The sequence below is a fragment of the Clupea harengus genome, chromosome 11 (assembly GCF_900700415.2).
Source record: "Clupea harengus chromosome 11, Ch_v2.0.2, whole genome shotgun sequence".
NCBI classification, from domain to species: Eukaryota; Metazoa; Chordata; class Actinopteri; order Clupeiformes; family Clupeidae; genus Clupea; species Clupea harengus.
Genome location: NC_045162.1, coordinates 13210462 through 13281833, shown reverse-complemented (window position 1 = coordinate 13281833; position 71372 = coordinate 13210462). Strand labels below are relative to the sequence as shown.

General features: G+C 43.5%; 4 protein-coding genes across 7 annotated transcripts in view; 2 read left to right on the top strand and 2 right to left on the bottom strand.

Annotated features, from left to right (window-relative positions):
- Positions 1-27044: 27044 nt before the first annotated feature.
- gnl2 (guanine nucleotide binding protein-like 2 (nucleolar)) lies at positions 27045-39251 on the top strand. The gene is made up of 16 exons (XM_012825133.3): positions 27045-27249; positions 27726-27810; positions 28776-28870; positions 29411-29550; positions 31430-31614; positions 32113-32179; positions 32371-32529; positions 33314-33427; positions 34343-34471; positions 35217-35321; positions 35416-35574; positions 36182-36289; positions 36531-37054; positions 37460-37542; positions 38482-38561; positions 38734-39251. Exons 1-16 carry the CDS (start codon positions 27186-27188, stop codon positions 38866-38868), a joined length of 2232 nt encoding a protein of 743 aa, XP_012680587.1. The 5' UTR covers positions 27045-27185; the 3' UTR covers positions 38869-39251.
- Positions 39225-41971, bottom strand: dnali1 (dynein, axonemal, light intermediate chain 1). Its single transcript, XM_012825234.3, has 6 exons — positions 41778-41971; positions 41197-41330; positions 40621-40790; positions 40156-40334; positions 39806-39970; positions 39225-39389 (listed from the first exon to the last, which is right to left on the bottom strand). The coding sequence occupies exons 1-6, from the start codon at positions 41856-41858 to the stop codon at positions 39354-39356; spliced, it is 765 nt and encodes a 254-aa protein (XP_012680688.1). The 5' UTR covers positions 41859-41971; the 3' UTR covers positions 39225-39353.
- A 2563-nt stretch (positions 41972-44534) lies between these two features.
- LOC105897962 (chromatin modification-related protein MEAF6) lies at positions 44535-49980 on the top strand. 4 transcript variants are annotated; one of them, XM_031576814.1, is made up of 8 exons: positions 44535-44725; positions 45315-45430; positions 45530-45617; positions 45770-45815; positions 46994-47183; positions 47716-47745; positions 48967-49000; positions 49189-49980. In XM_031576814.1, exons 1-8 carry the CDS (start codon positions 44636-44638, stop codon positions 49195-49197), a joined length of 603 nt encoding a protein of 200 aa, XP_031432674.1. In that variant the 5' UTR covers positions 44535-44635; the 3' UTR covers positions 49198-49980. The 4 variants fall into 4 exon arrangements, with proteins under 4 accessions (XP_031432674.1, XP_031432673.1, XP_031432675.1 ...); XM_031576813.1 differs by having other exon boundaries at positions 49186-49980; XM_031576815.1 differs by lacking the exon at positions 47716-47745.
- An 11809-nt stretch (positions 49981-61789) lies between these two features.
- The window catches only part of fhl3a (four and a half LIM domains 3a), a 40797-nt gene continuing 31214 nt past the window's right edge, over positions 61790-71372 (bottom strand). Inside the window, exons 2-6 of the mRNA XM_012824898.3 lie at positions 68440-68619; positions 66671-66845; positions 64495-64664; positions 62676-62862; positions 61790-62219 (exon numbers count right to left, since the gene is read on the bottom strand). Of these exons, the coding sequence (XP_012680352.2) occupies positions 62068-62219; positions 62676-62862; positions 64495-64664; positions 66671-66845; positions 68440-68595 (840 nt within the window). The 5' untranslated portion in view covers positions 68596-68619 and the 3' untranslated portion in view covers positions 61790-62067. The remainder of the gene's footprint in view (positions 62220-62675; positions 62863-64494; positions 64665-66670; positions 66846-68439; positions 68620-71372) is intronic.

Below are 71372 nucleotides of genomic sequence, written 5' to 3'. Positions count from 1 at the left end.
AGTGCATTCAAAAGCAAGAAAAGATGCCAAAAACAAGCACTCTCAGAAATCTGGATCCGTTCATTGACACACATGGCCTTCTCAGAGTCGGAGGTCGCCTTCACCTTTCAAACCTTGAACAGAGTGAAAAGACTCCTCTGATTATTCCCGGTCAGCATTGCATCGGCACTTTGCTCATCAGACACCACCACGAACAAATCCATCATCAAGGCCGTCACTTTACAGAAGGGGCGGTCCGCTCAGCTGGCCTTTGGATAGTTGGTGGGAAGAAAAGAGTGAGCAGCATCATCCACCAGTGCATAACCTGCAGAAAACTCAGAGCTCCACTCAGCATCCAAAAAATGGCTGATCTGCCAGCTGATCGTCTGTCAACAGACCCTCCATTCACAAACGTGGGTCTGGATGTCTTCGGCCCTTGGAACGTTTCATCACGCAAGACCAGAGGTGGCTTCGCACACAGTAAGAGGTGGGCGGTGATCTTTACGTGCATGAGCATAAGAGCTGTGCACATTGAAGTCATAGAATCCCTCGACACGTCTAGCTTCATCAACGCGCTACGGCGCTTCCTTTCGGTACGCGGGCCAGTCAAACACATTCGTTCAGACCGCGGCACGAACTTCATCTGCGCCTGCAAAGAGTTGAAGATACCATCCAACATTGACAGCTCTGCGGTAAAGACTTACCTGTCAGACAAGGGCTGCACTTGGACCTTTAATCCTCCACATGCATCCCATTACGGCGGAACATGGGAAAGAATGATAGGACTGACAAGGAGAATTCTGGACTCAATGTTCCTCCAGCTGAAAGACAAGCTCAGCCACGAAGTGCTGGTGACTTTCATGGCAGAAGCAGCGGCGATCATCAACGCCAGGCCACTTGTTCCAGTGACAACGGACCCTGATGACCCACTCATACTCACGCCAGCAGCTCTTCTCACGCAAAAGATGAACATTCTTCCTGCTCCTGTCGGTGAGTTCGGAGTTGCTGACCTCTACAAGTCCCAGTGGCGACAGGTTCAGCACCTGTCAAACACCTTCTGGGACCGCTGGAAGAAGCAATTCCTCCCAACACTACAGGCGCGCAAGAAGTGGTAGTCCACCCAGCCAAACATTCAGCCAGGAAGTGTTGTTCTCCTTAAGAACAGACAAGCACCCAGGAATGAATGGCCTCTTGGACTGATAACACAGGCCTTCCCTGGCAAGGACAGTAAAGTGCGCCAGGTCGAGGTGAAGACCATCAAACCAGGAGGGACTAGTCTCTTTCTTAGGCCAGTCACTGAAATAGTGCTCCTTCTACCTCCAGAGGCTCAGTAAATTAATTGTGTATGGACTTTTGTTGTGACGTGTATCCACGTCAGGTGGGGAGTGTTTTGTTACGATGTGTCTGGTTGGGAGGTGCGAGAATAGATGTTTTGTCACAATGTTTAACATTCTATTGTGTTTCCGTTATGGTTTGTGCATTTCAATAAGTGTTTTTATTTCAAGTTGTCATTATACAAACTAAGCCTTAACTGTCAATTCGCGTGACCCGTATATAACTATAAATAAGACAAACAAACTAAACTCACGACACCGTTAATCAGCCAATTCAAGCGTATTATTTAATGTTCGTGTTATCTACAGCTAACCTGCATACATCTGGACCTTAACAAGGCATCGTTGGTATGTTTTATCCTTTGTTGTGAATTTTGTGAGATACAATATATGTTTATTTAGCCTATCGTAACTGTATGCAATGAGTATATGTTTATGCTAGAATTGGTTTGTCTATGTCTTTTGTAAATTTCAGTTTTACACTTCCTATCTACTATCATTAAACCTGTGGACTACGTATATCTTCAGAGTCGTGATTTGTAGGAAGAGTTTAGCTGGCTGTCAGCGTAGAGCTTACCGAAGACGGCACACTGACATTCCCAAGTATTTCATGACTGTTTGGAATGCAGCACAGACACTGCTGGACCTCCAGTGAAACAGAAGCTTCCCATTCCGAGACTACCGCTGAATCACTGCAGAGCCTCTCTGGGTAGGGGGAATCAGGGGACTATGGTTGAAGACCACACCACCAGCAGTGTGGAAAGCAGTGTCCTGCTGCATACGTATGCCCTAAGAATGACCATAATGTGCATCCTGGAAGCAGTGTCCTACTGATGTGAACTTTATGGAATCGTAAAGGCTTTTAAAAGCCCCTTGTCACTAGACTTTGTAGATAGATTTCTCGTATATAATTCTTTCACAGTCTTAAATGGTCAGAATGGTCAGAACAATACTTAACTGTTAACAAGTATAACAAGTCTTCAGTGTCCATGTACTGTAGCTACACCATACAAAAAACTGCATCCCACTCAAATATATATGTAAGTATCTACATCGGGTTCAACGAGGACATGTGGTACATGGCTGCACTCTTACCACAGCCTCATACCAGAACACAAAAATGCCTCTTTGCATTAAATAAAACCACAAATATGTTCTTTTGGAAAGAGCGCCTAGCCCTCACTTTTGGTATAGACTCCAGGATTCAGATACATCACGGTCAAGTCCCATGCATTCACTGCTGTAGGGCATGCGGGATGCTTCGCTCGGTCTCATACTCCACTGGAAGAGGTCAGAGGTCAAATCGCACCCATGCCGGCGCACACAGAGAAAAACCCAAAGAGGGAGGGGGGACCAAGCGTGTCACTGAAAATACAGAGTTTGCACACAACTGGCTAAACAGAGCTGTGATCCTGTCTTTCTCCTTAAATCCATCCCAGCTGTCTGACTGTCGTGGCCTTCCCTCTTCTGTTCCTAAAAAGGGCCATGCTGAATTCTCTATTATTTATGTGGATGTAATAGACTGCAAAGACATTATTGCATGCGAGGCCTCGCCGGGCCGTGGTGTGATGCCGGGTGCGGCCACAAAAAAGTGCGGTCTGTTGGTGGGCTGCCGAGGTCACTTCAAAGAACCTGCCTCTAAACTAATTGACAGCCATAAACTTTGATTTATTGACCATTATTACTGGTGGAGATGGCCATTACTACAGAGCCTGCAGTGGACACATAAATACTCAGAGCTGGAAAGAAGTAATATGATCACCTAATGTGTGTGTGCATGCGTGCGTGTGCATATGTGCATGTGGTGACTATCAACTTAAAACAAAAAGACATAATAACAGTAATAAGAAGACAAATTAAGAATATATGGCTGAGGGAATTTGTAGCCACACTCAAACACACATACACATCCAGACATACACACAGACAGACAAACACACACACACGCACACATACATAAATACACACAGCAACAACAGTAAAACCAAAATCCTTTAAGCACATTAAGTACTGAAAACATAAACATGACAACAGCTTACTGCCATTTGGGATAGACAGTCTCATAAACATAATCTCTAACCTCTTCAAATGAGGGCTTTTTAGAACACAAACAATACGACCAGAATATGAATTACACACTCTCTAACAGAGGTAAACAAACATTACAACCAGAATATAAACTACACACTCTCTAATACAGGAAAAACAAACAAAAGGACCAGAATATAAACTACACACTCTCTAATACAGGGAAAACAAACAATACGACCAGAATATAAACTACACACTCTCTAATACAGGGAAAACAAACAATACGACCAGAATATAAACTACACACTCTCTAATACAGGGAAAACAAACAAAAGGACCAGAATATAAACTACACACTCTCTAATACAGGGAAAACAAACAATACGACCAGAATATAAACTACACAATCTCTAACAGAGGAAAACAAACAATACGACTCGAATATAAACTACACACTCTCTAATAGAGGAAAATATGTAGGGAATGGAAATGGGAGAAGCTGGGTCTGGGTCGTGGTGTGATGTGATTTTTGTGTTTGTGTGCATGTGTGTGTGGGCGGTGTTTGTGAGGGGATATGGGTGTTATTGCATTCAAGAGAGTCAATTTGTTGGGTTGATTATTGATAAAAAAATATATATATATTTACTGTTTATTATCATACAGGGGAGAGAATGTGGATGCTATGTCTAAATTAGTAAGGTATACTGTGTCAAGGACAAATTCTTGAAGACTCAAGAAAGAATCAAGAATTTGAGTGAAGATGTTCTTTAGCTGTGGGCGGAACATTTTGTTGAAGTGGAACCTCATAAATCCTCATAAATTATGTGAGAATGATAGATAAACTTCTTACAGAAGCAAAATGAGAAAAATGTTTGTTGCAGCATGCGATTGACCACTGCCCTCAGAAAATCCTTGTCAGGGACAAACGCAGACATGCAATCGACACAAGGACCACTCACAGCGTAGCTCCAGGCACTTTAATGCAGACCAGAGTTAGAAAACTATTCCCTTCCAACTGGCCTTCCTAGTGATTTTTTTCAAATAGTAAAAAAAAAACTCCTCACACACATATATACACATTCTTTTGGCAACTGAAAGATTCATGTGGAAGTGGTGTAATCTGCCATCAGGGTCAGAGTCAGAGCTAGGACCTGGGGAAACCGAATGAACATGCTGGTAAGGCTTTACTGCATCATAAGACTTACATAACCGTGTCATACACTGTCATAAGAGTCATGACAATCAGTGTCCAGTGAGTGAAGTAATAATGTCATGTCCACATAATCAGTACTTGTAACAGTGAGATGCTCTTTAGGCTTCATAGCACATGACAAATAGCTGTTATGACATCTAAAGTTCTGAAACCAGTGATGACACCCATGATGGTCACATGACACTGTTAAATCATTGAACATCAACTGTTATGATAACTGATGACAGGACAGGAAATCTCTTATGCGCTTCAAATAAAGTGTTTCAGAACAGTTTACCCTCCGTCATAAGAATGTAGTAACTCCACACAACCTGTCAAGTAACCCTCAAAATAATCTGTCCCTGATCCTGATCCACAACCCCGAGACACACTCCATTTTGTTGATTCTTTTTCTTCATCGTGGTACACTGAAATAAAGTCAGACCATCCTCTTGATAGAAGATAAGATTCACAAATAAACCGGGCTGAATCAGTAGCAATCAACTCTCCTCCTCTACAGTCGCTAAATGCTCTACACCAGGGGTTTTCAACCGGGGGTCCGTGGCCCCCTGGTGGTCCGCGACAGCATTGCAGGGGGTCCGCGACATGAGCCTATGTTGATCAGTTCACCATTGAATTTTTTTATTTTTCTGAATTCGCTTTGATATTTCAACACATTTCCAGATTACTCTTGAATATCGTGGAAAATATCAAAGAAATTACACTGACAAGTGCTACAGGCGGAATATGTGCGCGGGGGGAGGGGGAGTGGCGACGGCAGTTAGTGATCTACCCTGATAACTGCACATATTTAAGTGTTATAGACAGAATATCTGTGCGGGGGGAGGGGCGTGGCGGCGGCAGTTACAAACACGCAGGCACATCAGTGGGCCACAAATGACTTTCTAGTCAGAATGGTGGTCCCTGGGACAAAACCAGTTGAAAACCCACCCCTGCTCTACACAGATGTGGGTGTGTGAGTGTGTGAGTGTGAGTGTGGGTGTGTGGGAGTCCAGGCCCAGGTGGCAGGTAGCTCAGGGAGGGAACTGGTTCAGCTCCATCTTGCGTGCGGTCCAGACTTGGGGAAGGTTTGTGTTGGCTGGTGTGAGGTCATGAGTGTAGCTACATAAGTGCTAATATCCAGGAGATGTAAAACGCCGGTGTGTCTCTCCCCTCTCCAGTTCATACAGAGCCTGGGCACGCAGCAGGGTGACACAAGATGACCTCAGAGACACACACACACACACACACACACACACACAAACACACACACACAGGCGTACACAGACAAGGAGAGAGAGAGAGAGAGAGAGAAAAGCTGGGGCCTAAATTTATGGGGGGAAGTGCAGCAAGACTTGGCGGTACCAAACGCAGCACAGATGCTGGCCCGGTTAGAAAACACCATCAGCCGGCACCGTCCATCTATCATAGGGAGGGATGGGGGAAGCGCACTCTTAATTTACTGGTGCTTGGGCCCACAGAACAGGGGTTGTTGCGCTTGGCCAGGAATGACATTACTGAACAGGGCTGGGGCAGCCCATAACTAAGAGGCCACTTTCAGTTAACACACTCATAGACAAGGCTGTGCTGACTCCATGCAGGGCGAACGGCAGTAAAGGCAAGAGGATGAATGTTGGTGACAGTGACACTATTTTTGGAATACTTACAGGCAGGGGCGGCTCGTCCATAAGGGCGATTGGGGCGACGCACTGCCTAGGGGAAAAGAAAAAAAAAAAAAAAAAAAACTCCTTATGTATAAACGCAATATCCTTGTAAGTCGCGTATATGACACGTAAATTTAAATGTAATATTTTTTTTTTCTGTCGGATTCTACCACTAGACCGTCTGATCTGTCTCTGTATGTCATTGTCGAATCAGGTAACAGTCGTTCAGTCAGCCTAAAGTCGTGCTTCAAATGGCCCCACCCCTTCTGGGGCGATTTGGGGCGAAATGAAAATCGCCCCAGACCTCTCCCATTGACTCCCATGTTAAATCAATTTTTTTCACAAAACAGAGCTCTCAATGCATTCTCTATGGCTTCCGGGAGGGCTCGCCCCTCCTGGTCTTGTCATAAGTAGTGGACGTAAAAGCCTATACGAACGTCATACAGCTTCGACGGAGGCATATTCTGTCAAGATGGCTGCCCTGTCCAGTGCAATAACTCGAGTCGCTCTTTGACAGAAACTCCTTTTTAGTCGGCGTACTAATGAAGATAAATTGACAACAAAACAATTAGGACTTCCTAGACCAAATGTATCCATTCAACAGGTTTCTACAAAGGGAGGGAAATCCTACATCCAAGAATTGGAACGAAAGAAAATCGCGTGGCTAATGCGGTCTGTATTTCATATACCACTGTCACTTTTCATAGGTTTTACAGTGTGTTTCACAGTTCGCTTCTTGCACTAACACTGAATAATTTTTTATGTGATGACTTATTTTGCTTTTGTAAGCCAATACTTTCAAGATCAGTCAATAAATATTGTTGTTTTTGACTTATGTTACCCCTTCTTTATGATGTTACTGGACATATCATGTGTCCTGTTAAGCTATGTTACATCATACAACATTTGAGACACGTGGATAATGAAAAAGTGGGATAATTTAATGTGGAGCCACATGTTTGCTTATGAAGGCTCCTGGATGCAACTTTCTTCTATAGCTTTCCACCTGTAACTTGCTACTCTAGCTATGTAGCAAGAGGGGACATATTACTGTTGTGTGCTGCCAATAGTGTACAAAAAGGTATTGCTGTATGAGTTAATCAGCTAACTTAATGTACTTACTGAATGGGTCGCCTTAATCATTATAAAAAAAATTGCCCCCCCTGAGAATTTTTTCAGGAGCCGCCACTGCTTACAGGTGTTAAATTCTGTTAGCGATCACAAAAATAGATTATCGGAAAGGAGAAAACACAGACTCAGTCCCCCAGAGGAACAATAGTAGCATCATCGACTCCATGACCTGTGAGCTGTGACGCAACCCTTCCTCCCTCTCATGGTATAAAGCATATTCCACACAGACTGCACTCTGCACACACCTATCTCTCCTGGGGACATGGAGACACAATCCTAACGCAGTGATCCATCATGCTACACAATATCACCATCATGACCGATACCAGGCTCAGAAGGCAGTAACAGAACTGAATCAACCTCGTCATGTTTTTTTTTAGCCTACTCTGTACCTCCTCCCTGGTTTGGCTGTTTTTTTGCTGATTTGTCAAATAGCGTTATATAATCTGGGTTTGGGGGTGAGGTGGCGGTGGTGTGTGCATTTCTGTGTGTCTGTCTGTGTGTGGGGGGAATGGCGGGGGGCTGAACTCTGTGACCCCCCCCACCCTGAAAGCTGCCGTGTCATGATGAAATTGTTGTGAGGCTCCTTATAGCTTATCCTGTCACACTCAGGGAGGCTTGGATCACTGCTCCAGTTCTGAGGCATGAAGAATTTCCAGCCATGTTTTTTTTTTTCTCTCTTTTTCACGTTTTTTTTTTTTGGATGTACGAGGAGTTCATGCGAGCCGTGCCAAGAGAGGTTGTTTATGATGTTTTACATTACGTTCCCTGCCGTCTCAGGGAGCTCTCTACTGCAAGCTCTACAGTTGGGCTGTGGGTGGGGGTTAGCTCAGGACCTCGCTTTGAAGTGGATAAACGCACACCTTTTTCTCTCTCTCTCTCACAGCTCTCCCAGGTCGTCCCCTTTTCTGCCAGCAGTTATGTGAATCCCACTGTGGGAAAATGCAAACATAATTTACAACAGGATCTCTGACCACTGGGTACACTAAAGGGAGGTATGCAATAGGAAAGAATCTCATGTCTTGTACATTCCCTCTCTTTTTCTTTCTTCCTCTCAGTCTGTCTGTTTCTATCTCACTCACTCTCCTTCCCCATGAAATGTATACTAGACATAGAGGAGACATATTAGAAAGGGGGGAAATACTGCTGCTGTCTCATGCAAGAGTCATTTTAGACCAAAAGAAACCTTAGTCCTCAAGTAATGGCCATCGTAAAAACTGAGAATCTTCACAGAAGATGTGACAGAACGTTTCTGTCAAAATGGAGAAATCACACTTTGAAAGTGGATCTACCCTCCGTTGAAAACCTGTCTTTACCTTGGGAAACACGACAGGTGAATTAAGAGCAGCAGCAGCAGGGTTCGAAGGGTTGTGCGTGCTGTATCTCCTATCTCCGACCACCTTCTGGTCCAACTGAATTGGCGCAGAGCTACTAAGGAAATAAGAGAGGACACTAAAGGAGGGCAGTTGTAGTCTTGATTCTCTTTTTTCCCCTATTCAATCATGATGTGTGTGCATACCAAGGAACACACATCTGGTCTAGAGAGCAAATGCGAGAAAAAGCAGACATCAGGAAGTGGTGCTTAAATGTCCCGTTCATTTTTCGCTGCACGACAGACCAGGAATAACAAGCCCCGTTATAAATCTTGCTATTTGATCAGCTGGTAGCAGAAGAGACTAACCGAGTAAAGAGGGATGTTAAAATAAATCCCTCCGAAAAAATACTCAGAAGAAATGAGGGGAGAAGAGGAGAGGCAGACGGTAAACGGGTGCAAGTTGGTGTGGTATGAGAGGAAGATGTCCCTTTTTCCCTCAGCGCGTCGGCCACTGCTGCCAAGGTCATTAAAGTTAGCCAGAGCGGCGGTGGCGGCGGCAGCACCTCGGTCACCTAGACGGCAACAGTGCAAGGTAAACACTACTCCAGGCGACATTTCTGCTCGAGGTCACATAAGGTGACACATAAAGACCGGTGTCTGGAGAGGTTGTATGGAAACAGAACACACTTATGCGCGCACACACACACACGGGGCTGAACGCACATACACACTCACGCACATCTACACACACACACACACACACACACACAAAGTCACACACACACACTCAAAGCAGTCTCACACACACACACACAGGCACACACACACAAATACACAACTCTAACTGGGGAATGGCTGAGTCTCCCTGTCCTTTAATGGTAAGAACGGGCTCCGTGGTGATGGACTGTTGCTCTCCAGGCACAAGCGGTTGCGAAGGTCGCCGTTTTTTGAGTTAGCATCAGTTGGGAGCAAATGACAGCGGGAGGTCTGAAGTGGCAGGACCCAGCCAGTGCAATCCAGGAAAAGGAGGCTGTGAGCCGGCAAGTTCACTGGGTAGCCCACGCTAGATGGATCACAGTGACACGCCACAGAGCTCTCTCTAGGAGTCAAAAGACAAACAAACTCAAGTTCACAGATTAATAAACAAATTGGATTCACCTCTGCCTCTGTTTTTCACTTCTCTCCAAGGTGTGCGAATATGAATGTTTGTCTCCATGGCAGACTCTCATGGAGGTGCTTAGACACAAACAGAACTTGTTGCCGTGTCACTGTTTATGATTGTAGTTTTCCTTGCAGGTGGTTAAGTAAAGACTTCATATGCCCTGTCATTTCAAACATTTGTGACATATCGTACCTTTGACAAAATTATCTGACTCAGACTGGCTCAGACACTTCAATTAAGGGTGACTAAGGTCAATTAAGAGCACAATAATATATTAGTGAATTAAGAGCAGAAAATGAACTTGATTTGCGTAGTTGATATGCATTCTTGGTATGCAAAACTTTTGCCATTTGCCTGTTCAGGTTAAATTGAACTGCCTCACCCTGGGAATTTGTTGTCTGAGTACTGGCTGCCTAAACTAAGAGAAATTGCATCATGATCTCATTTTGAATGAGAATTCTATGAGGAAAACCCAAACCAACCCAAACATAAAAGATCTCACTCCATATGTGGTTTGTCTGAGATCTCAAGGGCTTTCTTAACACCCCCCCTCCAAGATATCACATCTGCCCTTGTTTTGCATGGCCGTGAGAGTGTGTGTCTGGATGAAGGAATTCATTGAAGCAGCTCTCCAGCAGTTTGCTCTCCACGACACCTCTGGAAGACACTCTCTTCCAGCACTCACACTAGTTCTTACTAGTTTAATACAACAGACTTACTCTGTATGGTGTTATTAAGACCGTGGGCCTGGCTCCTATTGAAAGCCATGTGAAAAGTCCTAGAATAGCATGTGTCGTAGAATAGTGCGGTCTCCACAGTTTTGTAGCTACGGTCATTTTTGAAGAGACTGTGGGAACCACAGCAGGCTAGTTCTTCATTTAATAAAGAATTGCAGAGCACAGACTCTCCCAACAGAGGTCCATCTAGTGGCTTTCAGAGAAAAAGAAAGAGAGAAAGAAAGAAGGCAGGGTAGAGACGGAGAGAGAGGCAGACACAGATAGATGGGCCGGCAGAGAGAGAGAGAGAGAGAGAGAGAGAGAGAGAGGGAGAGGAGGGTGAATCCTTTCTGACTGAGGTTTGACCGTCTGCTGCCCTTGCCATGATTGCCTCCCTAAGACAGATGAGATTACCACTCCCTCCAGGCTCTACAGGGCAACCGCCACAGACAGAAGAGCAGACACACACAAAAACAGAGAAGTGAAAAGGCACACACACACACACACACAGAGAGAGAGAGAGCGAGAGAGAGAGAGCGAGAGAGAGAGAGCGAGAGAGAGAGGTGTGTATGAGAGAGAAATAGAAGCTTAAAAACAGCCTTCTCATATCTCCCCATCCCCAAACTCTCTCCCTGGCTGTTACAGATCAAATCAAAGGCTTGGCCACACCAGTGGAACTACAAAAATATCCAGTCTCTTTCTCCGTCTACGGAAAGGCCCTTTGCTGCCGGCATCACCAGAGTACTGGTGGATATTCACCCCACTCTGGTTCCTGCTGAAGCTGTAAATCGAGGGGAAAGCTGGTGAAATGTTTTATGGAGGATCTTAAAATGATACGGCGTTATATCATCGTTATTTTATAAATAAATCAGTGTGGCCCCCCGACTGTGATTTACTTGATGTGAACGTGAGACTGGTGAAATAATATTGAACCAACGTTTAGAAAACACACGATGAATGATTTAAGAGAAGTGAATTGTCATGATTTTAAAGGGCTCATTCCAAAGAGATTGCTTCACACTGACTGTTGCAGGTGTGCTGCGACACATTTTGCCGGGGCACTTCAGCAAACTACAGGAAATGAGGAAAGAAATGGCCCTGCCATTTCCAGCGAGCCTCGGGCCCTGCCAGTGTCCATCAAAGATGGTGGTCTAGCGCTTCTCCTTGCCTTCATCCCACCTCCACGGTGGCTTTGTGGCTCAGAGGAAAAAAATGTTAATTATGAGGTAGATTTTTTCTAAACGCTGTCTAATTTTCCAAAACACCCATTTCGGACATCTGCATAGACTCGACAGGATAGTTCAATTAATGCGCCTTGAACCATTTTCGACCGCAAACGCTCGCCTCGAATGGCCTCTTTGTGAGTATTTCATGCCAGACCAAGCGGGAGCAAAATAAAGCGGGTATCTTCAGTCTCCTGGGCTGGGCCTCGGAGACAGGGCTGGACCCAATTCTCTCCCTTGGCTCTTGTGTTTGGCCTGAGAAGTGAGAGACGCTGGGTGGCTTCCCTTTGATTCCGACTGCAGCGGCGGAGGTAGCCCCTGTCGACGTCATCAGCACGGAGACAACAGGAGCCTGTGTGTGTGTCTGTGTCTCGAAAGCATGACCTCAGAGGAAAATAGGGCCTGTTCTATCTGTCCCTATCTCATGTAAAAGGGCAACTGATAGTGGACAGGAGACGGAGTGTCCAGCTCACTCAGCCAAACCACTGTAAAAAACCCAGGGAAACTACAGAGGCAAACACAGGTGACCTTAATATTATGCCTCCATGCCCCTCCTCTCATCCATAGTGTGGTAGAAATGAGTTATGTTGTCTTAAAGACATGGAGATTAAGTATGCAGTTTGAGCAGAGCAACAAGTGAAATTATTAAGTTAGTCTGATATAGTCATGAAAATATAAGGGATGTTCTGGAAGTTCCAGGTTATACGTCCACCATGCTAATGTGACAGTGGCGAGGTAATTTGCTAGGATAGTTTTAATTGTCGACTACGCCACCTAGGTAGTCACCCTAGGACAGATATAGACTCAGTGTTACTTTAGTTCTAACAAGGCAAACACAAGTTCGTACCACTCTTAGGCCAGAGACATGGGTTCCATAAATACAGTTTATTAACAAGTATACAAACAGTAGTAAAAGGAGTACAGGGCAATTCTAGTACAGGCTGTTGCCTCTCACACGACAACCAAACAGAGTTATTTCCAGTATACACACATACACTAAACACACACAGTAGACACGTACAATGTTAGGCCAGTGGGCTATGACCCGAATATGAGCAGGTGAGATGGCCAAAGCCTTACGGAGATGGGCCAGTGGTCAGGACTCAAAGGTGGAGCAGGGCAGTGGCTTACCGCAGCGAGCAGGACTTTCCAAGAGGGGGACAGGAGAGGCCCAGAAGACACACACCACACGTGCATAAAACCAGTAAGCACTGCACTCCAAAATAGGGCAACCGTTATGCACACAGCAAGGAAAAGTGAGGGGGGGGCTCCACCACCTGGGGGTCAGCCTGTCGCTCAAGTGAAACCCACTGCACCTGTCCAGGGAGAGAGATAAAGGCACTGGGGTTAGCAAAACACTTGACAGTAAAGATGCAAGGAGAGGATTTAATAGTCTGGCTATCCTACTGAGGCTACTTAGCTTTGGCGGAGGGACTTAGGACGGGGTGGACCTCCGACGGTCAGCGGGGAGTAGCAGGCTTTGTCACAGTACCCTGGGTTACCTTAGCTACATGCACACACCCACACACAGAGGCACACGCACACACTTCAGCAAAGACACGGTTAGGCTAGTTAACAATCACTCAGAATTACCACCACCATAGTTAACATAGCAGCAGCACAAAACAACAAAACATGCAGGCCAAGCCGAGAGGGAAAAGCAGCAGCCCACTGCACAGCCCCATGCATCAAATCAAAAGAAACCAACAAAACGATATCAGGCAGAGCAAGCGGAGATGGAAGGTAGCATACCCAGCCTAGCCCCATGCATGCAGGAAATCACTGAGAGCTACACACCAAACATGAGCATGCCGGTCAATTATAAACATGCATTTGACAGTAAAACAGAACAGCAGCCCTTCCCGGGTGGAGGCAGTGGATGGCCCTCCGCTCAACGTGCCGAGCTGCAATGACTGCACACTCAGGGACAGCGAGTCATGGACGGAGCTCCAGCTGATTCCCACCGAGCACCCGGCGTCAGAGCAACCGCTACACCGGCTTTGTCGCGACAATGAACCACTCGTGCTTCGGTAACAGCATTAGTCCAAGTAGTGCAATTTGCAATCCCACGCCACCATACAAACTGATGGGCACCCGGAAGCAAAACAAGGTTAGGAGGACGTCTCTCCCCGTGACCTGAGCTGGGCTATATATCAAAATACAAGCCCGCCCAGTAATCAGTGTTTCTTATTACACCTGGGGGGAAGGACTGTGGAGGCGTAGCCCACTCTGCCACACTAATACAGGCAAGAGGAAGGCGTGCTTCCCTGACCCACCTGTGTCTGATACAGCTGCTCTGCTGTGAAGAATGGCCTGATGGTCAAAGGGAACAGAGGAGACTGAATCACGTGAACAGCCTTGATAGCTACCCTATCTTTCAAACGGGTAATCTATAAGTCATGCATCTCTTCTCATCTTTTCCTTCCATCTCTCTCTCTGTTTCTCTCTGTTTCTCTCTCTCTCACTCTCTCTGTCTGCTCGCTCCAGCCACAGGTAGCCCTGTTTTATTTTTAGCCAAACATCCATCCGGAGTGCTTAAACATGTTCCAGTTTTTCATGCTCGATGTTTCAGCCGCGGCTGTCTTCTCACGAACACCCAGTACACCCCGTGTCCATTAGCGGGCGGGTGCTGCAGACCAGATGCGTAGACGCGGTGCAGAACGCGGTCCCAACTCCATGACAGTTCACCGTCTGCCTTTGGAGAGGGGAAAGTGTGTTTGTTTTGGACAGACTATAGACAGACCTGCATCTGCCAGCTTCTCTGAGCAAGTGCTCTGGCAGCAAAAGAATAGCTCGGGAAATCGAGATTGTGGGCAGAGAAGCGTTTTAACGTTTCACTTTAGATTAGCGCTGGGTTTCCGAGAAACCTTTTCCACGCATGTTTTTCTTATCAGAATTTAATTATTTTATTGTTACTTTAAACACCCCAGGATACCTTGCGTTCTTGCTGTCCACAGTGCATTTTATTTGAAAAAACAGGTTCCATGGAACAGATGAGTTTATTTTTGAGTCACGTTAAAAATTCCTGCCGCTCAAGAGAATTATAAAAAGAAGAATTGCTCAACCTTTTTTATTTAACACACCACATGAAAGCTTTTCTGTTGATACCTTGTCACTATAGGAACAGTGATATAGCTCTGGTTGTCTGTGTTCATCTCATGATTTGAACCGATTTTTACTGTCAGAAAAAGGCCACTGAAAGTGAGGTTATTTGGATTTCCCGTGCTTACCCTGGAGTAATGGTAGCCACATGTTTCATTAAAGATATCTATCTGATCAGATGAAATCCACAACAGTGGAAACCTGGGCCAGAGTAAGATAAAAGCAGTAAATAAACGACATGGGATGACAATTATTTACAATAAACCCCATTACCCCAGTTTAATCTGTTATCCCGTAAAAGTCATTGAAACAAGATGAGGCAAGATTGGGAAGTGAGCGTTAACAACAGGTCTACCTTACTTTTCCTCACAGGTAATTCAGTCAACAATTCAAATGTGTAGCTAGTCATTTATAGTTTTCATCTGGAGAGGAACAAAGACAATGATAATAACTGTCCATCCACTCTTGTTGACAGGGAGCTGACCGACAGTCTAGGGGACTAACCCTAACCACAAATAAGCATTTATAGAACACAGGCAGAATAATTGATGATCACAAAGGTAAGGTGACAAAAGCCATTATGTCCCCCTTTCCTCAGGCTTCCTCAGTAGCCCAATAAGTAGTGAAAGTTAGCAAACCCTAAGTAAAGGTATAATACTCTGGGGTTTGTGGGCGTGGATTTCCATTCCTCGGGAAGGTGTTAGCTCACCTCTTCTACAGGTTACCATGGCACATTCAGTGCTCACCTCCAGTTCCCCCAGTCTGGCAGGCGAGTATGTTAGGGATGTTAGGGATGACTAGTGATACAGTCATACTCTCTACCCCACCACAAGAATGCTGAACAGTAGTGACTAAGCAGAGTTGTTTACAGGAACGCCTTCATTTAGCCAAATATTGATTGCATATAATAGTTCACAGAATGTTTCACAAAGTCATACTTCTGAAGATATTAATATTCGGTTTATTGTGGCTTATCTCAGTTGAAATGGTAGATTACATCGAACAGATTGGCCCCCATAAACACCATTCTTTATAAGAGGACTCCCAATGTGTACCCTTCCCAGTTTCTGCCAAAAAGATAATGCTGTGATTTATGTGGTGTGAAAACTGTAGCTGCAGCAAGCTGCGAACTAAACAACATGGAGATTTTTGTGAGGGTGGGTTTGAGAGGGCAAAATAAACAGGGGATAAAGCACATTAGAAGAGCGCATCCCCTTGACAAAACAAGATCTATAATTTCGACACAGCCTGGGCTCCCCCTGCTTGTTTTCATTAGTTTTAGAGATTTACTGTTTGTTCTCATTTATATGCTTTTCTGCTCTCACACACACACACACACACACACACGCACAGATGACACACTATTACACAGTTATTTGTCCTCATTCCATCCAGTGACTTTTACAGTCTTCCAAATCCCTTTGCCAGTAAATTGACACTATTCTCTCCCCATCTAAATGAAGTGTCAGATTTTTTTTTTTGTTATACACAGGAAAAGATGTTATGTTCCTTGTGCTGTTGGTTGGGGACATCCCACAGCAGCCAAACCACTCACAGTCACATGCAAGTACTCATACCCAACAACCAGTCCTAAGTATTATTACACAACAGGGTGCACTACAACCATCATACAGGTAGTTAACAATACTTGACAACAACAACAAAGATGCCTTCGTGAGTATTTCACTTGGGTTTGTCAAGTGGGCACCTTCCTTCGTCAGTGTTTCATTGAAGTAGGCCTCCTGAAGGCTCAACAGTGGTGTCTGGTGTCCGATACCTACCACCTTCTATACTCACGATGGGTTAGGACACTTGTCAATATCTAAGACAGCAATAGATATACCTGAAGATACATCTCAAGCATTACTGAGAGACTTCCCACAACAACCATGTCTGAATACCAGCCCAACTATTCAGCTATATTTAAGCCAATTTGCTGTTGGCCCTAAGTATGCCATCTTCAGCCATACTTATGCCCCGTTAGTGCCGGGTCTAGCTATGCCTTGCTTGCAAAGTATGTCAAAGTATGCCAGCTTGCCAACTTCCCTAACAACCTGCGACAACAGACTTCTTCATGTAATACAGGTTAATTCACATGTCCCCAAGTAGTCTGTGAGCGTCTCAGCCATAGCCACTGACTAGCTTTTTCAGTAGCCTGGGACAACTCCTTTAAAGCTCCTTTAAGTGATCCTTTAAGTGCTTGCCAACCTCGTTCCCTCATTTCCACCACCAGGCAGGTAACTGCATCTGGTGCGTAGAAATCAAAGGGGAAAATCACACTGTTATTGTTATTGTCTTGTTTTAAAAACACATAAAACTTTAGTTTACTTTAAATGTATGATCTATATTTTACTTTTCGAGAGTTAACAAATGCATTGCAAAGAAAATAGAAGAGTAGAGTTTAATTTTTTCTTCATACATGTACAGTATATGCCTTTGTAGTACAATACAAAACCAAACATTTTTAAACAGAAGAAGAAACTGGGTGATGGAAGGCATCATCATTTTGACAGTCCTCCTGATCAACCAACAGAAAGGTGCAGATTTAAAATTAGGGGCTTGAATCAGATGATCTCATAGTCTGTCATAAGGCCAGCCAAGATGTGTGTGTGTGTGTGAGAGAGAGAGTTTCTGTATGAGAGAGAAAGAGAGACCACAGATCCCTCCCAAGCATCAGAGACTTAGACCCTGTCATCACCTCAGTAGCACTGAAGCAAAGCTCCTTGAAAAGCCCTCTTCATTATGGTAGTTGCTGGGCCCAGGGCTTCTCCTTTGCAGAACTACCAGCAGGAGAGTTCAGGTCGTCCAGACAATAATCCGTTTCCACTTGTTTAGTCAGGCCGGTTGAAGTCTGTACTCCCTTACCGTGCCAGAGTTCTGCTCTTGGCCCAATTCAGATCCTTGGCTAATGAGCTGCTCTGAAATATTATCCACAAACACGCTCGCACAATTATTGGACAAGACACGTTCGATCAGGTGCGCCACTGCATGGTGCATACTTTTTAAACCTTTTTTGATTATCATTCTGCGTGCGCTTTTAGCTCTTAGCATCCTCTGCATCTGGTGTTTCTCTTGTAATCGAAAGTTGCCCGGATGTTTTTGGACGAAATTAAAATGTTTATAATTCCTGCAACACTGCATTAGTGAATTAGTGCCTTAGTGGGGGTGTCTGAAGCAGTAATTCATTAATCCAATTGTTTATGATAAATCATTATACTTTTTTTACAACAAGTTTTCATTTTGAGCTTCTGTGGCCCACTTCTTTGGTTTTCTTGACTTTGTCGTGCAGTATGAGATTGGCCCATGTGTCCTTCCTTACAAGGTGGGTGTCACTGCTGTGTATTCTGCTTTCACAAAGTTTGTCTGCAGATTATATCCAAGTTACTCAATGTAACTTACTGGTAGCCTTGGGGTAGCTAAGGATGCTTACAGGCATGACGGAGGGTTGGCCATCTGGAGTAGACCGAACTCTCACCCTTTTTCACCCCAGCTGGGGCCTCATGTCCACTGAAGTTAGTCCGATCATTTAAAATCAGTTTGTTGTCAATATGGGTCCTCTGTGATCCTTGTTTGCTCTGTGGAGAACTACGTTTTTTGAAGATTTCACTGGATATTATTCATTCTGTTTGACAGGAACTCTTTATCTGTTAGTTCACAGCGCAACCCCACTTCATTTGTCTGCATGTTCCTGCCTCTGCCGATATGCCAGTGGGCTGTCATCTCTGTTAGGAGAACCTCATCAATCCGTTTTGACGGAAAAATAGTTTCACATTAGTAAATAAGGGGTCATTCTGTGTCATCGTTACAAACAACCATATTTTCTGTGCCGTGCCAAACTCACTCCCCTGTTCATGTAAAGGCAGACACAAACACGTTGCTGAGGCACCAGTCATCATCCATTTCGGCACCTCGCAGCTGGGGAGCATTATGTAGCGCCGGGAATGGATGAAGAGAATACCGATAGAGTGACCTTTGTACTACGCAAACAAACAACCCACACATCCCACCCTCACAGGAGTGAAAACGTCGAACAGGGTTGGGTCGGGGGGTTGAAACGGGATGGAGCACGAAAAAAAGTCATTATTGAAGTATTTCTTGCTCTGACAATACTGGATGGCTTTCAGGAGCACGTGGGGCTTCCATCCAAATCTTTAGTGGGAATTCTGAACAGTTGAATAGGAAATCACAAATGTAAATGCTTGAAAACCACATAGAAACTTGTTAGTCGAATAAGAATTGAATTAGCTAGATGGGGGTGGATTAACTACCGCTTCGCATAGGGTTAATGGAAATGGAATGGTAATAGAAACGGGTTCACATTTGCCATTAAAGACAACCTTAAGTTTTGGAGTCACAGCTCTTCAGGAGTATGTCAAGTTTTAATACGCATAATACAGCGAATGGAAATGCACGCAGACCTTTCCTTTAGCTGAATTTTCATGAATACACTTAAAATATGCTAATGAGTTAGGTGGAAACCCAGCTTATGGCTGTTGTGAAATGGTTCTATAAAAATTTAATAAACGCAGAATCCTTTGGTTTGGAGTAAGATTGCTTTCTAAATCTGCTATTTATTGCAACAGTTTCATTTGTCTGGGCTAGTTGCTGCCTTCCCTGTCTGCACGAGAGCAAGGTGACCTCACTCCCCTCACAGACGAGGCTCAGGGGTTGAAGAGGGGTGGGATATCCACAGTCCGCAGATGATTTGTAAATAGATTTTAGATGAGATAATGAGAAGATGTGTTTGCTAGAGTTGGAGGCTTTTTTTGCCCATAGCGTTACAAAAATGTTTTCATGTCATTCTCCATCAGTATTACTTTGCATGACTAGTGAAAAAAAAGCTGGATGCATTTTGCATTGTATTGCGTGTGATGGAGTAGCTCTGTCCACTCTTCAGTCAAGTACATAGGGAGAAATATACAGTTATGAACACAGGGAAGAACAGGGTTTATAAAAAACACAGTATATTAGAGTGCTTTTACACAATAATGAATGTGTTAAATTGCAGGTAATGGCATGATTACAACAAGGACTATATCGTGTTTCTGGAATTGAATCAACAGCCTTCTTGATTTGGATGCAGTAGTGTGGTGTCACTCTTCAAAGTCAGGCAATTCCTTTATTTTGTTGTTAGAATTTGAATGAGGTTATTGCGCATACAAGAAACAGAGTGACAAAGCGTTTGCTTATATTTCTCACGTCTGAAAGTGCAGTGTGGGCCCACTGGATGAACAAGCAGTGTGTATTTGTCATATCCAGTATATGCCAAGCAATAACTACCAATTGTGAATGAGGAGCAGCGCTTGATGGAGAAGTTTAAAATATCTGCTCATGTTCATATGAATATACTGCCCTTGACCTCTGACCCCCATCCCCACTCTGGTTCCAATGTTCAGTATAACCTGTTAAACTCAACACCTAGGTGTTTCAGAAAAGCAATGGCATGATGTTACACAGGAATAGGCCTCTGACCAATAACTTAACAAGCATTCCACGCCTGCTCTTGCTGTAATGACAAGCTGTCATTGATACTTACGAGTCCATATTATCAACCACCATAGACTTTTCTGATGCTTGAACAGGTGGATGCTGGTTAGCGGTCACCTAGGCTAAGCAGTGACCAGGCCTCAAAGTGGCAAAGCCAAAACTCTGAAAGCACGTCAGTCACCCTCTTGATGTAGATAACACTGGTTGGTGCCGAAGAGGCCGGCACTACAAGAAAATGGAGGTCCAAAAGGTTTTGCCAGGGCAGGAGTTTCTCAATCACGCTCGTGCTTTACATTGCATCACCAACCGAAGCCTTGTGCCTGTCCCGTCGATGAGAAGCCCAACAGGAAATAACACCCAATCCGGCTTCACCACTCTCCATTCAAGCCCTATGGAGTAGCTCTGTCCACTCTTTTGGCTGTCTTTGACTAAAACCAATAAGCTAGCATTTGTCTCTTAAGGTATCAGGGAGTGTTTACTCACTGCACAACACTGTACCCGCTGTCTACCATTATACTCGCCCCCCTTAACCTCACTCCCAATCCAGGTCACGGCGCCAATGAAACCTGCGTTGTGTAGACAAGCACAGCCCTGCACTGGACTCAAACTCACAAGCGGGTGTGCTTGCAAGGAGGCTAAAACCCATGGGTGCTTGCGTCTGTCGCTAGCACATCTCGCCCACCCCACCCAATCTCATCCTTCAAGATGTTTCACTGTAGACATCGTAATATGCCAATTTGGTAGACCTCGCTCAACCCTACAGGCAGTACTACCACAGGTAACACCATATTCCAGTGATTACATACACCATAACATTGCATTTTAGTGTAAAGAAAAGCTGCACGTTTTTAAGAGAGTGTTACATCGGCAGATGTTTTTACTGTTTGCATTGCTTTGTTTCCCTGTGTTTTTCATGACATAATTCAACAAGAAGGAGCCACGCTCACAGGCTTGAGAACAGCAATCAGTAGGATTACAGGAAGAGTGGTGTAGGTCATGACATACAAACGAGTCAAGTTATGAGATGGAATGACTTCCACCTAAATGTATATTCGTTGAGAGCACTCGATTACTACGTTAGAATGAATGAGAGTTTCAATTAAATGAGAAAAAAAATATTATCTCAACAATTGAAAAACTGAACACAACCGAGCTGTCCTAATGAAAGAACATTTTGCTTGGCATATCCATATATTTCATGAGTAAAAAACCAAACAAAGCAAAGGGTTCTGTAAAAGTGCGGCGGCTGAGATCGTTGAGATCTAAGGACTTATTCATTTATTTATGTATTTATTTGTGGTGTTTTTGCTACTGTCAGCTCCAATCCCGTCCACATGAAAATGAACAGAGGACATTCCTCGGTCTGGAATCTTTTGTTGCTGCCGCAGACTGAAGTTGAGCACAAGCAGACTCCCTCTTAGTAACTGGGTGATTACGCCACACCTTGTAGTTTGCAGCACTAGCGTTTACTGTGATGCTACACGCTAGCAGCTAAAGCCTATATGTTAGCTAGTCCTTCAATCAGGTAATAAAGCTTCATGGGAGAGCCTGCTCTATCTTTAATATTTTATCAAACATTTCAAAATTCATGTAATGATCTATGATCTGTTGTGCACGAGTGACAGTGAGCTGATTGATGTTAGTGTGGTACTGATGGACTTGGCTTCTGAGACAGCCTACCATAAGAAAACATTGTTGAAAGTAATTTTCAAAAAAAGAAAAAAAAAACATACATAAAAAACTTTATTTGACTTTCAATTCTGTTTGCGTGCTGTGGGGAATTGCTTTCTTGATATCTGGCACTGGCAACAGAATGGAGAGGGCGAATATAAATGTCAGTGAAAGAGTAAATGTGTTGTCAGTGAAAAAGAAATATGGACCCTGGACCATTGTAGGCTTACTCCGTTTCTCATATAGTAAACTGTTGTTTCTGTCAGCGTCTGTCAACAGATCCCAACTGACAGAGAACTGGTTTAAATTGTGCTCGATTCAAGCTATAGCCTGTACAATCATCAGATCATTTTGATTTCAAAGCTGAACAATTCTTGGTTTCCCAGGGGGGCCTAAGAACTGCCTTTTGACACAGATTGAGAAATGCAATGCCTCCGAGCATATCTGAGCATATCACAGCGCAATGTTTTATTCCTGCACAGCGAGAGTCTATCAAATCTTATCATATCAGCACACCAACATTCTAACCCAGTGAGATCATCCTGTCTTATGCGGTCTGGATATAAAGAGCAGTTGTAGCAATGAACACAGATAATGACCTCAGAGACCAGACTAATGTTGGCTCCCAGCCACCACCAGACCTATAGATTCTGCACTGGAACAGCAGAAAAGGGCAGTTGGGAATGATTTGGCTAACATCAATGTTAGTACGCCCTCTTCTGGAGCCGGCAGTGTAAATCACTCAATACAGCTTCAAATGACCTCTCCTGTCTCTCCATACCTACAGGTGAGTCTTTTAGGTGTGAAGACAGAAGTAACTGTTAATTGTGTATTGATCAGTAGACCTTCTATCTTTCTTTTTTGCTTGAAAAGAGTACTAGCTTAATAGATACTGGGCTGTGTTTTTTTTTTCTTCAAACTTACAATGCATTCTATATACTTAATAAGGGGTATGTAACACATATTTGTGAAAATAAGGGAGCTGAATCAATTCATACGATTAAATAAATTATGTTACCTAAAAGAGTTCACTTGAAATTGAATGAAATGGAAATTAATTAGTGTTATGCACTGATAAAAAATGAATTTGGCCTGCAGAAAATGTAACATAATTATATTCTACTTTTAAAATCAATTATGGTGTGTTTTTTTTGTTCTACAGTACTATAATAAGCTATTCTGAAATATATGTCTTATGCTTTCACTACAAACATCTTTTACTTCAGTGATCAACTACAAAAAATAGGTTTGTGCTCCAGAAGGGATCCTGCATTTGCTTAGACAACATTTGCTGCTGTTCGTCCCACCATCTCATCTGCAGGCATTCTACTCTTGCAATCTGCAGGGACACAACACTTCTGTCTTTCTGTGGTAAGTGGTATATTGTTAAATATCATGAGGTTATTTAAACAGTATATTCACTAGTCTTAATGGAATTTGGTGCTAATTGTCTTATTTGGCACAGAGGAGCTGTTTTACTGAAAGTTTAGAATTAATCTAGCAAACGTTTTTTAACCTGCTAGCGTCAGCAGTGTGTAGGCTATGTTACCGTTAAAGGTACAGTGTGTAGGATTTAGTGGCATCTAGTGGTGAGACTGAATAAATAAATGTATGTTTTGGCACGCAACTGTAAAATAACAATACTAGGAAAAAAGGTTACTTGTGTTTGGAGCTATGTCCATGGCCATGTTCTAGCTACAGCTATTAAACATCAAATTGTATTTCAATTGGTATGCTAAATTACCTGTCCAGAGTAAAACATAAAAAAAATAGTTTTCTGCCATTGCCTGTCCTGATTTCGTTTTCCGTCATGTTTTTTGCTTCTTTGACAACAAGGATTTATGCTCCTTTGCTTGTAAGATCCTCCATTTGTCAACATTTGGGTTCTCAAACTTCTCACAACACAAAATGGTTGGCCAGCACCAACATCCACTGATTCCTCTTCTTTCTTCTTCTTCTTCTTCTTCTTCTTCTTCATCTTCCAACCGGCGCCACCAAGTTAAAGCTGCCACTTCAACGTAGAAACGTGAAAAAGGCCCTCTCTTGAGCCAGTGCTGTCCATTCTTGGCTACTGTACAAAACATATACCGTTCATATATATGGTAGATATGAAGGGCTCATTCTAAGCGAAAACACCCCGATTCGTAGTTAAAGGCTATTATACTCTAAAAAATATAGATCCCCCCAAATCCTACACATGCCTTTAAGGTAATTGAGAAAAAAGAGAAGTAAGTACATTTAGGTTGTCCTAAATGTCCTACGTTAGCTGGATAATTACAATATTAACGTTACACCAACAGGTAAACTCATCAAGCTAAATAAAATGTTCAGTTGGATATCTAGTTTCTGGTTGGGCTCTGATTGGAATGGCTGAGGGATGCAACAAGGCAAGCCTCTGCTTTTCTTTTTTTGTTTATAGGGCAATTTCTGTGTGCCTCCACCTGCAAACGGAATTCAGCTAATCGGCTTTGTGATGAACACTCTGACACAGATCAAACGCAAGGCATTGTGAAGAAAGCTGGATTATCAAGGCAGAGAGTATTGGAGACACACAGATGATGAAGTGATCCCATGTAGAGCTGGCTAACGCTGTCATGCTAACATGTAAGTATGCTAATGTATGCTATCAGTTATAGCAGAGGAGAAACGGGCCACGGCTATTTACTACCCCGGCAACAACCAGTGTGACAGAAATATACAACAGAAATGGCAAGTTTGACTCAAAACTGACTCAATTTCAGAACGTGATTACTGAATACTGAAAACCAATACCGACGTCCAAATAGAGTAATGTTATGCCCATCCCTAACTACTAGATATCTATCTTTTCGAATAGAAACCATATACTTGTTTTAGAAGAGTTTTTCAATTTTGTGACAATCAATTGATGTGGTAAAATTTTGCTAAAGTTAGACACTCTCTCCTCTCTCTGTCGTTCTTCCTCTGAATCTTCCTCTCTGTACTCTTTGTGTCTTGGACCAGGACCATGCCTGTCAAGTCTCATTTTATCCGTGAGACCTACGTGACACTGACTCTCACGGATCTCACTAAACCTCATGGATTTTCACTCCCAATAGCGTAAATTAATAATTACAAGTCCATTGGACTGCTGTGCAGTATGAGCGAGAGACTGCTGTGCGACTCACTATGTCTGTGGAGCAGTTTTAGGCTACTAGTCAACAATGTTTCGATATTCAGCATCACTGAACAACTTCATATCTCGAGGAAAACCAGAACAGAAATGCCTAGCAAATGTAATAATATGCTTGCACGTGTTGTCTTTTGTGCGTTTGTGTGGGGATGGCTCACGGATTTCAGACATGTGAACTTGGACTTGTATTCTCTCTTTTCTCTGTGGCTTCAACAAGGAAGAACAGTAGACTACTACTCCAAAATAGATGTGAAATGAATTATATGTTATCTGTCAAATTGAGCAATAGGTTATCCGGACCTGGAAAAAAATAACTCCAACTCCAGTGTGTAGCCTATTTTCGGAGCAGTCGGCTTGTTTTCGGGATAACAAGCTTAGCTTTGGCTAACGTACATAGTCAGCCATGCATCTAGCTAACACATATTTATAATTTGCAAATAATACAAACACTGATACTATTGTAAGATTATTATAGAATCATTAGTTCAAACTTGTATCCTGAGTTAGTTATGTCCATTACTACAAACACAAGAGGCTACATCTGAATTTCTTTCCTTTACCATTAACACTGAAGTGAACGAAGCAGAAGACAGTTCTTTGGCGTCTTGCTGTTATACACCACCACAACATTCCTTCAGATTGATACAAAAGGATAGAATCGCTAGGGGGGTCTCATTTTTACATAACACACTTTGGTAAAGGTGGCCAAATACGCTAAACAGACAAGGAATTGCAGACAATTCAATCAGTCAAATATACATATCACACAGACTCAGAAAGATAATAGAAATACACACTCACAATAACACAAACAGGGGAACACGAATACACCCTGAAATGGAACATTGAACACAGAATTGAACATTAGTCATTCTAACAGCACAAATACGTACAGTATTATGGGGCGAACTATTACACACACACATTAACCCCCCTCAACTTTTACTCTCTGCTGTGCTCTTCCTCTATTCTGAGGAGCAGGGATAACATGTTTCACAACCAGATACTGCTCTGTTAGAGACAATTGCTCCACCTCAAAGACGATGGCAAGAAACTCCAAATCCCACTAGAATTATAAATTGAGGAAGTAGTACCTCAAGATGCACTTCAGGATGAGGAATTCAACATTTCAAACGCTTTGTAATGAGGTCGTATCAGACATTACTGGTCAGGTAACATCTTTCCCGCCCCTTTAAACAGCTTTTAGTCATACTGTGGCTGCTAATCAAGAATCATTCAGGTGCAAAGTCGCCTTATCTTATTCATTCACCATAATACTACTAGTCTATTACTACTGTACTACTACTATTACTACGGTCTACTACTAGGCTATTACTTATAATAATAATAATAATACTAATGATAATAATACTAATAATAATAATAATAATAATAATAATAATGCGCTTAGATGAACTTCCACAACAGGCTCTGGGCTCTGTAAAGCACCTAGAGACAATTGTATTGTTATGGCGCTATATAAATAAAATTGAATTGAATTGAATTGAACACGAAAATCCTGTAGAAGTGCCTGTTTTCCTACTTAGTGTAATTACTTGGCACAGCTTCTGGCCCACGAGATTTAAATTCCTATGTAAATAGCCTTATTATGCACACTACAATAAATCCAATAAATGACACTATACTGTATACATAATAATACTAATACTACTACTCAAATAATAATAATAATAATAATAATAATAATAATATAGTGGGCCCCCAGTAAATACTAATAAAGTATGATCTTTAATATTTAAATACTTACCCATGAATAGTGATTAAATAATTTCTGTATTACTATTTAACACAGTAATATAATAATTATAATACAAATGTTTTGAACATTACCGCTCGGAGTGGCAGTTTACGAGCGCACCCTTTGCTCTGCTTTGTGAAGTGACGTATTTCCGGGTGGTGCGCTGGGTACTACACGTGGATCGTAAGGAACTGGGACCCCCTGAGTAAACGTTTAATTTATACCCACATTTCATTTCTTTGAAAAGCTCCCGAAATACCCTGTCATCATGGTGAAACCACAGTTTAAAGGGAAGATGTCGATCAATCCCTCATCGTCAAGTAGTAATCCAGGTAAGAATACCGAATTTAGCTAGCTAGCATGTCACATGTAAACAGCTAATGCTAGTTTTTAGGTAATGTTAACAAGCTAATTGAAACGAACTTCTCCAACAAATATCCTGTTCAGCAAACGCAAGCAATTTGTTTATAGACCTTACCAAGACTTGGAGTGTAAATTGTCGGTCCTTCGCCGCTTATTGTACAGAAGACAGATTGTAACTTTGACTTGGAAAGCAGTGGTGTTGGCCAACAGCTGTGCAGTACTTCGCTGTCTGGATCATTCAGATCACGTCAAGATAATACCCCTGTCCTAAGTGTCAGTTTCAAGTTAGTTATAGAAGTATGCCAAATTACATTAGTGACATGATTTATTATAAGGTATATTATTTAATATTGTAAACATTGTTGATAATATCCTAAATGTGACCGTAGATTTGTCTGTAGGCAGCTCTCCAAAGTAACTTTCCCTGTATTTTTTCCAATATAAGACCGCGCCAAGGGGGCCGGAGGAAGCAACATGAGGGACCGTTCTACTATCAAACGCCTGAATATGTACAGGCAAAAGCAACGATGGTATGTAGCACTCTTAATGAAGGGGTAGGGTGTGATACAGCAGCAAACTTTGGGATGCCCTCAACGGAAAAAGGAAATTGGCGTCAGACTCATTGCCATTGAAATAGGGAACAAAATAAATATTAAAAACACCATAAAGTATACTTTTTAGGTACCCCAGGAAATATAGGATTTCTTTCATCTTTCTTTTGTGTGTTTCATGTGTTATTTACATCAACTTGTAATATGTAGCTGTAATATGCAGACCCACACACATTGTATTATGTTGGTCTACTTCTTTTCAACATCAATGATTTACTGCATTTGCTTTATCTGGTCCATGCTTTTAAAATATCCACCGTATCCACATCTTCTGATGTACAGTTCCAGTCAAAAGTTTGGACACACCTTCTCATTTTTTTAAGAGGATTTTTCTTTGATTTTATTATTTTCTACATGGTAGATACAACTTTTTTTGTTTAGTACATCATTCCATATGTGTTCTTTCGTAGTTTAAATGTCTTCAGTATAAATCTACAATGTAGAAAATAATAAAAGTAAAGAAAACACAAATGTAAGGTGTGTCCAAACTTTTGACTGGTACTGTAATACCAGAGAACGTCTTTCTCTGCAGAACTAGTGCGATTGTCAGTAGATCGTTCTCACAATAGCAGAACGAACCGATAGCAGGGGTAAAACAGGGGGAGATTGCCCACTAGTTAATTAAACACGTATGGCGTTGTTCTCTCAAATGAAATGCTAAAATGGGTTGCCAAAATATAATTTGGCGCCTGTTAGTATTCCTGTCAGGCCTGCCACATTAAAGTCTATGTGTGGGAAACACTGCTCAGTTACGGGCAGACAATAGCCAGGCTGAATACAGAACACACTAAACTGTGAAGGTGCCACGGTCCCTTGGTTGAACGATTTGAAGTGAGAACGATGAAATAGTTCCTGTTAGTCATGTTTTTTGTCTTTGTCTACAGTAACAACAGAGGGAAGGTTATTAGGCCATTATCGTATCAGTCCACTGTGACTGATGGCACAGTCGCCCGAGTGGAGCCGAACATCAAATGGTTTGGTGAGTAAAGAGGTCTTCTGCTTTTTCCTCACTATACATCCATACCAGCACACAAGTTCCTCCCCCCTGGTCTAACTTTTGTACCAGCCAAAAGCACACCCAAACACTGCCTTTGTCGGGATCGTGTGAAGTACAGACATATGATATGATACATAGGAATGGTTTTTAATTTTTTTTAATTTTGAGGTCACTCCCAAACTCCAGATTTCCTTCTCTGTAAGTAAGAACTGTCAGAGCGTTTTTCCTCAGGTCAGGTCCCACACCAGTGTAGACTAGTTTGTTAGAAATGACAATATTCAGGTAGTCAGATCGCACACTTTCATTTGATTTGGAGGAGATTATGTGACCTGGTGATGAGGCACATTTTCTTCTAGATCGCATTGGTCTCGTCAATAATTAAACGTCTCCTAGATACTTGATACACCTGTATTGGACACTTGCAGGTCATGGTGAAATGGCTGCTTTTGCACAAGGTGTTCCCTCTGTGGTGATCTTAAACACTAAACTGCATCTGTCTCTCTCTCTCTCCCATCCCTTCAGCCAACACGCGGGTCATCAAGCAGTCGTCCCTGCAGAAGTTTCAGGATGAGATGGGTGCAGTGGTGAAAAACCCCTACAGGGTGGTGATGAAGCAGAGCAAAGTGCCCATGTCCCTTCTGCACGACCGCGTCAAAGCCCACGTCAGTACACACACAAACACACACACACACACACACACTGCCATTTCACAGTGCATCATCACCTCAAATTTGATGCATTCACAGATGATTGCTATGTCATATATGGTGTGTTTCTGGTTCACAGCTGTAGAATACAGTGTGGGTTTGAGGACAGACATGCGTGTGGCTTTCTTTCCTAACGGGAAGGGCTGATCAGTGGGGTTTTTTTCCGGGGAGATGAACTGGCTGTGAAGGCCACATTTGTTGCCTCGTATCAGACAGAGCAGGAAAGATCTAAAAGCCGTCGTCTCTGCAATGCACACAACAGCAAAACAGCATAAACCTCAGTGCAGCTGAGGTCCTGTGCTCGCCGAACATGCTGTTGATGTCAGCCTCAGAGATGAGCGCCTGTTTCCTCTTGACACCAATACTTGCCCCCGCCCCCCCTACCCCTTTATTTATTTATTAATTTATTGATATTGTTATTGTTATTTATTTGTGGTTGGTTATTTATGTAGATATTTGTGTTTTCTTTTTTGAAGTCCTCATCAGTCTTGCTTGACTGATGTGAAAACTGCTAATGTGCCGATCATGGCCTCTCAAGCTTGTCATGATTAATTTTGGATGCCCTTGTCCTGACATCCTGTTGGTTTGGTTTTGGGTTTGTTTTTTTGATTTGTTTGTTTTGCGTCTCTCGTTTATTGCCGCTCTGATCCCTCTCCGGCACACTCTGAAACCTCCAGCTCTTTCTGCCGACGTCTGCCAACACCCCGAGCTCCACCTCTTCCAGTCACCGCCGGTTCACAGAAGATTACCCTGCCGCTAATGGGTACCAGCAAGAAACTGCTGTGTTCCCTTCGGGATCGAGGCAAGACAAATGGAGTATCGGGGATGAGTGAGGAGAGGTTCAGATTAGCAGCGGTCGGCACAAGAATGTGCTAATCGCCCTAATAGGCTTCTTTTTACACCAGACATCAGCAAATAATGAGTGGCAAGGCCGCACTTGGCTGGGCTAGTGTCAAAAGGGTGTCCACTGGATTTAAGAATGCGAGATCCAGAATCCTTGTGCAGATGCTCACAGTTTTTTTCCTTAAGTCTTGAAATTAACCCACTTTGACAAGATCTGGTAAATGTTAGGCTATTTTGTTTCTTTTGTTTGTTGCGACATGACTCTGACTGACATCAAACCTGGAATTGCCAAATAGCATTGCATTGGCTGTTTGGTGTCTAACTGTGTCTTTTCTCTTAGTTTCTCACATACTCGCGTGAGTGAGCCCATCCACAAAGAGTTGCTTCATCAATGTTTTAGGATTGGAATATATGTATTCCACAAGTTTCGTTGACAAAAGTTGAGGGATGCATTATGATTTCCTGACTTGCTTGAAGCTTTGAATTACACGGCTGCTTTCCTCTGAGGGCCTCGGCTGGCCACTCATCAAGAACTCAGCTGGATTCCACACACACCAAACCCGAAAGCCCATCTGAACCGAGCATTCTGTGTTCACCTGCAGTTCCATCTCCAGCCTCCAAGCGAGCTCCAAGTGGCTGCTAATGATTTTATTTCATTTTATATTTTTGCTATAAACACCACGGTCTCTCACCACTAATGTGAGCGCTGCAAGAAAGTGTTTATGTTGAACTTGACTTGCACACTCCATCGGTAATGTGAAGCAGGCGGTTGTAAAACCAGCCGGTGAGCATACAAAGCTTTGCTCTGCTGTTGTAGCTTGGCTGCTCTGCTGTGATATGCTGGTTTGCTGTGCCAATCTGGCTCTACAGCACTGGTCCAACGCTGCTAGTCTGCTCTGGTTGTAGCTGTGTCAAAAAGTGTCCCTCACTGTTCGCTCTCTCACCACCTTCTCTGTGTCTTTTGGTCTGTCTCCTTTTTCCTGCCCGACAGAACGCCAAGGTTCATATCCTGGACACAGAGACGTACGAAACCACATTCGGCCCCAAGTCTCAGCGTAAAAGGCCCAGTTTATGTGTGGGGGACGTGCAGGACCTTCTGGAGCAAGCCCAGGCTTCTGCTGAAACCTATAGTTCAGACAAGGACCGGGACCTGGTCGTAGAGGACGATGGCATCAGGTAAACATGCAGCAGGAATTAAGCAATACAGCTGGAGCTATCGTGAGGATTTAGATAGGTCTAAGCAATACAGCTGGAGCTATCGTGAGGATTTAGATAGGTCTAAGCACACACTCTGAAAAGGTAAGGTTAAACCACAGAAGAAGAAATACTCACATTTTTCAGGCATTTTCGGACAGAACTGTCCCCTTGATGATACCCTTCATATGTTTGGTGTTATTTGGATGTTTGACAAGATTGTTCTCAGGGGAATTCTCCGTTTGCTGATGCGATCATAAGTTGTATGTTCTTGTATAACTTGATTTTAGTAATGCAAACTATAGCCACAAGTCTAAATGCAGAAAGAGTTGAACTGTTTGTTCTTTTGAAGATTTGTTGTTACTGAGATCCTGTTCCCCAAAACACTCAGAGTGGAGGCTTTTGAAGGGATCCTCTCCTCTACTTTTCCTTGTCTCTCGTCTCCGTGTTCATTAATCAGTGCTTGGTGATGTTTTTTAGGAATGAAGCTCGTGAGGAGATTTTCAAGAAGGGACAGTCCAAGAGGATTTGGGGTGAACTTTATAAGGTAACCAAAACCCAGCTAGCTTCCTGGCCTTCAAAGCTGCTCTGACCCCTTGCTCTAAGACACATCTTCACACACACTTAGACTTTTCTCACACACAAACACGCAACTTTTCCACCGCCTAGACAAGGTTTGTCAGCTGATACCTCCTTGAAGTGGCCACCAAACTTGACCTCTGACCCGCCTCTCCGCAGGTGATCGACTCCTCAGACGTCATCATCCAGGTTCTGGACGCACGTGACCCCTTGGGCACGCGCTCCAAGAACATCGAGACCTACATCAAGAAGGAGAAGGGCTGGAAGCACCTCATCTTCGTGCTCAACAAGTGCGACCTCATCCCCACCTGGGTCACGGTAAGCAGCTCCTGCAGCGCGTGTTGCCCCGTCAGTGATGAAAGGAAAATAAATGAATTGAGTCTTTCTCTGTCTGTAGGCTCTTGTTTCTGTTTTGATGTGCATGACTAGCAGCCCTTTGTTTATCTCAGACCCCCCCCCCCCCCGCACACACGCACACTCACACACACACACACACCTTTATTTTCACATGTACATGTGTTTGTGCTTAAAAAACAAAACTGGGGGTCACCAAACAGGAAACGGGAAGCTAATTGCCTGCTCCAAAGGATTTGTTTATGGGCTTCAAATTACTGCGGCAGTGGCTTTTTTGTTTTGTTTTGTTTGTTTGTTGTTGTTTGGGTGTCCCGTGCCAGGTAGCTTTGTGCGTTGCGTTAATGCTTTCTTTGTGTGCGCATACAGCGTGTTGGAATGGAAATCTCTCATCAAGTTTCCCTCTGCTGTGCCCTCGCCAGTTCTGCTTCGTTTACCATCAGGGGTATTTATCTTAGCCTGACTTCATGGCGGAGGTGTGTGTTTGTGTGTGTGCGTCAGCAGCGCAGTGTTTGCGTCAGCGCAGTGTGTGCGTGCCGGGGAGAGCAGAAGAGCAGAATGGATGAGGTGTCAGTAGACAGCCCTCAGATGAAAACTATTACACAGGCTTATTATGGGTAATAAGCCACTGCTTATAATGGATGCTTCATGCAGAGCTGTGAGTGGATCAGTATGGGTATGTTCATGTCAAGGGTGATGTATGTGCTCACAGTGTGTGTGTGTGTGTGTGTTTGTGTTTTTTGTGCTGCAGAAACGCTGGGTGGCCACGTTGTCCAGCGAGTACCCCACGCTGGCCTTCCACGCCAGCCTCACCAACTCCTTCGGCAAGGGCTCCCTCATTCAGCTCCTCCGCCAGTTTGGCAAGGTACGCTTTGCCGTCCCCTTCATACGAGAACAGAAACTACAGCTTTGGGTTTTCCTCCATTTGTTTGATTCCTCATCTGTATTTCTTCCATCCCTGCATGTCATGGTGTGTTTCCAACTGTTGGCTGAGTGTGAGAGAGTGAGAGTCAGTGATCGAGCGCACACACACACACACACACACACACACACACACACTTGCGCACCTCTTTTGTCATGCTTGCGGTCGCGTTAAAAGGTGAACTGATGATCATCCATGTGGCTCAGTCCCCTCATCTTCCCCCGCTGTCCCAACATCACTTGGTCTCCAGGCAACGCCCCCGACTACACATTTGCTGTCAGCCCCTATTTATAGAGCCTGGGCCGTAAACAAGTAGTTGGAAGCTCTAAAAAGAGCGTGCAGGCCCGGACAAATAAATTAAGTTGAAAGTTATACTACTGATATACCCTTTTAGCCGAACAACAAGTCCAGGAATACCATAGTTACTATGAAAGAGTTGTAAATCCTTGGCAGTAATCACTTTGAAGAGCGTTGCGTGAAGCAAACCACTTTTTTTCTCCTTTGGAAACATTGAGTAGACCACCAGAACTAATGCTGTGTTGAACTTGGAGAGCTGTGCTAATAGATAATATCGTGTCCGAGTCGTATTGTGGTCTTGCGCAAGGACAGAAGAGACGCACTGTTTTTAAAACCTTTGTACCAGCCAGTATGTTGTTTTTCTAATTCACTTGAACATTTGCTGATTTTCTTTATAAATAAGAAACTGGAAAACTGTGGCCTTTGCAGCTCTTATCTCATATTGCCAATTTAACTTTGTCCTTTAATGTTTGCATTCTAAATGTACAGAAGAAAGAATAAGAGTAGTTACACTGTCTATCACTGTCCATTTGTTTTAATTTCTTACATTTGCCATTGCAGCTCCACACAGACAAAAAGCAGATAAGTGTTGGCTTCATTGGTTACCCTAATGTTGGAAAGAGCTCCATCATCAACACCCTGCGCCACAAAAAAGTATGCAATGTGGCGCCTCTCGCTGGCGAAACCAAGGTAAGGCAGCGAAGCCCTCTGCTCACCTCGCCCTTCATTTCACCCATAATGCAAATGCCAAACGCCTTGTACTTCTTATACAATGGGGGTGTATTGGCAAATGGCTTGTAATGTGTTCAATACTCCTTACTCCCACCATTAACCCCCTTTTGACAGAGGTAATTTACTTGTCTGGCATTTTTTCATGTTGAAAATGACACAGAATCCTCATTCCCAAAAATCAGAATGGTAGTTTATAATACGTTGTGAAATTCTCCCAGTCTGGAGTCATGTGTGGCCGAGCCATCTTGGATAGCTTTGACATGAGTGTGTTTGGTGGAGGCCTTGAACCTTCTGTAGCTTTCCAGCAGGCCTTTTTGGCCTTAAACACATGTATTTGTGTGTGTGTCAAAATTACCCCTCGGCCCCCCAACCTGTCAGCCGCCTCCTCTCGTTGTACAAACAGGCTGTGAGTAATGGTTCTCTTAGAGAAGACGAGAGGAGGTAAGGGAAGGCTGATGATGACTCGTTTTTGATAACCAGATTGAAAACAGCCATCTTCCACTCTTGGGTATCCCGTTGCAATTCCAAAGCACCGGATAATGTGTTTTCCCCTCTTAACTAGATTTGTCCTGATATGTTTTCTCCTCTAACTAGACGTCTCCTAAACAATGTCCGACTATTGGGTGTATCCAGGTTTCAGCCTGGAATGATACAATAGTTTCCCTGTTTCCATGTAATCCATGTATGTCATCCTCCCTTCCAGGTTTGGCAGTATATTACCCTGATGAGACGCATTTTCCTCATCGACTGTCCAGGTGTTGTGTATCCTTCCGGGGACAGCGAGACAGACATCGTTCTCAAAGGAGTGGTAAGGCCCCCCCCCCGTTACCATCAGACATGCGTATCATTCAAAGCTGTCACTGTTGGAGTGGATCTCACATACATGAACTCTCCTCGGCCAGGTCCAAGTTGAGAAGATCAAGACCCCAGAGGACCACATTGGTGCGGTGCTGGAGAGGGCCAAGGCTGAGTACATCCAGAAGACCTACCGAATTCCGTCTTGGACGTCTGCCGAGGATTTCCTGGAAAAGCTTGCATTCCGCACAGGAAAACTCCTTAAGGTCTGGCCGCCACAAGCACAAAAGAATTGTGTACTGCCTGTACACACACCCTGTGTGTGTGTGTGTGTGTGTGTGTGTATGTGTGAGTGTGTTTGTTTACGTAACTTTGCAAGTAAACAGGCACAATGTGTCACGTCCGGGCCTGCTGGGTGGAGACGGGCCAGAGCGTGCCAGTGGGAGCTGGTGGAGTGAGTCAGCCACAGAAACTGTTCCCAGGCTGCTGGGTCGGGTCGACCCGGCCTTGCCTCTCTGCCCACAGCAGCTGCTGCAGAACTGACTCCACCGGTCACAGCTCTCAGAAACCAGCAGGCCCGTTTTAATCAGAACCATACTCCCAGAAAGCAACAAATGAACATTTCACCAAATGCCTAACACTGAGAAAGTGCTCCTCAGAGAGGATGACCACATTGGGTCTTCGTCCGGTGCTGGTGATGTTTCAGGCCTGTTCGTTAGATTGGGTCTGGTTTATGGGAATGGAATGGAATTGGAATGGAGTTGTTTTGGTTAATGAGTGAGTAAGAGTATTAGATCATACTCTGTGGCTTCCGTTGGATTAGGTAATATGTTTTAAATTCAGCCTCTGTGTGTGTGTTTGTGATGATTGTAGGGTGGTGAGCCTGACCTTCCCACCGTGTCCAAGATGGTGCTGAATGACTGGCAGCGGGGGCGCATCCCCTTCTTTGTGAAGCCCCTTGGCATGGAGGGAGATGAGGAGGTGAGGGAACAGGGCAAAAGGTCTTTAGCCACAATGTTAAAACTGCAAATGTATTCTGTTCTGCCACCTTCTGGTAAAATGCAAGTATTCCATTCTGAATTGCATTATGGTTGCATGGTTTTAGGAAATTGATGACATTTTTCAATGTGTCAATCAACAGTTATTGTGATCATTTGTGAAGGAATATTGAGTATGACATGACATTTTTTGAGGTACTTTTTTGAATTTGATCCCATCCCAGGCGAAAACAGCAGTGCCCTTGGAAGGCCCTGTTGTAGAGGCAGAGCAGGCCGTGTGCGTGGAGCAGCTGCCTGAGGAGCAGATGCAGGCCATGGCCTCTTCCTCTGACAACCAGGCCCAAGAGCAGCTGAAACACAAGCAAGAGCAGGTGCAGAAGATGCTGTCCAACATCCGGCAAAACTTCGGCAAGATCAACGTGGCTCCTCAGTTCAGTGAGGAAGACCTGGTGCCCGTCGAGACCCCTGACCTCCTCGACCTGTCTGGCAGCGAGTGCGAGGACGAGGATGGTAGTGAGGACGAAGATGGTAGTGAGGAAGGTGACGGCGAGGATGAGGAGGGAGGAAACCAGGATGAGGAGCGAGAGAAAGGGGATGAGGAGAAACCAGTCAAGGAAGGCCCCGCTTCTGATGCTGGGAGCTCAAAGAGCAAGAGTACACGCGAGGTGAACAAACAGCTGGATGAGAAGATTGCCAAGTTAAAGCATTTCCTGGATCGGGCAAAGTCCAAGCACTTCTCTGCTATCCGGTCAGTCTTCCATGATTATTCACCCAACGTTCCCTCTTTTTACCCCTTTGAAATGCAGCATTGTTCGCCAGGAGTTCTTGAGTGAGTGAATGAGAGGGGTGTCTTGAGGTGAACTTGTGCCCCTCTCCACATTCCTGGCCATTGGTAGAATCTGGCTTGTCTTCTCGATTTGCCTCTGGCTCATCTGCTTGAGTTATGCTGCCGTCTTCTGCGTCATTGTACTGTTAATGTTTGTTGTTAAAATTCAGATCACGGCTTAGCCAAGGCTTGGCCTGAAACACTTTGTTGTGTATGATTTGTGAAGGTCTCCCCTCCCCCGGCCAGACCCAACCCCTAACCCCCAAACCTTTGGTAGCGGGTAGTTGATATTGTGAGTAATGTGTTCTCCTTGTGTTTCTTTGACAGAATCCCAAAAGGTCTGTCTGATAAGGTGTTTGCAGACATGAAGGAAAAGCAGAACGCTGCAAATAAATCCAAACGCACTAAAGGTAACACTAAGGGTAACATCTGAGGACTCCTTTTTTTCCTTTTTTTTTCTTCAGCATGTCTAAACTGGAAAGGGCATGTTTGGATGGCAAGCTTATTTACGTGATACAAAGTTTTAGAAAATGTTTTGACCAAAAATAGACAGAAAAAAAGACCAAGAAAGCCATGTCTCCCTTGTATTTTACTTCCCCCATGTTGTCAGCGGATATTTTAATCCTTGTCTCAGGAAGAGCATAAGGTGCTATTCCACTGCAGGAACCCATAAGCCGTTTTAGGAGACCCGATACCTTTAGGTGTTTTTCCACTGCAGAAATCGCCCCTGTAGGATCTCTTTCATGCCCGTTTTGGGGGGCAAAATAAGTACCTACTCCTGGTTAGCTACTTCTGTGTGGCCCTATAACTGTTGGGTGGCACACTCAGTGACGGCTGACGCTTATTGGTTAAAACTACGTGAATGGAAGACAACAAACGCCATTTTTAAAACCCGCCAGCTTTTGCTGATGTTACGCAATGAATACAAATTAATAAAGTAGGGCCTCCAAATCTGTACTGACATATTTCTAGCAGCAGGGGCTAAAGAAATTAATTCCCTGGTGGGTTTTTGCCCCAATGCGGGCATTTGTCGAGCTATGGAAAAGAAAGGCACAGGCTCAAACTCACTTCCTCTCACAGGTTTATTGACACGCTCAGGTTACATGTTTTATTTGATTATTAAATGTCGACCCCAGTCTCAGTCTGTCACCACCTTAAAGAGGCAATATAGAGTTTATATCATCTGACTTGTCAAAATGTGAATTAGTCATAATAGATCCTCCGTTTACAGTTTTTGTATGTAGCATGGATGTGAGTGTTGATGTCCGCATATGGTAATGATAACTATTGTGAATTTTTCGGATTCCTAAATGTGCTCTTCATCATCGTCTTCATCATATCTTACGCAGGCACGATGCAGGCGGGCAGAAAGAGGAAGGCTGAGGATGATGAAGAGCCAGAGGAGAGAAACAAGCTCACATCTAAAGAGGTACGTCCTGGCCTGTTCTCCCAGCGTGCCTCATCTGTCTGGGTTGACACCACAGATGGATGTGTTCATGATTGCCTCAAAGACGGAAAGAAAGAGTTCCTGTTGTTTCTCAAGCCGAAACACTTCCATTTGTCTTATCTCTCTGTATTTCTTTTGCCCCGTCTGTCTGCAGAAGCGAAGGATCGACCGTTCCCAAAAGACGAAAAAGGTTGGGGTGCGATATTATGAAACGCACAATGTGAAGAACAAGAACAAGAACAGAAAAATACCCACAGAGGGCAAGAAAACGAAACGAACCAAACGATAAATATTTGGGCCGCTAAAATTATGTATCTTTCAACGGACATTTTGTGCAAGTGTATGGCTGGAGGTGGGAATTATATTGGTGTATTTAAGATTCTGATTTGTCCGTCATTGGATCGGACTGAAGAATGCTTTTTTGATCGCCTTAATTTACCCACCATCCTGGGAGAAAGTGATGGCCTGCTTCTACTTGCTGCTGTCTTTAAAATAACATTGTTCTGTATGGAACGCAGGTATTTTCTTAACTATACAATGCAGCCCTTCTGCTGCATGCCAAACAATGATCTGTCTGGCTTGTACGCTGGAGTGGCATGTCTCTCTGGATCTGTTAATAAAGACGCAAAGAGGCAACTGACTTTTCAGTGTCCTTTATTGCAAAAAAAATGATTTTGGCTTGGAAAGTGTCAATTTCCTTGGAAATGCATTTATAAAGAACAGTTTTGCTGTGCAGGGCTTCATCGTGCTCGGAGCACGGCAACAGTAGACTGGTTATTTCTTTGGAGCAATGATGCCTTCCAGCTGGGCCTGGAAAAATAAGAGAAAAACTATTTCAGATATAACAGATTAAAGGTCTCATATTTGATGAAAATCAAATGTCCTCCAATTGATTATTAATTTCCGGACTTGTAGACTTTATTTGTATCAATTCTATAAGACCAATGCCCTTGATGTTTTAGAGCCTGGCTCTACTAATTGAGCTAAAGGAACATTGAACTGAGAATTGGTACATCCATGGCTTATAGCATTTGTGTTAAAACATTCCTAGACAACACAGAACAAAATGTGACATAGTGTTGCTATGATACTTTGAGGTAATGGTCAGCCGTGTATAAAGTCTAAGCATGTGTGTGTTCTATGGGGAGCTTCAGAAGTGAAATACCACCCCTTTTTAAGAGTGTGAGGCTCCTTAGGCTTAGGCTCCTCCTTTGACAGCAGCCTACCTTGAGTTGCTGGTTGGTGCGTTTGAGAAACTGAAGCTCCTCTGTGTGCTTCTTCTCCTCCACCTGCCGCCGCTCCGTCTCTCTCTTCTCTATAGCCTCGCACTTGGCCTTCTGCTCGTTCACCTGGCGCTCAAGGTCCCGCTTCTCCATCTCAAGGTCTGAGATCTACACGGCAGGTCAACATTTATCTCAGACCAATGTTCATCTAATCCCACATTGATCATCACAGATTTTCTTGTTGCAGACAGTGTCATGAGGATGCCTCTAAAGGCATACACTCCTCAGGTGTATTTCTTTATCTTCCCAAACATTATTTTACATTCCTCAGACTTGGGCTGACCCACACCTACCATCTTCTCCATGTCTGACTTGCCCTGCTCAGCTTGAAGGGCTTTCCTCATGCCGAAAGCCACGCTGCTCTCGTACAGTGTCTGGTAAGCAGCGATGGTCATGCGGATCTCATCTCGAACCCGCAACAGTAGCAGTCCCCTCTCGGAGCAGTTTATTGTGACCTGTCTGATCAGTTCATCTACAGGAACCAGATATGTAAGAACTCAACAAAAAACAAATACAAGTTGAAACTCATGGCTGCACTTATCTCAATCGTGCATTTAAATTTCATTGTCTTGAGAATAGAATGAGTAGTGACTTGTGACCACTTGAATGTGTTAGCTAGCATTATCACACATGGGTTTATTGAGATTGTTTTCACATCTCATGTATGCTACCACTCCCAAGTAAAATTATTTTCCTTTAAGACACCGCTTCTACCAGAGACCATAGCCTGAGGTGCTGGCCTGACCCTTGACCCTTACCAAAGCACTGTGTGTAGAGCTCTCTGCGAACGGGACAGATGCCTGTCTCCCTGGCCTGCCTCTGCTGCAGCTTCAGGCCCAGCTGTTCCTGCAGGTGCACCACATCCATGCGCGTGCAGGGTGTGCTGGCTACTTGCTGCACCCACAGCTGGTTGTTTTCCATCCATTCCCTGCAAGACACAACCCACACGGGGGCAGCAGACACACACACACACACACACACACACACAGAGAGAGAGAGAGGATACAGATGTGTGCAGATATGGGCAGGGATGAAGCGGAGATATGTGCAGGAGCCCAGACTTATCGCTTTTAGATCATCTCCAGGTAGAAGCTGACTGAAAATGTTCCAGCCCTAATCAGTTCTCGAGTCAACTGCTTTCTCATGATGTTAATTCGACTACAGCATACATTCTTTCCCCATTTTAGCAGGAAGAAACTACCATCTTGTTAGGTTTATGCAAAATATTGCACAAGCTGGGTTTCCATCTAAGTCTACACTTAGACATTTTTAAGCAAAGCGATTTACAGAGCAGGAAAGACATGCAATGGCAATGGATTAAATGTCATCTTTACCTGGGTGGAAGGATGGAATTAAGGATTTCTTCTGTTTGTTGCTTAGTGGCATCAGCTGCAGGGGTCTTAGGTTTAGGTGGAGGAGGAACTGGACCTGTGATGGCCTGCTGCGAACTGACTTTCAGGGCACGAGCCTGAATTCAACAAAATGTCAATATCAAATATTGAAACAGTTTTATTTCAGGCAGTTTGTATAGGCCTAATGTGTTAATACACTTATGTCAAGTAGGAACAAATACATACAATTATTTGTTTTTAGAATTGAAGTTTTGATAATGTAGATAATACCATTATTCAGTAATTTTCTCAAGAAATAAATAGATTGTATATTCATACAGTATAATGAAAGGTTCAATATTTTGGCATTCAATTAATGCAAGCTGAACATAACTGAAGTTTTAAAAAGACAGTGTCACCAGTTAACGTAAGAAACTAGCGGTATAGGTTGTATCACTTTGACAACTAAAATATAAGGTCAGGTGAGCCAGTTAATTAGCTAATGCATTAGAAAAACCAAAGGCTGCTGTATAAATTTCCGGTTAGCTGGCTAAAGCTATCTGAGAAGCTAAAGGGAAGTTTACCTTTGCAGACTTCTTTTCTGTGTTCTTGCTCACTAAGGCTGGGTTGTCATATTTCACTAACGAGTCGGCTGGGGGTATCATGTTGGTAAACTGAGTTGACGGTCAAATAAAATTAAAAAGTTGTTTTCAACTTACAAACAAAAAACTGAAAACATTAACACATAGCGCCAGTTAGCTTGCGTCACCCTTACTACCTGTTTATGGTTACCATGGCAATGAGGCTCTAAGCCACCTCTACTCAACAGCAACACATACTAGGTTAGATCAGGAGTTTGTCAGAAATACACAGATCGTGATTGTTTGGTTGAATGCATGTTTCTGGCACTTTCTGTCTTTTTCTGTCCTATTATGTTTGTGATTCAAACCTAATGCAAATCGACGACTTTTGTGGCACATCCTGCACACAAATTGCTCATATGTTCACTTCAATATATACAAAGAGTCAATAACTGCCTATAACAAAGCAATACGTATGGCAAGAAAGGATTACTTTTCCAAGGTTATTACAGAGAATGCTGGAAATTCTAGAATATTATTCTCCACTATCGACCAGCTACTCCACACTGCCCCTACTCCACCGCAGTCCTCCGCATCAAAATGTGAAGAACTCGCACTGTTCTTCAATAACAAGATAACTTCAATTAGAGCAAGTATTATTTCTGATGTAAACGCAGATGGCCTCAGAAAACACTGTAAAAAAGATGCAACCATGGGAAATTTCACCTGCATCACATTGGTGGATCTTTGTAAGACTGTCACTGAGTGCAATTCCTCCACCTCATGTATTGACCCTGTACCTACAGCATTTTTTAAGCGGGTGTTTGACAGTGTTTCAAGTCATGTCCTGAAGATTATAAATACATATCTTCAAACTGGCATCTTCCCAGATGCCTTCAAAACAGCTGTTGTAAAACCCTTACTAAAAAAAAACAACCTAGATGGTAATGCACTGATCAACTATAGGCCGATTTCCAATCTTCCATTCATTAGTAAAGTACTTGAAAAGATAGTTTCAGTGCAAATAAACTCCTTTCTCAAAGAAAACAATATCCTGGAGAAATTTCAATCAGGCTTTAGAACATGCCACAGCACTGAAACTGCTCTTACTAAAGTAATCAGCGACCTCAGACTAAATTTGGATGCAAATAAGGTCTCAATCCTGGTCCTCTTAGACCTAAGTGCAGCATTTGATACTATTGATTGAAAGTTAGTTGGGCTTTCTGACTCTGTATTAAACTGGTTCAGAACATACATCAAAGGGAGAAAGTTTTATGTCAGGCTTGGAGATCATGTGTCTAAGAAACATTACATCTGCTTTGGGGTTGCACAAGGGAGCTGCCTTGGTCCATTATTATTCTCACTGTACATGCTGCCACTTGGGGACATCATTAGAGAACACAATGTATGTTTCCATAGTTATGCTGATGACACGCAACTATACATCTCTGCTGAGCCAAATGATGCTGCAGCAATAAACTCCATTACTACCTGTCTTTTGGCGATAAATAAGTGGATGAGCAATAATTTCTTAAAGTTAAACGAGGACAAAACTGAGATCCTACTAGTCGGCCCTAAAACAAAAAGAGAAATGCTGTTTAACAATTTGGGGAAATTAACTCCCTTGATTAAATCGGAGGTTACAAGTCTTGGTGTTATTTTAGATTCAGATTTAAGCTTCAAGTCTCACATTAACAAGGTGACGAAAACATCATTTTTCCACCTTAAAAACATAGCTAAAGTCCTGCCATTTATAAATCAAAAAGATGCTGAAAAACTGATTCATGCCTTTATTTCAAGCCGTCTTGATTATTGTAATGCAATCCTTACTGGCCTCCCAAAAAAAACAACTGAGAGACTTCAGCTCATTCAAAACTCTGCAGCTCGGCTATTAACCAGAACCAAGAGGAGAGAGCACATTAGTCCAGTTTTAGCTGCTCTGCACTGGCTTCCAGTAACTTTTAGAATTGACTTTAAGGTCCTTCTCCTAATATACAAAGCCCTTAATGGGCTAGGACCAAGTTACATTGCAAACTCCCTAGTCAAATACTTGCCCTCAAGAACACTGCGATCATCGAATGCTGGTTTATTGGAGGTTCCCAGCAAAAGCCGTAAGAAAATCGGGGACGCAGCATTTGTCAATTACGCCCCAGTGCTATGGAACATACTGCCTATAGACATCAGGGAAGCCAGCTCGCTTAACATCTTTAAAAGAAAACTAAAAACGTACCTCTTCACATTAGCCTTTAACTAGCTACCACTTCGCTACCACTTCGCACTATATATATATATAAATACTTTAACTTTTAAACTACTGGTGATATTAAGGGGTTGGATTAAATATATCTCTATAATTATAATTATAATTTTATTTTTTTTGCACTATATCTTTGTTATGTTTCTTTGATGTCTATTTTTATGTGCATGTCATTTCTTTGTGCATATTATGTATTTGCTGTAAAGCACTTTGAGCTGCATTCTTTTGCATGAAAGGTGCTATATAAATAAAGTTTTATTATTATTATTATTATATGTTCAGCAGACTTATTGATGCAAGACATTATGTTTAATTAACCTACATATTTTATGGATTGGAATTGTATAAAATATGAGCCGCAACTTATTGACAATGAAATTAAGTGACTGTGGGTACCAAGGCCAGACCAGTTTAGAATCACTGACCTGCGTTTTGGGGTTAAACGGGAATGTTCCACTAGGGGGCTAAATTACGTGCTGAGTTAACGTAGTAGAACGTAGGCACAATTACGATTACAGTCACCGACGCAGCACGCACTGGTGCCTGTTTTGCGTTTATCTTCCGATTGTTTACAAATTCTTTCTTCATTTCGAATTGATAAACTATGGCAATGCATGTGAAAGCTGCCCCTCTGCAGATCCCAGACACACGCAAAGAACTGACAGAATTGTTGAAGAGAAAACAGGAGCTTGCGGTAAAAGACCTTGATCCACAGACCCGCATTTTCTGGTCAACAATGACAAAAGCGTGTGTAGCTTTGTAGCTTTGTTAGCTAGCCAGCTAACATTTGCTTTCATGTCCTGTTGTTTTGGGTTTGTTTTTCCCACAAGGCGTAATTACACAGTGTATTTTTTAAGTGCTAGTTATTAATGTGTAACCCAGAACACCATCTGAAAGCAGATCTTTCTTGATTTTTCGTCTGGCTTAGGTTTGTCATCTAACATCCAGCCTTGCTATTTAAGCGTGCTACTTTAACTGTACTATTCTATTTTATATAGGTAACGTTAGGCAGTGAGGTTAACATGGCAATACATGATCTGTTGCTACTGCAATTTCATGAAGTTACGTAAGGCTGTCATATTTGTTAAGAATGTGCCTAGGCCCAGGCCTCGCCCAAGGCAGGTACTAGTCACCGTTGATATAATAATTGTGTGCTGATGCTATGGATGTATTGGGAGCGTGTCTTTTCTATGAAATAAAGTACGTCCATACTTTCAGTCAAAACTGTACATTCTTGAAAATTAGGGATGTTCCTTGAGAAGGCTAAATGATCGCTCTTTTAGGAAACATTGGCAAACCTCGAGAGGCAGATCTATGCATTTGAGGGGAGCTACCTGGAAGATACACAGATGTATGGAAACATAATCCGTGGATGGGATCGCTACCTCACCAACCAAAAGTAATGCCTTCAACTGTCTGTCAGTTTATGTATACTGCAAATGGATTTCAGATGTCACTGTGAATCTGAACTGTTTGCCATTCAACCCATGCTTCACAGAAACACAAACAGCAAAAATGACAGACGAAACCGAAAATTTAAAGAAGCAGAGCGGCTTTTTAGCAAATCATCAGTCACTTCCGTCGCTGTAAGTTACACTATGTTTAAGTAACTCAACTCAGTTTAGCTTTAGCTCACTGAGTTGTGGCTGTAAGTAACAGTAGCCACTTTTACAATTCATTCCGTGGTTTTAAGCAATTGTGTGTGTGTGTGTGTGTGTGTGTATGCGTGTACTAACAGGCTGTCAGTGCAATGACCGGAGTCCAAGACCAACTTGTAGAAAAACGTAAGTACTGCCCTGATGAACCCTGTCATAAAACCCTTTTATTACATGCTAGCAGATAAAGCCCAAAAAGAAAACTGTTAAAAACAGTCTATTTTGACACTATAACGACACAATAATATTATATGCGGGGTTAATTTGGGAATTGTAATGTAGGGGGTTCTGTGGTGTCAGGGTTGACATGGGTGGACATGCGTGTGCGCAACAGTGACAGGCAAAATGTTTACATATAAAGGTCTACATTTGAATTAAGAGATTACACATATTCATACTTTAAAGTATAATTTTAACAATTTTATAGATGTGAAAAAGTAGCTTTATTGCTATCATATGACAGACTACATATAATATAACAAGGTCTGTTGTCTACGCTGACAACCCTCTGCTCTGAATGTGGCAGTGCGCAAAACTATCGCAGATGACAATAAAACCTTTATGTAAGTGTACTCTTCTGTATTTCAGTATCAAATATAGGAAATGTTGCATTGTAGAATATTACAATAAACAGATAATAATTAGTGATGTTATACCTAGGAAATGATCAAACTAGCTTGCATTACCTACCTATTACGTAATTTGCATTGCTTTTCTATTCTGCTCAAACCAAAACCAGGCTAGCTATCTTGACAGTTTTACTTGAGCTTGCCAGCCAGCTTAATGTAACAGTGTAACACGATTTAAGGCCACCTATTGCTAACTGTCTTGTGTTAACAAGTCAAATCAGCACATAGCCTACATTGTTTGAGAAAAATATCAGACAAATTTACATCCAGTCATGAAACTAAATTAAGTCTCTGTGTCACTTTCTGACCTATCTTTACCCTACCTTGCCATCCATATATCTGCCTTCTGTGCCATCTGACTTAGAAGGGGTTGATTTTGAAAGGTGGCTTTTAGGGAAACCCTGTGAAACTTCTGACGTTCGCAAGTTGCTACGTTTGAGCCTATATACAACTCCACAGCTAAATACCAGTAGCTGCAATTAATCTAGAGTTGTTAGACCTATTGGTAGGAGTGAAAACATGTTTTAGTAATTGTTTTAATTATTAAGACTGAGAGGTGTTAAGCATATATGTGTATATATTGTTGAAGATGAGTGTGGTGAGGTTGAGCATCCTCTGATGACATTGAAGAGCAATGTAACCCCTGACTCTATGCTGTTCTATGTGTGCTGGTTGTAGGGGAACCAGGCAGTGGGTCAGAGAGCGACGGGTCTCCGGACTCCCAGAACCAGGAGAACGAGCCAAGTCCAGAGGAGCCGGAGGAGGCGGAGGGAGCGGCCCACAGTGGGAAGCCACAGAAGGCCCTCTCCTCGTCTGCCGGAGGCCACCATGGCAGCCACAAGAAGCGCAAAAACAAGAACCGCCATAGGTTGGTCCCCCACACCAGACCACACCACCCCACACCACACCACACCATGCTGCCTCTACAGGATTCACACAGTCATGCAAATGCAAAAGCCAAAAATCCCATTTTCCAGGGAATGAAACTTTGATTTTGTTGTATGATAAGGTTTAGTTGTCTGAATTTCTGCAGTGTGATACAGTTGAATTGACATTGAGCCTAACTAGCCTGTTAGGAAAGGAATGGAAAATTGTGGCAAATCCTGGACTTTGCATGAATTTGTGAAAACGCAAGATCGCTAAATCCTGGAAGGACTGACTTATATTAATTGCTTAATTTGAAATATGGACTGCATGTGTCGATGTCCGCTGGCTGTATATAGAGTGATTGTAGGGAGCCTAGACTCCATCTCTGCCCTAACCAGGCCCATGCTGTGAGTCATGAAGCTGTACAGGCACACCTTACATCCAGTTGGATGCATTTAACTCATTGGTGCTAGCTGGAGTGTCAGCATCTAATCTGTAACCCGCTGTTTTCTCTCCTCCTCTGCTGCCCTCAGCCCCAGTGGCATGAATGACTTTGACTTTGAGTAAGTGTGTGCGTGTGTGTGTGTGTGTGTGTGTGCATGCTTGTCTGCTTGCTGCATGCTGTCTTTTTATCGTTCCATTCAACTTCTTCAGCACCTCACTCCCTAAATGCTTGAGCATGAATCATTTCATGTTTATTTGGTAATTTGCTTAAACGGTTTTATCTGTGTGTCTGTTTATTTTTATAAACAAACAACTTTATGATAAACAATTATATAAACAAACTATCATATTATTCAACTTCTTCACCACCTCATTCCATAAATGCTTGAGCTTAAATAATTTCATGTTTTTATTGGTAATTTGCTTAATGCGTTTGTTTATTTTTATGATAAAAATGCTCATTTCCTCAATTTCAGGACAATTGCAGGTCTTAAGATTGACTTTCAACCTACTCTGTTTGTTGGTTAATCTAACCAGCTGTTAACCCTCCTATTATGTTCAAATTTTACCCACATCTATTATGCTTGGGGTCAATTTGACCCCAGCAATTTAAACCTCCAAAAAATGATTATAATATTTTTTTTTACTCAAGTTTATGTGTCAGGTACTTTAGGTTTGTTTGTTGACTACCTAAATAGCCCTTAAAAATAAAACAATACCCCCACCCACCCCCCTTATACATCCAGAATACATGTTACGCTACTATGGAGAAATATGCAGATCACCATCAAATCTCACTGATTGACTTAAAATTGGAAAGAGATATCCTTCTGGTGTTTTATGGCTTCATATTATTTCTAAGTACATATTGTTGTTATCTATAACATATGGAATAGAAAACTATTTCTGTAATCAAGAATAGTAACAATGTGATAAAAAAAGTTTATATTTCTTATATATTTTATACAATTAAAACAGCCTGGGGTCAAATTGACCCCAAACAACACCTATGCGTAAAGCATGTGTACAGGACATTGAAAACATATCATCATGTTAATTTTGTGTTTACCCAGTTCTCCCCATTAGATTAGGAAAAGTCATTAAATATGAAGCAAAAATAACTATGCCAATCATTTATTTAGAGACGTTAAACATTGAAAAGGGTCAAATTGACCCCAAACATAATAGGAGGGTTAAGTCATGCTTGTAGCTGTCATCCATATTGGCAGATGCCCAGATCGTACCTCCCATTTCTCCATCCAGGCAGTTTTTTTGATTGATTGATCGATTGATTAATTAAAAACATGATGTAAAAAAGTCTCTCCTTGATTTGGCCATAGGATGGACCTGAAGATGAACAAGAAACCGCGAGCTGTAAGTACCACTGCTTGGTTTGAGTCCTTAATAGGATCCAGCCAGCTAGAAATAAATGTATAACGTGCCATTAAATAATTACATGCCATGATCTCCACTATCCATGGACTCTCCATGTTCTGTCTTGCTCCTGCTGACATGAGACGTGGTTCTGTCTGATATGCGCTTCCTATCCTCCTCCTCAGCAGGACTTCTAGGCCCCAGGAGGAAGCATGCGTTTGCATCAGGAGAGGAGAACACATGTGAGGAATTCAACAGGAACAGGCTGCATGGATCCCTGCTGGAACATGTGGATGTAGTGTATGGTCTCCGTGGTGATGCAAACAGACAATAAATAAGCCTCAATGAATTGGGCCTTTTTCGAGAGGGACAGGTTTCGAGCCAAACGCCATTTCTCCTCTCCCCCCTTTATAGGATGTGTCGGCCATGTTTGTGTCATAGCAGAGCTTCATGTGAACACCGTGTCCTGAGGGAAATTCTTGGTTCCATTGTGGCCAGCTGATCTTCTAATAAATCTAAATCAGGTTCTGACTTTGGGCGCCGATGATGCATTCCGTTTTGACATGAGGCTTTTGAATCGCGGACCCTTTACCTTTTAGTACTGTTGTGCCTCAACTGTGTCGTATTGTTATTGTTTGTAGAATCCTGGTGAACGTAGGTGTGGGTTAGGTGCTTCATTAAGCCATAGAACTGGAACAGGCTGCGTTCATTGAGGTTGCAGGATACTTGAGCGGACTGAAGTCATTTTCAACACTCCAGGGAATTTCCCAGAACTCCAAGAAATAACTGAAAAGCAAGAGTCTCATCGTCAGGCCTGTCAGATCCATTTACTTTTGAACTATGAAATTATTTTTTTCTTGTTGATAGTTGACATTTTTTCAACATGAGCTATTCTTTTTGTACCTTATACCTCTGTGAATTAAAAACAGGAGTTTACAGTTCATGCAAGAAAAATAAAGTTTTTTTATACATCTGTAAAATGTTTGTCTTTAGTGTTTGTATCCTCGAACTTGAGTTTTTGATTACAAACTCTAAATGTTTAGTCTCATGCAGTTGCTGTAGCAATGGCAATTCCACCCTCATCGCTGTCTGTTTGTTTGTTTGTAATGAACTGAAATGGATGGTCTACTCAGGGAATTGTGTATGCAGCTGCTAATGACCAAAGAACACAAGGCCATATACTGCGTTCTCTTAATGTGGTCCAACATGATTAAGAAAGAGCACTTGTGAAAGTCAGAACTATCCACTGGAGGGCGCTACATGCCACCCTATTAGGTTGCCCTGTCAGGACATTGAGCCATGGTTACCTCACAGTGTGTATTTCAATCGCTGATCTCTCTTTTTCAGAATCAGCATTGTGTTCCCTTTTTCCTCTCTTTTCAGTGCACACCTCATATAGTCTCTGCTCATCTATCCCCTGGGTTACATGAATAACTCACCCTAAACCTTATTGGAGGGCTTATGGGATTCCCTTCGGAGTCCATTATTTAAACAGCAGATTGGCTTGTAACATAGTGTCTTAGTCTCCATGATGGTTTTGCTTCAATCAGTCATACATCATAACCTATGACAAGTGCATGGGGAGTAAAGAATATTTTACCTCGAATAAAGCTCTGAAAGAGCTATAACATACATTTTCAATTGAATTTATTTAGTGCTGAATAAAAATGTCTTGTCAATGTGCAAAAAAATTGTCTTAAGGTGCTTTGCCGAGCCCAATGGTTGCACTTATTCTTCTGACACTTCCAATAGTAGTCCTACGCCACCTTACAGAACAGTATAGACTCACATTTTCATCAGTATTAATACTCCCTGGGTATCAAAAAAGCCTTGCTCCATCAGTTGAGCCACAGGAACTTCTTGCAGTGCGACCCTTTACAATAGGACTCTAATGTTGCTCGTAGAATATAATACGTTTTGATTGTAATGTTGCTCGTAGAATATAATACGTTTTTATTCAAACTACTATGAATCTCTCAGTTGCGCCTGGCCATGCCGATATGCCCAGTGTATATGTTGGGGCTTGTTGCTAGGAGTCTGTGTAGTTTATGCTGCTCCTGAGTAATGGGAACGGTGGAGGAGCAGCTGATAAATAATCAGCTCTGTGCATCATATTCCTCTCCATGTGTGGAGGAGCCGTTCTGACGCTCGATCCTATACACAGTGTGCGCTCTGGCAGGAGACCAGCAGTCTGAAGCCCCTCAGGCCTGGCTGGCCTCCCTCCCAGGTCAACCTGTGTTACTGAGTGTGCTGGGCTCGTTTTTGAGTTTGTGATCAGCTGTTTGTGTCCTGTCCGTGTGTATTTACATGTTTTCAGAATTTGCGTTAGTGAGAGAGACAGACTGCTGATAAGAGGCTCCCATACGCCATATTAAAACAAACGACATGTTGTGCCTGAAGATTGCTCCAGGAAGCATATTTGGTGGAAGCAAACAAATAGCTTGCTTTCCAGGGAATACATTCGGTCAGTTTCTTGTTTTTTTGCCGTTTCACAGTAACAACACAATAGGACAAATGGCATCTGGACGATTAATGATTCTCAAAATATGCACATGTTGTGTGCATCTCACACGGAAGTGAGGGGTGTTATTTGACAACCTTTCGTGGAACCTAAACCGAATCACATAGTAGTGCATCTTTAATTCGATTACAAGATTGGCTCCCAAGTCTTCTTAATAAAGCCTGGCCACTAATTTAACCATGAATCATCCTTCAATTGGGGAGGAGTGACCATGAATGCATGGTCTTGTTGATTGTGGTCCCCAAAAAATGCCATTCCCATGACAACAGCTGTGATGTACCTTAAAGGGGATGAGCTGCTTTGGACTTAAAGAATGTCTTGGATGTGGCTTCGCTGTGTACCACTTGAAACATTAAAAGTGCTCTCAGGGCTAACTAAATAAATTTAAGTGAGTTTGATCTTAAGTCTCTCTGGACAAGCAACAGAGTGTGCGGTTCTCGGGAAAAAACAGGTGTTTCGTAGAATCAAGATGTTTTTAAATGTAACTCAATTGGATTTGTATGTGCACATTAGAGCACCTAGAGCAGACGGGAGCCTTGTACGCACACACAGACATAACACAATTTGGGCACCAATTATGTCTTGTTATGTATGAGAGTTTTATAACAGGACTTGTTTGTTTAGGTCATTTTTAAACATTTGATCCAACATCTCTCCCATAAAAGTTTGTTAGGCCTCTCACATTGGATTATGGGAAGATATTTCACATTATCCTCGGTTTGCTGTGATGGTAGAGACAGAGTACCAAAAGGATAACGTGGTACAAGAAAAGAAGATTACCCCCTACTAGAGAAGAGGCTCCAACGTGGTAATACTGAAATCAAATAATTACATACAGAATTCATGTTTTTGAACACAATGGTTTTAGGACTTCAAGGGGAAGGTGTTGTTTTGCACTGGATTCATGTTGGGTTTCGTGCTTTGAGGGAAGTGTGGTGGTTTGCTTTGGGTACATGTGCTTTGAGGGGTGAAGGTTGAGGCAGCAGAGAGTACGGAGCCAGAGGGCAGGCCGTGATGGATGGGGGGGAGGGGCGTTTCCTCCTCCAGCGGCAGCCCAGCTGTGTCACACAGGTGACGGCGCCCAAACGCACCTGGAGATCCCTGCTGTCTCACGACCCCTTCAATCAGGAACACAGCCAAGAGTCCTCAGGTGATTGTTTTCGTTTTAATCATGCTTCCCAGAACAAGGGATAGGCCACTGTTAAGCGAACGAAAAAAAAAAAAAAAAAAGCTTATGCATGAATCATGCTCACTTGTTACTTAATGCTAGTGGAACAGCATTTGCTAGGCAGGGTTGGGTCTCGTGGTTGTGACACGAGGTGATTTATTGGTGCTTTCGTGGTTTCTTCTGCCCAGCCAATTTAAGAAAGCCGAGCCCTAGCGTCTTATCCCCACAACATCAAGGCCCCATTAGGAGACTGAGAGGTTGCTTCTTGTTACAGCGCTCCGTGTCCACATTAAGTAAATCCTCCTGATCTCAGCACAGAGACAAGACAGAGAGGGGCGCAACGGGTTGCCAAACCACAAGCATCACCTCCAAATCTCCTCCATCAAACATCAGGGTTCCTGCATGTCATTTTGGGTCTTAGCAAGAGTAAGTGGCGTGGAAAACTTTGCGCTGATCATACATGACAGTGTACAAGAGTTACAGACAAGATAGATGAGGGTTTGATGATCTGGTACAACCAGAGCACTGGAGTGCCATCAGATCACTGAAAAAAAAAACCAGACATGTTTTCCTGGGTCTGGTCATGACAAACAGCTGCTCTCAACTAGTGTGATGTGCTTTTAGCCTTTATGCAGTGTTAAGTTATCTTTCAAGACTAGTAGCTTTAAAAATGCTTTAATAGATTTATGCATTATAAGGCATTATATTAATAACCATTTTATTGCCATTCTAAAATGGTCACATCTGCATTAATACCATCTTCATCTTCTGTAAAGAAACTGTACGAGCATATTGTAATTATAATTTCATGCCTTTACTAATTCACTCCAGAGAGTTGGGTTCTGGTAGCTGTAAAAGCGGAATTCTAGAATCATCTTGGGAAATCATCTGACAGACACTTACAGTGCAGAAAATAGCACATCAAGGAAAAACTTAAGACTTTAGTTTAGCTGTACTAGTTCCTCAGTGGTTTGTGCTGAGTTAACCCCCAATGTCCCTGTTTTTTGTACCATTAGATGCACAGCTCTCTCCACATCCAGTGGACACCTAGAGTAAACGACATGCTACCAGAAGACCAAACCGAGACCCAGTGAAATTAGGAGTGAACCCTAGGAATGTTCCATCCCTCTCCGTTCCTCCCCACGGTACCCGCCAGTCTCCTGCCACGTTTCACCCCAGGCTTCACACAGCATTCAACATAGTCTGTTTTCGCTTTTCGCTTTTCGCTTTTCGTTTTATGTTTTTTCTTTTTCTTCCCCCATCACTCACTGGTGATTTCAGTGTACTGTTCTCTTGTGTTTTTGATTCCCTTTGAAACATGTAATTATGTCTGAGATGTTCTGTATAGTAGCGGACCAGCACACACTCTGTCCACTGCTCTCCCTGTGACTAGATGGGGCCATTCTGAAATACTTGAAACAGTGGCTGGGTTTTTTAAATGCAAAATTGGACCATTCAAATAGGAAATCTGAGTGCAAACGCACAAATCATGTACGTCAAATTAGAAGTGTATCCTCTGGAATGGGGTGGATTAACTCCCGTTTCACATAGGGTATTACTTTTGACTAAGGTTGATGGAAACGGGTTTATTCGCCTTGAAACGTATTTGTTGCAATTTTATTATGTGTTTCTGTTAAATTTCCCCAGACAGCTGAAGTTTTGAACCCACAGCTGTTCACAACTCCTCCCTTGATTAGGAGTCTCCGTGTTTAATCTGCATAATACTGCGGATGGAAACACGCAGACTCGCGTTTCATTTAGCCAAATTTTCATGAATGCCCTTAAAATATGCGAATGAGTTGGGTTGAATCCAAGCTAGTAGCTGAAATTGGGAATTAGTGGGAATGACTGAAAGCGTGTTAGTGAGTCTGGCTGCCCTCCGCGGCTGTGTGTCTGACTGCCCCCTCACTTCTACCTCTGCCTTCAGTGCTGATTGATCGGTCTGGAGGAAGCAGATCCTGCCAGGTGAGTCACCTGAGAAAGGTTTGGGTCATGAGTCATTTAAACACACACACAGATATGTATGCATACACACACACACACACGCACACACGCACACAGGCACACACGCACACACACACAAACACACTTCCTGTGGCTCTGTTGAGAAATGAGTCCTGGCTGGGAAGTGGTGCCAGGTTAGCGGCCGAGTGAGTGGTTTTTGCTCCAGCACTAACTCTTGCGTACTTCCCCCTGTAAGAGGCAAGATGAGAGGCCTCATCATCCATCCTAATGGACACAACCCTCCGACACAAACAGGGGGGAGCCGATAGAATTCCAGAAACCCAGTGTAATGGCAAGAGAGTGTTTACTTCCTGCGAGAAAAATGGAAAAAAGTCTGAACTGCCCTGTGAAATGCACCCACTTGTGCTGAAATCTCACATCTCATGACCAAACCTCTTACGGAGTAACCACGACCAAACCTCCTTACTTACTCCTCTGAAGACCTGAAAAGACATTTACAGCTTAGGGCAGGGATGGTCACCTACAGAGAGCAGCTGGTGAGGCAGCAGCAACACGCTTTACAGCCAGTCAGGGCAGCTGGGGGGCACTGGGGGTGACAGGTGACCCGGGTCAAGTGGCATGTAGGGGGGTGGGGTCAGACTGCTGTTGAATGCCACACTCCAACCGCACCCACCCTTCACCATACCACCTATCTGGCCCCCACGCACACCGCGCGGCGGTGCTGAGGCGGACTCCACGGCTTGCCGTTTCATGGTTGGTTTAATGGAAGTGACACAATGTAACACCGTGCCCGGCCCTGACTAATCTCCCCTCCTGTCTCGCCGTTCTTGTCTAGACTTCTTCCCGGGGACCGCGCTGCCACATCGTAAAAAACACCAGCTGCCAGTGAAGTGATAAGATTTCCCTCTCCGAGTCATCTGTTATTGGATATCAGACAGTGATGGTGAGGGTAACGACTCAAAATGGAAGGCTACGGTTGAACACGGTTCTCTAAGGGTCTAAAGGTTCGTCTGAAGGTCATGATACAGTAACAGCTTGTGACTACATTAAGGGGATAAACTGGGGCCTTACTGTCCAGGAGGACTCTAGGAAGATGCCAGATATTTTTAGATACACTCACTCACTGCATTATATACCTTTAACCAGGTTTGAAGGCCCCCCAAATAGGTTGTGCTTTGGAGAGGAAAATAGGCTTCCATACATTCTAAATGGCAACGTGATCACTCTCATTTGAAGATTAGCAAACCCTGACCTACAGTCTTGCTGTCCACTGCAATCTGACAAAGACCTCCTTCTCCATGTCACCAAAACAAGATTATCCACTCCAAGTGTGAAATGAAGCCTGAATCGCACCCATTATACAAAAGCATTGAAACTAAAACCTGAGGCCACATCTATTGGAGAATGCAGCGAGCCTCTCTAAGTTGATTTGATTTTCTTGTTTACTGACACGGCCTCTCTGGGCTATGTTGAGTATTTAGCACAGGGGACCTCAGGACAGTCCACTTGCACCGCCCAACTGTACAGTTCCGTGGAGCTGTATTAGGCATTTGTCTTTACAGAGTCAACATTTTTTCATGTGCATTAGCTTGTCTGTATATTTAGATTTTAAAACATTGTTTTGTATGCACTTTGTATGTTGTTGATTGAGAAGTAAAAAAAAAAAGGATTCATGCATTTTACATTTACATTTAGTCATTTAGCAGACGCTTTTATCCAAAGTGACGTACAGAGGAGAAAACAATCAAGCCACGAGCAATTGAGACTTCGCTTTTCAGTATTGTTTTAAATGTGTCTAGAACATTTGTATAGTACTGCATATCAGAGCAGGAGATTTGAAGTTGGGGAGAAGTATCTCTAGAATAGTATATCTAGAGGGAATCTGTACAGTTCTCTTGTTTAGTCTCATGTGGTTGAGTGGGGGACAGGGTTGAGCTCGAGCTCCATGCTGTTTTGAGGATGCGTACATCTGCTGGGACTGGGGGTGACGGGGTGGTGGAAATAATGACGGGCTTGTGATTGGCGTCCCGCATGGGAGCAGTATGGGACCAGCTTCCTGTGGACCGCGCCTGACGATCACAGCATTAACCAGCCCTGGTCTGGACGCGTCCCAAGCCTCCCTCCATGTTTTATTGACTCATTCAGCTACAGGTCTTTATTGCAGGAATAATGTCTTTAATGACATAGCATGAAGGAAGGGAGTGTATTTTCGGATTGTGCTTTACGATTATGGAATATGGTTATATTTTCTACATGTGTCTTTCTTTCTCGTTAATGAATGCTCTTGTCATGTCATTACTCACCTGTAAATGATAGAATAGATTCATTCAATACTGTTAACATGATATGATGAGGAGAATATTTGCATACATTTTCTGCAGATATCTGTTTAAGCTTAAACAGTCTTGACACATCCAGTGTGTCGAGTCTAAGTTCAGATAACACAGGGGAAGTGAAAAGACTCACGAGGAAAAGACTTGTTGTCAGTGAAGTTTTTTTTAAGAGGTTCTGTAAAAGACACACTGGCAAGAAGACTCCGCGATGACAACCACAATCTGACAGAACAACAATAAAAACTCCACACCCACTTTCAAACAAACATACAACAATGATAATTTCCTGTTTTCCCTGAGATGTCATAGACTTAATATAAAAGATAATATTGCACGCACAAAAGTCCAGTATGGTCTGGAAATGTGAGAATCTGTGAGAAACTGCTAATGGACACCATGAGCCGCAGAAAACCTTTGTGCCTGTGTCTTTCCAGGATATTGTTTGCCAAGCACTTGACAACAAGGCAGCAATGAGGGAAAAACTCAAAGCAAGGCAGCATCACATTTTTGCATTTCTCTTAACCCCAAATATCTTTGCTGAGGCCCTGAGCCTTGAGTGTCTGTGTGTGTTTGTGTGTGTATGTGTGTGTGTGTGTGTGTGTGTGTGTGTGTTTGTGTGTGTGTGTGTTTGTGTGTGTGTCTGTTTTTGTGTGTGTGTGAGTGTGTGTGTGAGTGTCTGTGTGTGAGTGTCTGTGTGTGTGTGTGTGTGTGTGTGTGTGTGTGTGTTTCTGTGTGTGTGTGTGTGTTTGTGTGTGTGTGTGTGTTTGTGTATGTGTGTGTGTGTGTGTGTGTGTGTGTGTGTGTGTGTGTGTCTGTGTGTCTGTTTGTGTGTGTGTGTGTGTGTGTGTGTGTGAGTGTCTGTGTGTGTGTGTGTGTGTGTGTTTCTGTGTGTGTGTGTGTGTGTGTGTGTGTGTGTGTGTGTGTGTGTGTGTCTGTGTGTGTGTGTGTGTGTGTGTGTGTGTGTGTGTGTGTGTGTGTGTGTGTGTGAGTGTCTGTGAGTGTCTGTGTGTGAGTGTGTGTGTGTGTGTGTGTGTGTGTGTGTGTGTGTGTGTATGAAGTGTCCTTGTTTTCCTTAGTCTGAAGCAGGGCTCTGTCCACACTCATGTGCCATGAGGAGATGCATCTGGGTAACGTCTGCGAGTGTTTTGACTAGAGACATCTTCTCCGAGGACAATGTAACCTAGTCAGGCATTGCGTTCTGACCACATCAGCACCGTTTACATTGCAGCCTGAGACACAGGGAGAGGGTTTCTGGAGTGCAGCGCCTTGCAAGAGCGAACTCAACGCTATAGATCAGCCTCTTTGGCAACACGCTAGGAAAACACATCCATACATCACAGCTCAGTATCCACAGTGCATTCAGACAGTATTTCTTCAATGTCTAAAGGCAATCCAAAGGGCTATGTTTTGGAGAATGTTCAGTTTATACAGTTTGCAGTTAGCAGATATAGATCAGAAGTCGCCTTCACGGGATATGGAACAAATATGGTTGTGCATGTCATGCTAGTAGCGAGGGGGAATTTATCTGCGACCCGGCTCAGTCCAATGATGTGACACTGGAGGTTTCGTGTTACCTTCAGTGGGCTTTCAGGCTTTCATTTACTTATATTGTTCTCGCCCACAAAAAGGCAATAAAAGACGAATCGTACCATTACGAGTAATTATAGTCCACATCAAAACTTTTAAGGGATAAGTGGGTTGGCTGTTGTTGACAGTAGAGTATGCTCGCTCAGCCTTTTCTCAAGGACCACTCAGGCTAAAGGAACAAAAAAAAGCAAAAAAGCGTCACTGTGTAATGTGTTAATTGTCAAACTAATGTAATCACATCACACAGTGAGCACGCACAAGTGGCCAGTCCCACGTCACTGAATGTTTTTTTGCGTATGGTGAAATCTGCACACATATCGCCTCGCTTCTCTGAGGGTAGATCAGCTGGATGGTGTCAGCGCTTCCATTCCTCTGGCCCTCAGGGGCCACTGCAGGGCCACTTACACCAGGGGGTCCAACACAAAGACAGACTCTGGCTGTGGACACTCTGAATTAAGCATTCCTGGGTCCAAACAGAGCCGATGGGATTCCAATGGGATTTCAGCATGGCTATAGTACCCATATTTGATCAATTTGTGTTCATAAATGGCCTCCGTAAATATTGAGTTACAGTCACCTTTTTGAATAGTCCTCCATGGGTAATGTTTTATGTGTTTTTTTTAAGAAAGCTGCTTCTCTGCACAAAGATCCAAGTCCACATGCAGACACACACAGACTCGCACAGACACACAGACACGCGCATGCACACGCACACACAAGCACGCACACACACACATGCACAAATACCTCAGTTGAAACAGGATACCTCTGGCAGTAATGTAGTGCAGAATCAGTGGAGGTAAAGTTGAATCTGTGGGTTTGGTCTTTGTGAGCTGTTGTCAGTGCTGCACAGGAGCAGGTAAATTTACCTCTGAGGTTTCAAACTACAGGCCCAGCCACGCCACTCTACTACAGATAGAGAGAGAGAGAGGGAGGGAGGGAGAGCTCCCTCTCCCACTCACCCCTAACCAGAGGGCTGTGTGCGGAGTTGACCCCCAGCAAAAAGACTGCCTCCAGATGTTCACACACTCCTTTTCTCTCTCTCTCTCTCTCTCTCTCCCTCCCTTCCTCCTTCTGCAAATCTCTCCCACACTCTTACTATGCCTTCTCTGGCTGCACCCCCACCCCCGCACCCCCACCCCCCCAACTGCACGGAGGAGCGTTTCCATTTCCTTTTTTGGTGAAAACTCTGAAAGCGTAGACGGGGACGGGAGGAAGACCTTCACTGGCGCGGAGGGGGGAGTGGGCTTGTTAGGAGGCCCATACGCTTAGGCAGGGCAAGGAAACTGCACACTCAGCATGCCTTCTTGCACATGTACACACACACACACACACACACACACACACACACATCTGCACACATACACACCCAAACACACACTAACATATGATCTCCTTCTGCCTTATTTGTTTTATATCACACACCAGCAGCAACCAAGCATTGGATGCATTCAAAATAAATAGTTAAAGTAGAAATTGGAAGAAAAAAAAAACTAAACGAATTAAAAAAGAACTATTGCAGCCAGCACATATCAGATAAGAACCTAATATGTTCATACATTTTTTTTATTAACAAATTACATCGATGACAGATAAGCTCAGGACAATCTCTCTCTCATTCTTTCGACAATTACATTATCTGTATCATTGGCATTAGCATCTGCCCACTCTAACCTGCCAGCATCAAGCATTAGCATCACATCTCATTCTTTAAGTGACTAAAACTAAAATTATTTTCAGTAATGAAACATAATCATCAAGGAGAGCAACAAGAGGATTTAGAGCATGCACACCATCTTGTTGACACATTGCAGTAAACGTCGCAAGGGACTAGCCCTTTCATTCGGAGCAACTGTGGCTCTCGTAGAAGTAGTAAATAAAGACAAAGGAGAAACAAACAAACACATACAAATAAACAAACAAACAAAACAGCTGAGGATTCATTATGAATTTAGTATTGAAAAGTATTGAAACAAGACAAAGGGAAATACACCGTAGCTCTTAGAAGATATGAAGTGGTCTGTGTGATGCATTTATACATACAATAAAGTATACATGCTTCTGTGGATTTTTTACGTGGATATTAACCCTGGTTATGTGTGATTATTCCACCCATAGTGCAAATACATGGATGTCTGTGCCATGGATACATGTGTCAAAGTGTCTTTCTTTTTCGACAACGCCACTGAACATGCTTGGCAACGTAGCACACGGTTCCTTTTTGGCATGAGCGTGTGTTTTATACTAAGGCTTGTGATTTTGCTGCCAAACTATTTTATCTCATCGAGTCTTAAATCTTAATCCCCCCCCCCCCCCCCCCATTTCAAACAATACTATAGTGATGACAGGATTTAAATAAAATACAAAATATATACAAAGAGTGTAACATGGAAATGAATGGATGTTAATACAGAACAAATGGAAAAAAAACAGTATTCATTAATGTAGCACAAAACAAACCAAAAAAGGTGCTCTGACCCTACAGCTTTAAAAGGATCTCTCACACAAACACGAGGACACATTTCATATTTCAAACATCCTGTTCAACCAAACTATCAATTACATGACACACACTCCTAAATTCAGGCCAATGATATTTATGCATAGCTGGCATACCATTCTATGGTTTGTTGTAACAGAATATGTGCACATTGTGTTCATCATAGGACCTGCGTTTGAAAGAGCCCTTTTTTCACTGTTTCATACATATTTCCACTTCGGCTTGTTGTTTTCCCTGGTCTGAAGGGGAGGATGTCAGTATGTGGTGGTTATCCATTAAAGATGGAGTTTCAAAAGCACACATGAAAGATCTCACTAAGTGACAAACATAGTGAACAGGATAGCAGAGGAATACACATAACTCGTAGAGCTAACATGCTCCCACTAAATGCACTACAAGAAAATGGATTTTTTTTGTTTGTAGAAATATTAAGGCCATTGTTTCCCAAAGAGTCTGTCTTTGTTGTTATTACTGTTGGCGTGGAATGTTTGAAAGAGGCTGCATCTGTGATTTATCAGCCAAAGAACACAGACGGCTCCTTTGTTTGGAGGGGTTGATGAGGCACCTGGGTGAGAGTTCAGGGTTTGGATAAACGTGACCTGAGGCAGGGGGGAGATGTCGTGTGTGTGCACGTGTGTGTGTGTGTGTGTGTGTGTGTGTGTGTGTGTGTGTGTGTGTGTGTGTGTGTGTGTGTGTGTGTGTGTGTGTGTGTGTGTGTGTGTGTGTGTGTGTGTGTGTGTGTGTGAGTGTGTGTGTGTGAGCGTGTGTGTATGTGTGTGTAGGGATGTTAGCAGTGCTAAGTGGGCATAAGGCCTTGAGTTTAACAGGGCTGAGAGGGGAGGAGAGGAAAGGAGAGGAGGAGGGGAGGAGAGGAGAGGAGGGAAGAGTGGAAGAGAGGAGAGGAGGAGGTAGGACTGGGGGCAGGCGGTGGTATTGCAGCAGTTGCATGCAGTGGTGATGGGGGCTAATGTTTGGCTGATGTGGGCTTTGGCTCTATAATTTGGTGTTGCAGTCACGGCAGAGGATCTCGTCCCGCTCAGGGAAGAAGCCAGCGCCCACCAGCGACACGGAGCAGCGCGAGCAGGTGAAGCAGGGCTGGTGCCACTGACGTTCCTCAAAAGAGATGTACTTCCCTCCTCCAAAACCTGCACGTACACACACACACACACACACACAGACACATACACACACACACACACACACACACACACACACACACACACACACACACACACACACACACACACACACACACACACACACACACAGGAACAACAGCTGTCAGGGTGGCATCCTCAGAGGTGTTATTCCTGGAACGTGCTGAGATACCAGCTCTGGTGTTTGGATTTGTACAGTTATGGATGGACACTTCTTTTCAGATATTTGATCTGAGACATGACACAACTGAAAATGTTTATATTAAACCCATGTAGTAAACCCATGTCATACAACGGAATATATAAATATGAAACAAATGGCCAGACTCCTTAAATGTGTATGAAATTCTCATGAAATGTTAAGCATTGTTTTGAAAAATTAATCTCCGCTTTGTAACAGCATTCTAATCAGTATCCTATTCGACCAAAAAAAAGGCAGGTTACCTGTGATTGGTTTTTCGCAGGCTTCACACTTCTTGGCATACAAGTTGCCGAAGCACTTCAGGCAGTAGGGACTGTCGTCACGAGAGGTGAAGTGCTGACCGGCTAACTGGATCTTGCAGCCCGTGCACACGAAACACTCCTTGTGCCACGGCTCCTCTCGGTAGGTCACACCCCCTTTGGACAACACCTGAGAGAGTAGAGTAGGCATTGATGAACAGTGGTATTAACACTGCCATTAACACTTAACACTGACATTCCCATGTTAACTCAAGTGGAGTTACTGTAAGATCCCCTGTGTCGCTTTTTTGCTTGAATTGCAACACCCTCTGCACGCTCTTCAAATCACATTTCACACAGGATGTATTATTTCTGTTGCTATAGCAATATATATAATAACATAGTTGTTCAATAATAAACAGATGCTTTTATCCAAAATGACTTTCAATATAGGTAAGGCATGCATTTAATACAAATGTGTTCTCCAAGGGAATTAAATCCATGATCTCAGCATTGTTGGCACATTGATCCCCCAGTCCAGTGACAGGAACTGTGGTCCCATTGTTTCGCAACACAGACATCTGTCCCCTATCATTATCGCGTCTAACGCTCTAGCAGTAACAATCATCATCGATGCGTCAGCTGTGACCAAATCTGTGTGTGTGTGTGACCAAATCCCCAGCTGTTACATATATGAGCAGAGTGCTTACCAAGGCATTTCCAAAGTGTGATTGAATTGGTTAATGTTTCACCAGACCAAAAGGGTGGTGTAACACTCAGCAGTCCAGGAGAGAAGCCGTGATTCAAGAGTTTAGCGTGACCAATCCGGACGTTAGTAAGGCGTGACTAAGGCCTGATAAAAACTTCGGCTTTTGTATCTCTTATCTCAAACCTGAATGACCGAGCTATGGAAAATGTCTCCCCTTGCCAGCATCAAGCACAGGGTGTTTCCTGGGCATACCCACTTCTTAGTCACATGAGGTGGATCCGCAGCAGATGTGCTCGTAATGCGACTGTGATTGACTTTTAATAGCCCTGTGCCAAAAGATGCCCGCTGGTTTTGACACACCTAGGGTGGCCGGGAGTGCAAGTGTCTCAATGGCACACCTAGGGTGGCTCCTCGTCTCATGTGTGCTTATCTCATCCTGTGCCTGACCACATGGTCAATGTGATTGCGATAGAGATGGCAGGTCTTTCCCGCCATGGTGGTTATGGGAAGGCGTTGACGAAGCCAAAGCAGTGATGCAGGAACAGGAACATGACGCACACATACAGGGAACACAGAGATCCCAGGCCAGTCGTGTCTAGACTGGCATGGTTGATACAACACTAACGAGTTTCTTTTAGAATAATGCAATACACAAGCCCAAGGCACATAAGGAACGAAATTACAACATAACGCCCATCAACCAAATGCCTCATAAAAAGACTTAAAAAGAGAGTGAAATCTTATCTGTTCAGCTCAGTAGAAATCATGAGATTCTAGATTCTAATAAATGATATCTTTCTGGAATTCTTTTGAATTGAAGTGACACTTTAAACTGTATCATCAACAATCGTAAGTGTCTTTCGTGTCGTGTGATAACATCTTACCCAGGATGCATCAGTGTGTGTAAAAATGGGGTGGGAAGTCAATGTTTGCATTCTTTTGGCATTTAGCATCAGCATACAATCTCAGTATACAATAACAATAAATGTGATGGTGTGTGGTATGTGGTGTGACTTATTTAAACCAGACCTCATCCCTGTCCTACATTTCAGTGTGTGTGTGTGTGTGTGTGTGTGTGTTTGTGTGTGTGTGTGGGGGGTATTTTCCACTGACCTGCTTGCAGCGTGTGCAGCGTGGGGCAAACTTGTTCTCGTAGCAGGGCACACAGTAGTGCTCGTCCTTGTCCGGGATGAAGGACTTGGAGCCGATGGGCTGCTCACAGCTGTGGCAGATGAAGCAGCTCTCGTGCCACGTGGAGCCGCCGTACTCCAGCTTCCTCGTGCCTGTGGGAACACCGCGGCAAAAACACATTTACACAGCCACTTATAACACAATAACAAGTTTACAACAGCCACCCACACTCCATTTCACATTTACTACCACAACAACCACCTATAGATGCAATAACGCATTTACAACACAGACACCTATACGTGCAGTAACCCAATAACACACAGCCACCTGTGCCTCACTGAGCCCTTTCTGACATTGAGTCATATACATCACATCTTCTACCATCCATATATCTATAAAAAGGGAAGTAGTTAGTCATAGGGGCAGCAAAAAGGGTGTTTTTTGTGTGCGCAGGGCCTTAAAATCCATCCGATATACATGAAGAACTGTATATGTTAAATTCAAAGTCACTTTGATGCTACATGAAGACTTTAATGGAAAGGGGGTAAGCGAGGCGTTGGGAAGGGTCAGGCTGGACCAGTGACAGTAGGGGGGAGAGATGGCTGATGATGAGAGGGGCTGACGGATGACCTGTGTAATCCACAGCACTTCACTACTTTCCACAGATCAAAAGGCTCACGCAGCGCTACACAAAGGGAGCCTATTAGCAGGATAAGTGTAGATTTACACTGAGAATGAGAAATAGGCCACGTAATCCCGCTTGTAATTGAACGACTTACTTGAAGGACAGTCCACTGAAATGAAGGGGAATAGGTGGAACAAAAAAAAAGACAGAGCGAGAGAACAAAAACAAATACATGTAGAGAGACCAAAAAGGCTCGGATACAAAAATGGTTTAAGTGGTTTCAATGTTCAAAGGCATCCATCTGATTGAACAAGAATGAATAACAATAGAAGCGATAAGCCATTGTCTTTTCCTGTGCGACTGCACTTTGTAAAATACTGAGAGTTCTAAGAAACGTTATCCTCTAAACTCACAGGGGATAATAAAACTGAGATGCTGTTGAACTTCGGATACAAGCACTTGAGATCAACCCGAGGACTGGGATGTAACATTAGAACATAGAGGGACTGACCCTTGCAAACTGCTAAAGCTTTTTCAAGGACAACGGTGGAAATAAAGACATTCACGGCTATTCTAAGCTGGTATGACTCAATATATAAAAGTCAAATTGATGTTTTTAAAGTAAAATTGAAACCCTTTTTATCACTGAGACAGGCAATTATGCTTTTTAACACCTCATCCTCCTGAATACAGGCCAACCTACAACAAGCTTACTGTGATCTGAAGCCAAAGGCCCTTCCCTATGAGGTGTGAGAACAAAAGCATCTGTCGGTCTGGCGAAAGAGTTTGCACTCTGCAGGATTACTGACACGGCACAGTAACCGACGCTGTCGTCTTCTTCTTTTTGAACAGAAAAAAAAGAGAAATAGCCCTACCATGAAAGAGCGAGAGAAGAAAAACACACACACTAGACATTTTTTCCAGGAATCATTTGCTATTTAACGACTGCATTGGCTGCTACAGTCCCGCTAAACTACTTCACGGGCTTATCTCTTGTTATCATCGGAGCCATGGCAGCCATCCAGGCACAGGGATTTGCATGAGAGACAGCATGTCAAGCAAACTGGCAATTACTCAGTCACTTCCAGCCTCGACACTAACTGCTCAACACTACGCCATCTCTCTGTTCTCTCTGTCTCTCCCATTATGTCTCGGTCTTCTCTCTCTGTCTCTCTCTCTCTCTCTCATCTCATCGCATCTCACATTCGGTATCTCTTTTCTCCGTTCTTTTCCCCTTTCTCTCTATTCATTCATTCATTCATTCTCTCAGCTTAGTCATGCTACTTGCACCCCTCTCCACTGCTAACCCGCCCCCCCGCTCCTCCTCGCTCCCTCCGCAGCTTTAATGCTCTTCATCTAATGTTACACGCGTACCTGCGGCTTGGGGTACATTTAGTGGCCTGTAAACCTGCGTCACATCACCGGGGGTGAAAAGTGTATGTGCCATTCAAGAGCGCCAGGGGGGAGCGAGTGACGACGAGGGCGAGGAACCGTGAGAGAAAACAAAGTGTTCTTGCGGTCAAAACCCACCTGGCATGACGGTCTTGTCGCAGGCCACACACTTGGAGGAGAACTCGTTGCAGTAGCAGTCGTTGCAGAGCAGTGAGTCATCCTGGCTGGTGAAGGGCTCGTCGGCTAGCGAGCGGTCGCAGCGAAAACAGCGGAAGCAGTGCTCGTGGTAGTGCCGCTCCTCGTAGAACAGCTCCTAGTGTAGCACGGGGGACAGAGACAGGGAGAATGTTACACATCGTTCACATCAGAGGAGATGGTGACCTCATACCTGGTGCTTTTGTCAGATTAGATTGCTGTTCATGTAATCTTCTGATCTCTGGAATTTGTACAATCTCTACCGCTGCTGGTGGTCTGCTTTATACGAGTGTTCTGAACCCTGTTATACTGAAGCCAGTGTACCTGTACCTGTACCTGTCACAGACCTCATGTCACTGTCTTTACATAGCTGACTATAACATTGCCATGCTAAACGTAGCATGAAGTCACACAGTATGTACACACAGCTTGGAAGCACAGTTAACACATTGCATAGTTGAAACACAATAAACACATGATACTTTATACTTTAAACTAGCAAGAAAAAGAAATGTTATGTGGAGCTTAAAATGGAAATGAAAGCCAAACCAAATGTTGACTATAAATGCAGCATGAAAGCATGTATGACGCCCAGACATAGCTTGGATGGCTAGTTTTTGACTGCTGCTTTAAAGCCCAATAAATGTCTGACCAGGATCTCATCTCTCAGTGGATTTGTTAAGTAAGCAACCCATGATGGCAATTCACTCCCAGCATGTCAGGAAGTGAGCCTGAGTTAGAAGTGGGTCAGCTCGTCATGTAAAATATGCAAACAGATCATTACAGTGAGAAGAGTAGAGGGGGAAGCGGCCATGTTGGGACACAAACGCTGACTTTATTGTGTGCCGGAGAAAGGGCCAAGACAAACACCAGAGTTCATTTACTGTTGGCTGTCTGGGCTCTGTTGTTTGTGAACACTGGTGTGGTGGTTTGAACTGGGCCAGCACTGGAAACTGTCCCTCTCCATTTAAAAGCTGAATATGTACTGACAGCAGAGAAGGAGGCAGCTCCGCGCTCTCTCTTGTTTGTGCTTGACATTAACAACGGATTAGTGCTTCTCTCCTTTTTGGATCGCAGAAGCATTTAACCTACGGTTTCACACATGGTTGCTTAAACTGAATAGGACGGAATTGGGGCTTTATAAGTGGAACTAACTGGCCCTATCCAGTAGTAAATTGCATCATTAAAAAGCTGACTTACGTTTCTCAACAGGCCTCCCAAACAGACACATTAAACCCAGCAGCAGAACAGTTAAGAGTTTGGTGACAGACAGTCCAATACTGTATCCCACAGCTGCAGCCATAATAGCTTCCCAGCCACATCATTATATGGTGCATGCATGTCTCTATGCATGTCACGTTTTCTTATTTGAGATACTCTGTAAATTCTAACATACTCCCAAAACCACATAAAGTGCTATTGACTCACTTTGCTAATCATGATTTTACAGAACACAAACAAGTAAGTTCCTATTCCCTGTAAAGTTAACTATGTAGTTACATTCATAACTGCATTTCATTGGCTTTGTACCCCACTGCACAATGACACTACACTTGAATCTAATACAGTAGAAACACCACAGATAATCAACAGGTTAACAAGAGGATATCTCTTGGCGTGTTAGCTTAATGCTAACTCTAGTCATCCTGAGCGACAGCTGGAGAGTGTGTGTTGTGTTGTGACACATTCAGACTCCCTGACGTCTCTCTTACCCTGGAGTCGTGGCCGATGAGCTCCTTGCACTCATCGCAGGTGTTGGCGAACAGGCTGTCGTAGCAGGGAATGCAGTAGGGGTTGTCCTCTGACTGGATGTACTTCCGTCCGTACAGGGACTCCTTGCAGTGGTCACAGTCGAACTTCTCACTCATGGTCACCTCACTAGGATTCTGCTCCTGCAATGAGAGAAGACACTGTGAGTGAAAAGGCCTGTCTTCATGTGAGCAAGAAAGAGAGTTAAAGTGGGTGAAAGAGACAGGGAGAGAGAGAGAGAGAGAGAGAGAGAGAGAGAGAGAGAGATGTCTCTACTGAGGCATAGAGAAAACAAAACAGCTATATAATTTGATGACTGCGATGACGGGGGAAACAAAGGGACAGGCTGTGCATATTTCTCTGTCTACTCCGCCAAACTGCCATGTCATCAATCCCTCTTGTGCATCTGAAACTTCAAGATTAAAGGATCGGAAAATAGCTTGGCCCAGAGTCCCCTCAGCTCACCCAATGGAGGAAACTATCATTGCTTTGCTTGGGGCGCATATACATTAGCACCTGTAAATATTTATGAGGGAATGTGGAGACCACCTATGGAGATTAGGACAGCCCGGGAGAAGGATAGCGCAAAAACATACACAAACTTTACTCTCTCTCTCTCCCCCTCCACACACACAGGACAACAATTACATTGCAGATACACTTGCACAAACATAGAAGCACACACACACACACACACACACACACACACACACACAAACCTCCCTCATTGGGTCTTGTCACAGAGGTGTATGCTATGGTTCGAGCCACCATCACAATTTTAAACAATCACACAAAAACAATTAAAAGTTGACGTAGGCCTATACAATTATGTTGGTGTTCACGACTCACAATAACATTGTACCAGCACTGCAGCAATGCTATCTGGTTGCCGAAACATTTGATGAGAGCATGAGGGAAGTCTTTGTAATACATGATACTGTAAAGAACTCTGGCAGCATAAACGTGGAGTATCTGTTTCAACCACTGGTTAGACATGCATGTCTCTCCTCCACTGACCCCCGCATCAACTCCCTCCCCCCCAAAAAAATAACATATGCCCCCCCCCCCCCCTCTATGGTGTAGACGCTTAATCACTGGCGTGAACGAAGGATGAGACAAAAGAAAGCAACCAACAAAAACATCCTCAGGTTACCTCCTTTGTCATCCCCTGCAGTGAAACAAAGGCAACACGATTGAGGCTGAGCAATGGCTCAGATTAAAAGACAGAAAAAAAGAGAGAAAAAAAAAACTACAGACAGAGAAAAACCTTACACCCTGGCAGCTCCTGGCAATCATAAATATTCTGTCTGACATGCTCCGCTTAAGATGACACCACTTAGCGGCATGTAAGAGCCACTCAAGGCGCTGCTTTGAGGTGAAGGTGGAGATAAATTAGGGAGCGCGAGAGTTAAAAGGCACTAGTAGCCCTCAGTCAGCCCCGGTTCCCGTCATTAGGGGCCCCGGTTTCCCTCCTAATGAGGCCATCTGATCTCCTCTCCTCCGGGGGCTGACGGGTCCCTTTACACCCAGCCAGTGTTCCTCTGGGCCATCGCAATGACTGTGTCTTATCACCGTAAAAACTCCAAGCAGGTGCTGGATCCGGCACTCTCTACGCTGCCCTACATTACAAACTGACGCTGACACAAATCTTGTTCTTGAAGCTGAGGTAGACGAGAGAGGTGCTGTAAAGACTCGGGTAATAGATTTGACTCCCAGCGGGCACCCAAATCGAAAACAAAAAAACTAAAATATTATTTTACCTGTACTGTAACACCCCCTGGACAAGATCTTCAGGTATCATTTATACTGTATGTAGCATTGAGTCATCAGGTGACCATGACCATAACATTTATCTGTCTGTAGTCCAGAACACACCGAATCCTCATATCCTGAACAAGGAATAACCTTACATACACAACTAGACTCCAGCCCAAATTAAGTCCACAGTAAAGGTGTTCCAGTGACCTACTGTAGTACTGGTGGATATGATTTCAAATTTTTTCCACATGTGAACTTGAGTTGAATCACGTTTAACGCGTAGCAGAATCCCATCTTGGCTTCCGCTCCAAAGGCCAGCGGCTCCCACTGGACTCAGAGGACCGTCCAAAGTTTACCCTCCACTTCCTGCCTGAGCTCCAAACCGAGCCAACCCCTGACTCATCCCCACGCAGCGGTCCACACATCGCCGCGACTCTGCCCCGTGACTAATGACCCGACGAGCTCTCCCAAAAAATGGCTGGGCTGAGAAGTTGACCCCGAAGGGTCTGGGAGGTTCATTTGTATCAATGAGTTTTGTAAACGAACCGCATCGGGATGGAGGAGGTCGCTTTGAGCTTTTGATGGAGAGCGACGGGTTGCTGCGGCGCGTACTCCTTAATTTGGCCTGGACGGGCTTAAGTTGCACCTCATACGTTTCTTCGCGGGACAAGCTGTTTATGGAGCCTGGAAAGAATCAACATTGTTGTACAGGGAGATGCTTCAATCTACAAAGGCCAAGCTGGCGCTCAATGCCTCACTGCAAGTGTATTTATGGGCTCCAGAGAGCCAAGGGCTTCAGTTAAAATGACTAACCTGCTAGCCATGGCCAAATATTAGGCAGCACGGGTCTCTTCTCAGCAACGGATGGGTACATTATGCTTTCGAAGATTCCAGCCTCTGATACATAAATACATATTTTTTTGCCAAGGGTGGAGGGCTTGTTTTGGCAAATCTGTGTATAGCATTTAAAACATCACATGAGCCCAGCTCAAGCAAAAAGCGGTGAGAAAAAGAGAGAGAGCGAGAGAGAGAGAGAGGGATTGGGCTGTTTAGACAGGCTAGGCTGACCTCAGGGCTAGTAGTCTGAGTGACCCTAGCTCTCACCACCCGGCATAATGACGTCATGCTCGAACCTGAG

What these genes read in the sequence shown, in the direction of transcription:
- gnl2 (XM_012825133.3), top strand. Translation starts at nt 27,186, where the DNA reads ATGGTGAAACCACAGTTTAAAGGGAAGATGTCGATCAATCCCTCATCG. An exon ending in GCCGAACATCAAATGGTTTG is followed by an intron (nt 28,871 to 29,410) that starts GTGAGTAAAGAG and finishes CCATCCCTTCAG; the next exon opens with CCAACACGCGGGTCATCAAG. An exon ending in ACGACCGCGTCAAAGCCCAC is followed by an intron (nt 29,551 to 31,429) that starts GTCAGTACACAC and finishes CCTGCCCGACAG; the next exon opens with AACGCCAAGGTTCATATCCT.
- dnali1 (XM_012825234.3), bottom strand. Translation starts at nt 41,858, where the DNA reads ATGATACCCCCAGCCGACTCGTTAGTGAAATATGACAACCCAGCCTTA. An exon ending in GCTCTACACACAGTGCTTTG is followed by an intron (nt 40,335 to 40,620) that starts GTAAGGGTCAAG and finishes TGGTTCCTGTAG; the next exon opens with ATGAACTGATCAGACAGGTC. An exon ending in AGTCAGACATGGAGAAGATG is followed by an intron (nt 39,971 to 40,155) that starts GTAGGTGTGGGT and finishes CCTGCCGTGTAG; the next exon opens with ATCTCAGACCTTGAGATGGA.
- LOC105897962 (XM_031576813.1), top strand. Translation starts at nt 44,636, where the DNA reads ATGGCAATGCATGTGAAAGCTGCCCCTCTGCAGATCCCAGACACACGC. An exon ending in AGACCAACTTGTAGAAAAAC is followed by an intron (nt 45,816 to 46,993) that starts GTAAGTACTGCC and finishes TGCTGGTTGTAG; the next exon opens with GGGAACCAGGCAGTGGGTCA. An exon ending in AAAAACAAGAACCGCCATAG is followed by an intron (nt 47,184 to 47,715) that starts GTTGGTCCCCCA and finishes TGCTGCCCTCAG; the next exon opens with CCCCAGTGGCATGAATGACT.